The sequence below is a fragment of the Chenopodium album genome, chromosome 2, assembly GCF_948465745.1.
Source record: "Chenopodium album chromosome 2, dcCheAlbu1.1, whole genome shotgun sequence".
Taxonomy (NCBI): domain Eukaryota; kingdom Viridiplantae; phylum Streptophyta; class Magnoliopsida; order Caryophyllales; family Amaranthaceae; genus Chenopodium; species Chenopodium album.
Window position 1 is genome coordinate 83064150 of NC_137835.1, and position 50822 is coordinate 83114971.

General features: G+C 32.8%; 6 protein-coding genes, 2 long non-coding RNA genes and 1 pseudogene across 9 annotated transcripts; 4 read left to right on the plus strand and 5 right to left on the minus strand.

The window, feature by feature from the left end:
• Positions 1 to 10862: 10862 nt before the first annotated feature.
• LOC145590719 (uncharacterized) lies at positions 10863 to 15209 on the minus strand. Its single transcript, XM_081647123.1, has 10 exons — positions 14846 to 15209; positions 14317 to 14481; positions 13806 to 13986; positions 13662 to 13718; positions 13508 to 13578; positions 12929 to 13007; positions 12789 to 12848; positions 12083 to 12168; positions 11886 to 11946; positions 10863 to 11512 (listed from the first exon to the last, which is right to left on the minus strand). Exons 1-10 carry the CDS (start codon positions 15046 to 15048, stop codon positions 11126 to 11128), a joined length of 1350 nt encoding a protein of 449 aa, XP_081503249.1. The 5' UTR covers positions 15049 to 15209; the 3' UTR covers positions 10863 to 11125.
• A 299-nt stretch (positions 15210 to 15508) lies between these two features.
• On the minus strand, positions 15509 to 19329 carry LOC145590730 (F-box/kelch-repeat protein SKIP30 pseudogene; annotated as a pseudogene). The gene is made up of 2 exons (XR_014102133.1): positions 19146 to 19329; positions 15509 to 16944 (listed from the first exon to the last, which is right to left on the minus strand). The product of XR_014102133.1 is annotated as an F-box/kelch-repeat protein SKIP30 pseudogene (transcript).
• Positions 19330 to 21457: 2128 nt separating this feature from the next.
• On the minus strand, positions 21458 to 23344 carry LOC145590735 (non-specific lipid transfer protein GPI-anchored 15-like). The gene is made up of 3 exons (XM_081647140.1): positions 22853 to 23344; positions 22327 to 22362; positions 21458 to 21858 (listed from the first exon to the last, which is right to left on the minus strand). The coding sequence occupies exons 1-3, from the start codon at positions 23196 to 23198 to the stop codon at positions 21734 to 21736; spliced, it is 507 nt and encodes a 168-aa protein (XP_081503266.1). The 5' UTR covers positions 23199 to 23344; the 3' UTR covers positions 21458 to 21733.
• A 1911-nt stretch (positions 23345 to 25255) lies between these two features.
• LOC145577859 (uncharacterized) lies at positions 25256 to 26196 on the minus strand. The gene is made up of 3 exons (XM_081635291.1): positions 25977 to 26196; positions 25774 to 25875; positions 25256 to 25377 (listed from the first exon to the last, which is right to left on the minus strand). The coding sequence occupies exons 1-3, from the start codon at positions 26194 to 26196 to the stop codon at positions 25256 to 25258; spliced, it is 444 nt and encodes a 147-aa protein (XP_081491417.1).
• Positions 26197 to 26914: 718 nt separating this feature from the next.
• LOC145590745 (non-specific lipid transfer protein GPI-anchored 15-like) lies at positions 26915 to 27980 on the minus strand. Its single transcript, XM_081647150.1, has 3 exons — positions 27550 to 27980; positions 27314 to 27415; positions 26915 to 27233 (listed from the first exon to the last, which is right to left on the minus strand). Exons 1-3 carry the CDS (start codon positions 27884 to 27886, stop codon positions 27109 to 27111), a joined length of 564 nt encoding a protein of 187 aa, XP_081503276.1. The 5' UTR covers positions 27887 to 27980; the 3' UTR covers positions 26915 to 27108.
• An 839-nt stretch (positions 27981 to 28819) lies between these two features.
• LOC145590754 (non-specific lipid transfer protein GPI-anchored 16-like) lies at positions 28820 to 30360 on the plus strand. Its single transcript, XM_081647158.1, has 4 exons — positions 28820 to 29230; positions 29340 to 29366; positions 29595 to 29660; positions 30058 to 30360. Exons 1-4 carry the CDS (start codon positions 28891 to 28893, stop codon positions 30294 to 30296), a joined length of 672 nt encoding a protein of 223 aa, XP_081503284.1. The 5' UTR covers positions 28820 to 28890; the 3' UTR covers positions 30297 to 30360.
• Positions 30361 to 31022: 662 nt separating this feature from the next.
• LOC145590763 (uncharacterized) lies at positions 31023 to 32106 on the plus strand. Its single transcript, XR_014102154.1, has 2 exons — positions 31023 to 31388; positions 31880 to 32106. It is a non-coding gene; the product is annotated as an uncharacterized LOC145590763 (long non-coding RNA).
• A 1521-nt stretch (positions 32107 to 33627) lies between these two features.
• On the plus strand, positions 33628 to 34351 carry LOC145577866 (PLAT domain-containing protein 3-like). Its single transcript, XM_081635296.1, has 2 exons — positions 33628 to 33699; positions 33956 to 34351. Exons 1-2 carry the CDS (start codon positions 33628 to 33630, stop codon positions 34349 to 34351), a joined length of 468 nt encoding a protein of 155 aa, XP_081491422.1.
• A 6665-nt stretch (positions 34352 to 41016) lies between these two features.
• On the plus strand, positions 41017 to 43400 carry LOC145603961 (uncharacterized). The gene is made up of 3 exons (XR_014104916.1): positions 41017 to 41163; positions 41207 to 41353; positions 42709 to 43400. It is a non-coding gene; the product is annotated as an uncharacterized LOC145603961 (long non-coding RNA).
• Positions 43401 to 50822: the final 7422 nt, after the last annotated feature.

Below are 50822 nucleotides of genomic sequence, written 5' to 3' on the forward strand. Positions count from 1 at the left end.
AATATCTTTTTGGAATTGTATGTTATTGCTCTACTTTGGACAGCATTGCCAATTTACCATTAGGCGCTTTCATTTGAGCTTCTGACTATAATATAACAAGTACGTGTTAGCAAAGCGGATTATTAATATTAATCAAAGCAAGGTTCAGCAGAGCAGATCACAACAATTTAAAAGAACAGTGTCTTATTACTTTATAATAATGATGTTGTTAAACACATGTGGGAGCTATGTCAATCACTACTCCATTTCTCTCTTACTTGTAGCCTTGTACAAGCGGTTAATGTGACGATTGATTATAATTTTAAATTTAAATGTATATCAATTGATATTTTTAATGTTATATTATCACTATTTTTTTTATTATAAACTCTTGTCATGGAGTTGATCAGATTTATATTTATCTGGGTTACGTTCCCTCTCATCATACGTACTAAGTACTAACACATATATTAGGACTTAGGAGTGTAACTATTTATTTTCAACCTATATTTTTTCAGATATTTATGGTTATCATTGTCTCATTGGAAGTTGGAACTATAATAAAAAAAAATAAAAAAAAAATAAAAAAAAAATTAAATAAATAAAAATCTTTTTGTACACCCTTAAATACTGTACCAATAATTTAGCTACAAGTAACCAAAACATAGTACTCTGTAGTAGTATTAGCGATTAATAGGATCAACGACAATAATTATCGTGAAAGTAAAGCTACTTGGTAGTGCGTACTATTATTAATTTCTACACTATTAACAATCATTTTGACTTTCTTTGATAATTCATCTAAGAAGATGCATAGGGTATTAGGGTGTAGTGATATCCCTCATGTTAGAACTTGCTAGATGCATCTCTACTACAATGCATACAATTCTCGAATCACATAACAAATTTTCTGCTACTACTTTTTAAGATTTATATATAATCTGAGTAATATACTTTGCATAATCATATAGAACAATGAAATTAAAATTAAATATATATAATTAGTTAAAATTATGTGAAATTAGAGCATAAAAATTCTATACGGGTCATTATTTGATAAGGGAGGAGTACGTATTTTAGATAAAGTAAAGAGGGTTGGTTAAGGTCATGTTCTTTTGAGATGCTCTGCTCTACTCTTTCCTCTTAAATTTGCTTTGCTCTACTTTGCAATATGAAGTTTTGCTCTGCTGTACTTTGTAGTATGAAGTTTTGCTCTACTCTACTTTATTGAAATCTGTTCTATTTTGTTCGAAAGCTAAAGAGGGGGGGGGGGGGGGGGTAAGGCTTTGTTTAGTTCACCTTATTTCATAAAAAATAAGTTTAGATCGGATCAGATAAAAAAAAATAAGTTCAGATCAGATCAGAAAAAATAAGTTCAGATCAGATCATCATTTTATGTGCAGTTTTTTATCGCTAAATATCTTTAATTTCGTAATAAAAAGTCTGAAAATCACATATTAATAAAATACACATTATACGATACCTCACTCGATATATTTTTTCCATATAGATTATCGTATATGTAAAGTCAAAGTTTAATCAAATCTAACATTCAGATCAGATCAGATTAGACCAAATCAAATAAATTCAAATATACGGCGAACTAAACAGGGCATAAGTTAGGCAAAAATTACATAAGGTTTAGTAGATGTGAAACAAGGGTTTTACCTTTTTTTTTTTTTTTTCCTTCTAATAATTGAGCGATGCATCAATGATTACTTTATTGTTCCCTCTTCGTGTGGGATTTATCAATAAGCTGACACCTGAGTTTTTGTCTTTTAGTGAACTACTCCTTTTTTTTTTTTTTTTTTTTTTTTTTATCTTTCTTTACTGTTATTTGTCAGCACTGTTCACACTGTATGTGTGGCGTACAAAAACGAGTATTATTTCAATATTCTCTCAAAATATTTTTATTTTAAGGCATCGTTTTGATTAACAATTTAACATATCTATAGTAATCTATACTCCGTAGTAAATTAGGGTCTGTTTTCATACGTTGAATTTCAGTTCAATTCAGTTTATGTCTAATGATATTGCTAATGATATAAAGCCAAATTTCATTTTTTAAACTCTTATTACAACGGCAATAATAATAATAATAATAATAATAATAATAATAATAATACTAATAAAAAATTAATCTTTAATAATAATAATAATCTTTAATAATAATAATAATAATAACAATAATCAATAAATTATAATAATAATAATAATAATATTGATACAATTCATTTCAAATGGTTATATTTTTTGATACACACTTCTACCGTTACACTCATTGACAAAATGAGAGTACTACACACCTTAACTAATTTTGTTCCAGCTTTTACTTTATTTTTATTTTTTTTTATAATTGTGTTAATTTTTTACAAAGTATTTTGTGTTCTTTTGTCATAATAATATTTTATTTTTAATTAAATAGTATATGTTTTTAAAATGTTTTGGGGTTTCATATTTGTAATATATTTTTCGTAAATATTATAATTATATAGTATATTTTTCTTAAATATTTTAATATGTATATTTGTAAATACACATATGTATAACAATAAATAATTAAAGATCACTAATCCATAGTTAAAAATCACTAATTAATAAGTTCAGTGCAGTTCTGTTCAGTTTAGTTTATTTTCAGTTCAATTCAATTGAGTTCAGCGTATGAGAACAGGCCCTTAGTACGGAGTAATATATAAAGTGAGAAGGGGTTTTAGGTGATAAATTTCACTTTCCCAAAATACCCTTCTCATTTTCTTTCTTTCTTTTTTTTATTAACAAAATTAAAACTACCTCCTTTGAAAAAAAACTACCATCCTTTTTTTTTTGGGGGGTGGGAGATAGTTCATAGTTTCATACTCTATTATTTATCCTCATGAACTCATAGACGTATACTAGTATTTTATTACTAACATATTGTTTTATGATAACTATACTTTTTAACAACAATTTTTAAAACCACTAATTATTTTATTTTATTATAATATGGTGGATAACATTCTTGGAAAAAAATCGAACTTGATAGCTTTTTTATATTGCACATGCACGCATCGTGTGTGTCTCTTAGCTTGTATGAGTAATTTTAAAAGAGTTAGTTGAATGTAGTGAAATAATTACAGTAGTAGGAGTATCGTTTGGGTGGGGTAAGGTATGTTGAAAATTTTAAAATTACTCCTTTTATCTTTATTTTTCGCCCTATGCAAATATGAGAAAAAAAAAATCATGTCTCATTGTATATTATATTATATATATTGAGTATTAAATTTTAAAAATTTTACGGGTATGGAAATGGAGATATACTCCGTCTTGGGAACTGTGAAATAATCCACGTATGACAAAAAAATAAGAAACAGAGAAAGTAATCCGTAAAATAAAAAAAAAAAAAAAGAAAGATAAGGGAGTGATTAAATATGTAGTACTACATTTTTTCAAAAAAAAAATAAAAAAAATATAGTACTACGTAGTATATTACGGAGTACAAAGCAGGAGTGGGATCATTTGAGAAGAGAGATGTAAAAATAAAAGTAAGAGTTTGTTTGTTTACCGTATTTTCACGAATTATTCAAGTTCTAATTATAATTAAAATAAGTTGTAATATGGTTTACTAAAAAATTCATATAATTTTAGAAAAATCAAAATTTCCATAAATTTGTTTGTCAATCAAACAATATAATTGTGAATTTTTAATAGTGGTGTACGGGACAATACCGACAACGTCGCTATTTAGCTGATAATGGCCTCGTATTACTACTTAATCATCGATTAGCAAATCCTTTGAACATCCATAACGGCCCGATTCTCGGCCACGTGGAGAGCTACTTCCGCCACGTGGAGAGCTGCTTCCGACCACGTAGACACCTACCGTTTGCCACTTATAGCCTTAGGTGGCACCAGCTTGCCGAGCTTGGTTATTTTCCTATATATACCCAGTCATATTTTCGTAATAGAGGTACAATCTCTCTCTCTCTCTCTAAAAAAAACTCTTTCTCTCTCTTATTCCTTCAATTCTTCTCTTCAGGTTGCTAACTGCAGCATCGGAGCGGTTATTCCCGGATAACCCCCTGGGCTAGTTAATCTGTGTTGACTGTGCAGGTATTAAATTGGACGATAAACCAATACCAACCCCGAGATATAACAGTGCAAGAACGTACCTGGAACAAGTGGTATTGACTATTGAGTAGGTAGTTTTTTTTAAAAAAAATATATGTATAAAAAAGTAGGGCCATTACACGCACGCATATGAGATTTCTGAAGGGTGGTGAAGTTGCTGACCATTCCAAGCCATTTACCAACTGCTGTGGTTTATTCTAGTACAGAGTTTCCACTTCAGCCGTCATTACAAATTGAAATACTAGTATTGCAACCTCCTTACTATTGGTTTACAATTACATGCTTAGTAAGAACATGGAGTACATGTACATTCTATGAAATTATATCTTCGGACTTTGACTATACGAATACGATGGAGTATGTAACTGATGTCATAGTAACCGTATACCTCCATTTCATTTTATTTGCAACTTAAAAATATTATTTATATAAAATATAAAATATTTTAAAGTTATAAATAATATAAAACTAAAATAATATATATTTTTATGGAAAATACAAGTATACCTTATAAAAGACACTAAAAATATATACAAAGTATATACGTATACACTTGTACTTGACTCGTATATATGGATGCTCAATTAGCATAATTGGTTTTAGTTTCAAAGGGCAATACAAAGTACTCAAAATATGCAATGAGATCACGTTACGTCTACATCGATCGTTTCCCTTGGATATATTATATACTCTCTCCGTCCACAATTATGTGCAACAAAGCAATATTATTTGTGGGCTAATCGGAGGAAGTAATTTATATTGTTTGTATTATACCGTCACTCAACATAGTTTTTAGATATACATACAATAGTACAATGACAAATATACCCTTAACATAGTAATTAGATATAACATACAATAGTTCAATGACAAATATACCCTTAACATATGCTATTAATATCATTTCATGGTAGGGCTTGGAATACATTATAAGATCAATCGTATTTTTCGAAGAAATCAATAAAAACAATAGACCGTTACTTACAACCCAATAATCGTAATCACATCATTTGAAAATTAGGTCTCACATTTCCCATCGTTCCATCAAAATGTTCTCCATTTTCAAAGATTCTTCACGCACTAATATATGTTTCTTATACAATACAAGAAGCTTTTTACGCCTACATATTTATTCATCATCATTAATCAACACAAAGTAGATTGGTGGGCCTTTTTTTTGTTTTTTGGTATATATATATATGGATGATCGATCATGATCATGTAAAAGAATAGTCACTTGTATCATGCACTAACATGGTTTTTTGCAGCTTTATTTACCCCACATTTTAATCATTAATGTAGAAAATAAAGTAGATAGATATCATATAGCTCACATATGAAAGATATAGAGTTCTCCCATAGCCAAGTAGGACATGCACCATTTTGTCCCTCAATTTGCATGTATTTCTTTCACAATGTAGCTATACACAGATCATATAATTCCCTAAGGTCATCATCTCAATAGTAAGGATATTTAAGACCCGGAATAATAAAACCTGTATGTATATAACATTGTCTTTTACAACCTCTTTACACGGGAAAAAGAAACTCTAGCTATTAAAATAGCCATTTGGTATCGTTGATCATTCGTGAGCTTGTACTATAATCCACATGAACAAAGAACAATATGTAGCACATTAATTAATTAGCGATGTATCAAGTGTATTATGAAATTTACAAAAGTCATGCTATATAAAATGGAGCTAATTTAAGGTTGCTAAAACACTAATATGACCATATTAGCTCACTTTCTATATCAAAATGACTCAATTTCCCAACAACTAGCTTTCTCAAATTGAAACAAGGTGACATCTTGTCATGCATTTTGAAGGAAACATAAATAAATAAATGATTTAACAAAAGAAACCTTACTTTTTCATTACTTTTGTTGGTGCATGAATGGGAAAATACATTTTGGGTATGTGAGCTTATTTTTAATTTTTCCAAAATTTGAAGAATAAGTTTTTTATTTTTATTTATTTATTTATTTATTTTTTGAAAAATGAAGATATGGTTGTATATTATTGTCCCTTCATTGATCAAGTTGGCTTTAGCTTTATCTCAAAAAGATAGTCTCAATCTAACATTATTAATTACTCCTAAAAACTTTAATTTTACACTCCTAGAAAGAATTTCAGCTGTTCCATATAATTAAGGAAAAAGTAATTTTAGATTAGCAACTTTAAAATTAATATCTAACTCTTAGACTTTTCACCCTCCAATTAAGTATGAGAATATAAGCCTTTTTAACCAAGTTAATAGCTCTTCTTAGGCCTTGTTCTCTTCACCTTAATTTTGCTGAACTGAAATTATTTTTACTGAACTGAAATTATTTTTACTGAACTGAAATTATTTTTGCTGAACTTAAATTATTTTTATTGAACTTAAATTAATTTTACTGAACTGAAATTATTTTTGCTGAACTGAAATTATTTTTGCTGAACTGAAATTATTTTTACTGATTTTCTATTATAATTCTTCTTTAAGAACACTGAATTTTACTGAACTGAAATTATTTTTACTGAACTGAAATTAATTTTAATGAACTGAACTTATTTTTACTGAACTGAAATTATTTTTACTTAATATTATTTTTTTTAAGGTGAATAGAACAGGGCCTTACTCGAAAGTTTTTTTTTTACTGTCATCACTTTTTACCATAATCTATATATATATTTACAGTATATACATATTTATGTTATTTGGCAATTTGATGGATTGGACATTACTCTTATTCATTTCAAATGTAACTTCAAAAAAGTTGTTGCATGATTTGTAAAGACCTTTATTTCGACAAAAAATTAAAATAAATTAAAGATAAACCAAAAATATATTTTCTTGCTACTAGCCGTGATATTGAAATGTATTACGAGGTATTTAGGTTATTTAATTATTATACAATTCGCAAAAAATGATATATCAATGATTGTTAATTGTAAGGAAATTTGATGGGTTCAAAATTATTCCATTACATATCTATATCATCCCTACACAATAACACAATTATATCAACTTTGAAAAATACTTCCTATGAAGTAGACAAAATGGATAAGAAGGATTTGAGAACCATACTTATATTAGCAAATTGCAAAATTATTAGGAGCCTTTTTTCCATCAATTCGTACGTCAAAATACCTACAAACCTAGGTTTACATTACTTTCCTAATCTATCTTAAAACACCTTAATTATTATTGAAAAGCCATAAAAATGGTAGGACTTTGAAAAATGATGACCTTAAATCTATCGTGTAAAGGTAGGTTTGAAGCTAGCTACGCTTAAAATTGTTACCTATAATCTTTATTAATAAATACTCCGTATTTTTATAGAGTTACGATGCAACTTTTGCTTTCAAACGTAGGGTTTATTTCGCAGCAATTTTTTGTGGCATAGCAATATCCAACGTTGGCTGCCCATAATGGGTGACATGACTTGTGAATGTTGTATTGTTGTGCTCTAGATGTAGATTGATTTTATTTTGGGTTAACAATTGATCATTTTTGGGAAATCTATTTCTATGATGATTTTCATTCCTTGATCATGATTCTCCAATATAAGGCTCCATTCATGCGTGATTATATTTCGTAATAGACTGGTGCACCCAAGACAACGTGTCTCAAGATGTATTGGTGGATGCATTACTTGCACTGTTTTTTATGTATCTTTTTGTATATATAATGGTGTACGTATTAGTATGCTACTCATAAATCACAATAAATTGTGAAAAAGTTCTTCATTGACCGAAGAATGTTGAGTAACAGAATCAATCATGTTTAGAGTGAAAGAGGACGTATGAATGATAAACTGTAAGCAAAAGTAATGTATACAACAATAAGATATATTTGAAGCAACTATACGAGTCAAGCTATGGTACGTAAATTGGTAATGAATATCCATCTACTAATTAATGATACCATACATCCATTTGTAATTATTATCTTATCCTAAATGTTTACTTTCAAAGTGAAATATGTACTAAGATGATTAGTTTTTCAAATCATATCAACTTACACATGTACTAATTTAAGATTTTTGTGGTGATATATAGGTGTTAGACATGTTTATCAACCTCTTTCCTCCTTCCCAAAAACACTTCTCTTCCTATTATAAGTAGCCAAAAGAGGTCATGAAAAAGAATTGAATCTTATATAACTAGAAATAGTATCTAAAATGGAATAAAAAGATGAGACAATCTAACTTGTTACCTCGCACAAACCGAAGTCTCTTTGATTTTATCCAATTACCTTATCTTCTTTATTATTTTATGGAGTCTTTTTCAATAATTTTCCTTTGCCACATCACTTTCAACTTTCACATTAACATCAATTAAAAAAAACAAAGTGTCATAATAAGTTTCATTTGTCTTTATTTCCACTTGGAAATCAATTCTTTTTGGCCCCACTTCACATGCCTTCTTTCTATTAAACTTTGAGTGTTTAATTGACCCCTCCTATTTATCTTAATTATATGATAATATATTCTTTAATCAACATATTTATATATTTAAATGAATTTGATTAAAAGGTGAAATTAAGTCTTAATGATTTTCATGGTGTTTGCCATTAATTTATAGAAATAAATAAATAATTTTTTAGGTGCTCTTTATAGGGCAACCAGCCAACCATTATAGTAGGAGCAATTGTAGAATATTAATTGGTTTGACCAAAAGATCCTTACTTGGACATAATCCGATACTCTTCGTGCACCATAGTCCACAAATGTAAATTTATGACATAAAAAGTTGAAAATTGTCTCATAAGATATTGTTAAGTCAGGTTATAATAAGCACTATAAATGGTTGAGATAAATTTCTTCAAAGGATTAGATAATTAATTAAAAAAATTTATGAATCAAAATTTCTTATTCAATTAGGTGTTTAATGCTGATCAAGTATTAAATAAATATGAGTGGTCATAAATCATAATAATTATAATAGTAATTATAATAGTAATGTTTCATGTTAATATAGGACCCCATTAGGACCATCACATCATCACAAAATTCACTGTAATAATAACTAGGGCTTCCTTTTAACCACAATGTACATCTAAATGGTTATGATCTTTAATTTGCTTTCTTAATTATAGCTTGATGAATTTCTTTTCATTATTATTATCTTGGTGGTTATGATCTTGCTTTCCTCTATTCTAGTACGTCTTTTTTTTTGGGAGGGGGGCCGGTTTGGCAAAGAGCCATAAATTTTTGTCAATAAGTTAAATATATAAAGAGTAAAATGTTTTTAACGTGAACAATTATATAAATAAGCTTGATTAGGACTCATTTTGCTATGCAATTACACGAACATAAAGAATGAACTACGACCATTGTGAACCGTAAACATTGTAGTGCTTGACTCATTAATGTTTATAAACGGCATTGTCACGTTTAAATATTGATCAATTGTTTCTGGTCAAGTGGTCAAACAATCTAGTACAAGAATTTGTTAAAAAGGAATATACGTGTAAGAGAGATTTACCACTAGTAGTTACTTAATCAAATAACCTTGGATCAACAATATTAAAAATTGGTGGGTCCAATGTGTTCATTATGGATCATATTCCATTAAGATTGTATAAAATCGAGATAAAAGAAATGTGTTTGGGTAAGAGTAATAGCACTTTTGACCCAAAAAGATAAGAGTACTCTATTAATATTATAATTAGGAATCCAATAATTAGAAGCCAACGCAGTAATTAACTTAATGTTAGCATTGATTATGATTATGCAAAGAGCTTATAAAATTTGTTGAAATTGATGGGTGTCAGTCAGGTAGCATGTAAGTGACGTACACTGTAGTGAAAACACCATATTAATTATTTATATTTATGATATCACCCCTTTTAGTACATTTTTATACATAGTGGGTGTAATTTTTTTTTTTTAAAGTAAAGAAAATGACTTTACTGAATACAATTTTGTAGCTTTGATTTCTTGAAAGTGAGGAGAAAGATAAGAGAATTCCCATCTCGGAAAAATTTCCTTAGCCCGTATAAAATTTAATCTCATAAACTAGTTTGTGAGATGACAGATCTTTACCACTAGACTAAGACTAGCTCAGCGTATTCGAGAATCGACTCAAAGAAGTGAGCGTAGGGTAGTTTATAAATAGGAAAAAAGGGGGAGAGAGAGAGAGGGTGAACATTAATTGATTTGAAAAGGGAACCACTTTGATAGATTTGTCCTTGTCTTTTAGGCCCAACCAACTACACTATTGTCTTTAACTTATGAATTATTGAAACATAGCCGAGCTAGTGGGCATTGGTATCTAATAATCCATCAATTCTTAGGAATCGTTAGGGTAGGTTTTTGGCTCCATAGGCATTAACTTATCAACCAAAATATCAGGATTTAGTTTTTCATGATTTCAAACTCGATGTTGAGTCAGCGAGAGCAATGATATAAAACGAGATTCAATCTCAGATTTTAAATACAAGTAGCACTTTTAATACTTTAATTGACCAAGTAAATTGACATTTACAAGGAAAAAAAAGAGTAAAATATAACTCGAAATAATTTCCTGTGTTTTATTTATTGCCCTCTTCTATCTAGCTGAAAGCCCATCCTCGGACCTAGTATAACTCTGTACATTGCTATGCAATTGCTAACTTAATCCAAAAATATGATATGTATATATATACACAAAGTATTAAAGATTAAGGTTATGCACGTCTAAAGCCATGATTAGTTGGAAGTAATGAGTAATGAATTCAAGTGGTTAGTAGTCCATACGAAGAATTTCGAATGAAGCCTCTGCAGTAGCAGGACCGAATCGCCCATACAATCATAAGTCATCCTTCGACATTGAGATAGAAACTTAATGTAAGTATACAATGTAGCTGGATAAGAAAATGAATAAGAGATATCTAATAAATTACAAAATTCTTTTTCGCAAGGAAAGTAAGTGATACAACAAATGGGATGGGCAACAAACACATTCTACCTTAGTATTACATGCGAGTAGCCTGACTAGCTTCAAGCTCTGAACCATGTGTAAATAACTTCAATAAAAATAAATGAAGAGCTAGCTAATTATCTTTTATATCATTGTTTAAATTTCTTATCATTTCTAGTCTTCTTTCTGAAATCGCGTTTGTCATCAGAATACTGCTTTTTTCTTAATAAACTGCTCATTGCAGCATTTAGGGCATCAGCAGCAGCAGAGAAAACAGTACTTTCTACAGACACACTTCCTTGCAACTTCTCTAGCAATTGATCTCCTCCAGGTACCTCTGCATCTTCCAAAACTCTAGGCTCAAGATCTGAATCATTAGACTTTTTCTTAAAACACGACACAGCTCTGATGCGTGCAAAGGATGAATCTTTTGAACCAGGTAAATTAGAGGCACCAGTAACCATCCATAACAAGTTTCCTGACAATGTCGTCCCAAGTCTTGTTGGGATGAATGTTTCTCCGGGTACTGGTACCACCTGCAGATAGTGTAGGTTAATCCCTCTGAAACTTCTTTTGCTAATAAATCTTTACAATATTGTCACAAGGTGGACAAAATGCCGGCAATAGAACTAGTCCAGCATCAGCAAGTGTTCTTGAGGCATAGATGCAAAGACTCAGCTCAATTAAAGATTAGAGGACAAAAATTGGATGCAAAGGTGCTTACACATTTGATCTTGAGATTCCTGGCAATAAAGTACTCAGACTACTACATGACTAGCTAGAGGGACCAGTGATCATCTAATGGGGTAAGGCGGGTCAAGGGTTGGACAACAGGGACAGCCCAATAGTTTACAACCGTTTTCCTGTTCCAAGAAATTTAATATCTCACGAAATTTAATATGAACCTACCTTGAGCGTGGAAAGCCTTTTGGCTGAGAGTTCACAGCTCAATAATAATATCCCTTGCAAGCTGAAATACAAAAGAAGAAATCATATGAGAAAATGTGGGACTAAGACTAGAATTTAATTATATATCTAAAGAACAAGCCTAATATCAGAACATCGACAAGAGCAAATCAAAAGACAAAAGAGTTTCAAGAGCTTGCCTCTGAATTGCGACTGCAACTAATGACCCATCAGCAGTGGCATATAGATCAGTAACAGCCGGATGGCTTTTCTCTGATAAATTTGCCTTCATTAACCAGAGCAACATGCGTGAGGCTTTGACAATAAATACAGAGAATATCTAAAAAGCAAAATAATTTGTACGAGGCGATATGCATTATCCACCTAATTAGCTTTAGATTGAGATCGTTAATAATAGCTATAGTTCTTCAAAAGGACCAAAAATAAACTGTAAAAATTCCACACAACTCAAATTTATTACAATTAGACTCAAATTAACAAAAAATCACTTTTTTAGCAAAAGTAGTTGCACAAGAGGCAAGTAAATTCCAAGCCTTTGGCTGAACAGTCTTTCTCAATCCTTGTAGCAGGCCAAAATGTCTGCAGTAATTTAATTTTCGTCACATATAACCCTAAACAACCAAGAAAAACTAATGGCTCGAAATGGAACTGTTGAACCTCAACAACTTAATGTGCGGCATATCTAGACTCTAGTTAGCTCAACACTAACCTGCCTACTTGATACTTCAAAGTTGACAAATTTCTACTCAATTGACGTAATCAGCTTATTGATTTAACATAGGTAGACAGGTCCAGTTTTCTTTTAGTTCATACAATGATAATTCAAGAGTAGGAGTTGAACGGAAATGCAGGCTAAAATTTTATTCCTTGTGCATAATGACATACCTCTCTTCCAACATCACTTGTGCAAAGAAGTGACCCAGATGTAACATCCCACATGCACACCTGAAAGAGAAATCAGAATCCAATAAAAACTGGCCCTCTTCCACAGAAGCAAAAAAAAAAAAAAAAAAGATCTCACTCACAGTTGAATCACCACTTCCTGACACGAGAAAGCCCTGTGGGAAATCTGAGTTGTGCACAAAAGTGAGGCATGACACAAACCTGTTAAAAGAATAACAAAAAAGAACTTATTGAACGCTGTATAATACTGGTAATCAGGCTGCATAGAAGTCCAAACTTCAAATGTGCAACATACCATCGTGGCCTAACTCAACTAATTAATGACTAAGAAAGACAGGAGCACAATTTGCTCAAAATGCTATGTGGAAATACTTATTATCTGTTGCATAAGTTTGTTTGAGGGAATGGAGAAAATTAGAAATCCAAGTGAAGTATGTGATTCTAACAATCTGATTCAACTTCAAATAGTGAAAGAAAAAGCTATCAAGAATTCATGAATTTGGATAAGTCAGATTGATTAGATATTATAAGCAAATTTCAAGCAGAAATGTAGAATTTGTGAAAACCTTTTCACCTTCTTAGAAATGATTGTACATTCAAATTAAGTATCAAGGCATACATCTAGGACGAAAGGCATAATCTTATCATTATCCACTCCGATAAAAAAATAAGCAAGAATGAGGATAGAAAGATAGACTCACTCTGAATGACCAAGACAGAAGCTCTGAATCTCATGGACTCCTTTCAAGGGATTTTTGGGGAACACACTAACCTGTGACAAGAAATTTATTCAATAAAGCAAGTTCAAGAGATTATGGCCTGAATACTCATTCAGAGAAAAGGACAAAAGGTTACACGAATTTTGAAGTCACGGTCAGCACTGACTATGAAACGTCCATCAGGCGAGAATTCCTGCAAGGAACAACAAGACCTTCAAGATATGACCATGCATATATAAGAGGTAAAGTGGTGGGCATTGGACGCTACTGATTTACATACCAGACTAGTAATGATGCTACAGTAGTGGCCAAAAATTGCCACAGCCTTCTTTTCGGGGATGAGCTGATTTTCAGCAAGCCCTACAAGATCTACAATCCAAACAACTCCGAATTTGTCTGCAAAACAGACATATTGCTCATCTTTGCTAATAGCAACTGCGCTTACTCTTTTCTCCGAATTTCTGTTCCATAAACAATCTAGAATACATCATAAGGTGAAAAAAGAAAGTCTAAGAAAATGCAATCACTGCAACAACAGACTAAGACATTAATTTTAAACAAGATACATGCTATCCAGAAAACAGGTTTGCCAACTAGCTTCAAGTTTGGTAATCACAGAATAGGCATCCTAATTAAGATTGGTAGGGTATAACTGTGAAAGGCTCAAGACCTCAATAACATAAAATACAAATAACCACAGTATGTTCCTGGCGTTTGACAATACAAGCAAACTCATTATATAGTAAAAATATTTCCACAACCAAGACCCTCCACAAATCAGGAAAACTTACACAGTACAAAGGCATTGCCAGGATTCCGCGCTCCATATCTTAACAAGCTTGTCATCACCGGCAGATACCAAAAGCTTCCCCGAGTCACTAAAACGTACAGCTCTAATAGAATCTCTATGTAGCATCTCCTTGGATTCATCTGCCAAAGAGATTGCACAATTTTTGCTGCAAATGTAATAAAAACTCAGGTTCAAAGAGATTGCACAAATAACCACCAAGTTCAACTTTATATTGCATATAACACAATCATTCACTAAAACCACTTGATCACTAAAAATTCATCATCCCAAAGAACAAGAAAAATCATAATAGCACACCATTTTCAATTTTCAAGTCAATTAAACTTCCTCACATCAAAAGCATACATTTCATGAGAAACCCCATCAACCCAATTTCAGAAATTGAGTTCCCAATCTAATAAAACCAAAATTTCAGAACTTTTTTCAAACCAAATCAACATAAAGCAATGACATTAATAACAGTAATTACCCATCATAATAAAGTAATTATTGAAGGAAAATTGGCTTACACAAGATTGAAAATTCGGAGCTCCGAACCAACAGTTACTGCAATGGATTGATCGAAGGGGTGAAGAGCAATAAGAGCAGGAGCAACCTCAGTTTGCAAGTAAGAATCTTTTTCCTCCAATTGGGTATCTTCGGTTTCCTTCTCCTCCATCTGGGTTTCGTTTGTTTCAGTCTTGAATTCCTCCTTCACCTGAGCTTCCTCCATTGCTGATATTACTCCAATTTCCCCAAATTTGATTCCTTAGTTTTTAGGGTTTTGCAGGGTTTAGCAAATTATTCAGAATAACAGGACAGGAGTCAAAGTCGGTCGTGTGTTTGTGAGTTGTGACTGTGTTGCAGTGTTGGGCTTCTTTTTTAGTCAGATTCATCTTCTGTTAACCACTTGGGCTGACGGCCAGTCACACAGAAAAAATATATTATCGAGAATTTATGATAAAATACGTATAAATTGGCGTACTTAATGTTAATTTATTTTTAATATTTTCATTTTTAATGACATTATACACCACCCTTACGGCTATGTTTATCATTTTCTTTGGTTTTTTTTTTTTCATGAATGATTTATTTATTTTAATATACCTCCGCAATACAAAGTTTTTTCACCTAAATTATTGATCACCGCCAATAATAGAAAATAAAAGACGTCGTAAAAACAAACACACAAATAAAAAACTAACTTAGAAAGTAATGATCAATCTTCATTCCAACATATTCAGCACCCAAAGGGGTTAAACAAATTGTAATTGTTAAATTGCTCTAAGAATTGGCCAAATCTTAAAGAAACTTTACAAGTTTACATTCCACATTGATCTGTTGCCTGTATAAACTTCAAGCATTTCATGATCAGGCGATAAGAAACCAGTTACAGCATAAGTCAAAGGGAATAGACATTAGAGAATAACAAATGTTCCCCTGCGCTCATGGTGCCATACTTCAAAACAGGGGCACCATTCTTACAACAGAGCACAACATCCTTGAAAAGATCTTTAGATTCTCAATTGTGTACATCCAAGAATGGTTCCACGGCACCTGGACATAGGAGCAACTCGGCGCCAATTTGGTCTTTCACTCCCTACAGTCAGAACATCAACATCAGAGGTCGGCTTGATATCTCGGTTGCATCGATCAGGACCGATCACACCTCCAACTACATATATGTCTCCATCTAATCCAATCATTGCAGACCCAATTCTCTTTCTTACCTCCGATGCCGAAACGATGACCTTTCTTTTATCGCTTTCCTGCTTACAAATAAGGCCATGGCTCATGACGTAAAGAACTCCATTAACTACAGCCATTGGACCCTGAAGCCAACCATAGTCTTCCACCATCCAGCCGTCGGAAGGCCTCTCAAGGACCTGAACCATTGACAGCCCCTTGTGCACAACATGCATTTTGCCCCCTATGACCATTCCGGAGCATGCTGAGTTATGAGTGTAAGGAAGATCCGGAATCGAAACCCATGTATCCTTTTCAGGATCATAAACTTCAGCCTGAGCAATTGATTTTCGGCAGATAGTGAAACCGCCAGCAACAATGATCTTTCCATCCAAGACACAGCACGCAAACATTGCACGAGGCACCAGCATGGGAGCACACTGGGCCCACCTCCTCATGACAGGATCATAAGACCATACTTCATTGGTTGCGAAGCTCCCATCCTGATCACCAGTTGATGGGTCAACAGCTTCACTCCCACCACCAAGCACAAATAGCTTCCCACCAGTGGAGACAGCCCCAAAGTGAGCAAGATGCATAATTTTTGATGGGAAAACAGGGAGTGTGATCCAAATGTCGTGGAGGGGATCATAAAGCTGCCATAGATTATCGGGATCAAAAGCACATACACACAGAAACTCCTCTGTTGAACCTACCTCTTCCCTGGCCTTATAAAGCTCACGGCTGCGAAGAGCATCTCTCCAAGTACGACTTACAAGTTCTAACTTGGGGTGAAGGTTAAAAGGAACATGAGCAAGGCACCTAAGGGCAACAGCATCAGGGAGACCTTCAATCAGCACAGACATGATAAAATAGAATCACATCCGATACATGTGAAGACAATTGATGTTGGTTGAAACCCTGAGTAGACCTTTGGTACAACCTGAAATAAGAGTTATTGTACGCACACATCATTTAGGCTGGTCAGAATAATTTAGAGCACATATTAAGAGAAAGGTACAGAAATTATTCTGAATCTCATATATTCAATCAAGGGGAAAATAGCAATAATTTAGCAACAATATTCACGTAAAACCACCATTTTATTATCAACCAGTAAATCAGCATATCATTTCATGATCATCACAAATCACACTACTAATGGGAAATGCAACAGTTGGTTATAAGACATATACCACTAGAAAGGAACACTAATAAACATTAAACAAACAAACCTCTACAAGACGACTACAGCAATAACTAACAACTAAAAGTGGGAAGGATTTACTGTATAGGTTACATGGATTTCATCAAGACTAACGAGTTTTATTATATATGTGAACAATCACACGAGATAAACAAGGAATGTTGAAGGTAAAGTCACATGGGTTATTCCAATCTCCACTGGTCCAAAGGCTTTAAATTCTAAGAAAAGAAAGAAATAGCATGTGAAAATATGCAAAGCATACAAGTTTTCCGCAATCAGAGGGAAGATCAATAAACACATGTCATCTGTTGATAAGTAGGTAAAAACAAAAAAAAAAAAAACAAAAAAAAAGAAAAAAAAAAAAAAAAAAAGAAGAAGAAGATTTTGTTGGAGAGGCTCTGCTGTGTAATCAAGGGTTGAAGGGTATGGTAGCTCATTCCACATTCTTTATGCCCAAACAACATCGAGCCCCCATTTTGATAGAATCCATCAACTACCATGCTTTTTACCAAAGCTCCACTTACCCCCACTTCTGGTCCAATGTTACTAATTAGTTACACTAATCCTCCCATGCACCGCATATTATAAAACAAAAGGTGTAAATTTTGGCCTAAGTTAAGAAGTTAGATAGCAAATTACATATCGTATTGAATCCAATACTCGCACATTAAGTAACTCTGTTCCGGCGGGAAGAGCAATAAACAAATGTCAACTGTTCATCCAACGCTACCAAAACACTGTTAAAATCCAAAACCCATCACCCTCATGCTGTATTACCTATCTCCTCACGGACCTACTTGACTGCAAAGACAATCTAATGCATTATGAACCTGCAGATCTAGTAGAAATCAGCTTCAGAAGCTCATTGCATGTGTCAGTATAAAAAAGGAGAAGAGGAACCGGTAACAATACCACTACAGCACTACCCTAATCAGTTATCGACCATTACTAACATGGAACACATAACCACCGCTGATGACTTAAGACTTAAGCGTCCAACATCTTGGTGCTGCCTCCAATCCCAATATGCCTAGAGAATAATAAATTTATCTTCTTACAATCAAGCCAAAACACCCTAAATCCAAAGATAAATCGACTCAATTTCAGCTTTCAGGCCATCCACGCATTCAACAACATTTTAGGATTGGGACAAACCTACCACAGGTCACATCACAAGAACATGGACAACGATGGAAAGACTATCAAGAGATCCCAATTAAAGATGGCTTGAGAGATACACTATAAGGCGGGGTTGGGGGTCGTTGGTCGTGAAAATGTGGAATAGGAAAAGATGTTAAGTGGGTTAGACATTAGGAGTTTGCGTTAGAATTAAACCCAATGTGGTTAGTGAGGATCGAATGGTCCGAGCACTTTTCATATGCCTTATAAGATTATAAATCATCAAGCCCTTCCCTGAGCCAGAGCAGGAGTGGCGGCCACCGCCCTGGGGCAGGGAGAAAAGGTCCAATTTCATAGTTCCCTTCTAACATTAAAGGATTCTGCAACACATTAGCAAAATAGCAACCAATTTGATTCAATTATGAAATTAGGCTCCAAAAATCACACAACTTTAGGTAGAAAAGGTCCAATTTCATAGTTACATCCTAACATTAAAGGCAAATCTGATAAACAATTCAAATTAGGCTCGACAAAATCACATAATTTAAGATAGAAAAGCTCCAATTTCATAGTTCCATTCAAACATTACAGGCAAATTTGATTCAATCATCAAATTAGGCTCGAAAAAACACATAATTTTCAATCTCTAGCAACAAAATCGCTCGTTATGATCTTTTATAACCTTAGTAATTATAATCAATAGTTCAATAATCGACTTTGAATGAACCCTAAATTGATTATAATGACAACAGGATTAACGATAAACCCTAGATTGTGAAATTGATAATCGATAATTACAAAATGAAACAACATCTTACCTCGAAAGGTGCTTCAATGGAGGATAGAAATTTGAGAAATCGCCTAAATTGAGAACGTAAAGTGCGCTTCAATGGAAAACTGAGAGAAATAGAGAGCGGGAGGAGGACAGATCTACGTTCATCCGTTTATGAGATTAAGCCGTATAAATTTTATACTCCGTATCTTTTCGATTCTAAATACTAGTAATTGCAATACTTCTCTTATTAATCGGGTTTTGATAGGAATATAGATGTGTATATTCGATATAGTTCATTTATTTACCACGCGTCCACGCATGATGCATATACACAAAATAATAACTTAAGCGAAATGTACAAAATAGTTACTCCCTCTGTCCCCCTTATTTAAAACCACATGATCACTATATGTGAGAGTTTTATTAGTCATATGACACACACAAAAAAAAAAATAATAATAATAAAAAAAAAATAACAGAAGAAGTACTATTTATAAGTCATTTTTTGTCCATTGTTTTTTTGGTGTTTAGATAGCCACAAGGGTGGGGTGAGAATCGATCCCAGGATCTCCTGAACCGGGAAAGAAGCTCTAATCACTTGAGCTATCCCTCACTCTCATTTTTTGCCCATTGTTGAATGTTGGTGAGCTTTAAATATTCATTGTTGAATTTTGATTGATGGGTGATTGGGTGCCCAAGAGAGTTGGGTTTGGTTAATTTTTTGTCAAAGCCCTTCTCACAAGGAATCAATTATAGGATGCTTGGAATATGCATTTAAGGTTGGAATGTTACCCTTTGTTTGGAATTTGACAATTGGTGTCAATCTAGTCTTCATGAACATGCAACCTCGATTTCTATAAAGGAATGCAAGTTAGGAATATTGAGGATAGGCTCAAGGATCGCTCTTTATGTAGTGTGCACAACAAAATTAAAAATCCATCAACCCGTTTGAGTGGTTTGAACGTTTTGTTTGTAAAAGTGACTCGTCCAAAAACATAGTAATGAAATTTTTTACGTTTATTCGCTTGATACTTTAGCACAACCAAAATGATCTTTTAGCTTATTAGACTGAACAAGAACCAAATTAGCGATTAATAACTAGGGTAAATTGCCAAATGAAGCTAAGTTTTCTAGCTAAATATATCACTTTTTCAATAATTAGCAGTATATTACTATATTAGTAACAAAAAAGACTACCACCAAGTGCATTATCTATATCACCTTGATAAAAAAAGGTCATTGAGTTAGTTGTTGTTCTAAGGACTACTATTTCAATTAGCGATTAACAAAAGTAAATTGCCAATTGAAATTTTGATGTAGCGGTTAATAGTTAAACAAATTAGCACTTTAAATAGTAATGGAAATGCTCATTTCCATTTGGCTATCAATTTTTCCTTGGACAAAAGTGTTAACCTAACATTTTATCCTCGACAAAACCGTCTAATAGTTAGCAATTTATTTCAAATAAAAGCTATTAATTCAAGTAGCAACCTTACCTCGAACCAATACAAGAGAAATTTAATATTCACAACTATTGACGTGGACGATAAATCTTTAATTATGTTTAAAAAAAAGGCACAATCATGGAAATTTGACAGTTTCTATAAGTATTATTTACGAAAAAACCGTTCTTATGTGCCTTTATTTTTATCTTTAAAAGAGTAATAATGTCATGATCCTTTTGCCTTAAAGTAACCATCAATGTCATATTGGATGGTGTATTTAAAAATCATATTGATGTACCTTTGCTTAATTTATTTACTTCCTCCGCTATTTTATTATTGCACCATAAGGGTTTGACACAAATTTTTTGGTAGTGGAAAAAAGGATGAGATAGAAAGATAGAAATACCAAGTTGCCCATGTGATTGTATGCACAAAATAAAATTAAGGGTATATTAGGTATTTATAGTGTGAACACATAAATTTCTTTTCTAAAATGGATATGGTGCAATAAATGTGAAACTTCTTTAAAAGGTAAGTGGTGCAATATTAAAAAAACGGAGGAAGTATTATAATGGATAGTACAATATTATTTTACAAAATTATTAGCTTAATTCAACCTAGTCATTCAATAATCTCATGCCAACAATATTATTGTATTTTAAGACCTTGCTTCAAAAACAAACTTTGATTTTGGAGTTTGATTCTCATATGTTTCAAATTTAACTTATCCTCTTTTTAATTAAATCCCAATAAAACTTGACTAGTCAAACAAATTACTTAGAAATTACTCAACCTTGTAATATCGACAATGATTTCCAAAATTCTTTATGGTTTATGTCCCTTTGTTGAGAAGCTTCTATTGGAAGATCATATTTGTAAGGCTTTGAATAGAGAAGTTAAAAAAAACAAATAATGTCAAATCATAACAACACCACCTCTTTTATTGCAATATAATGATGGAAATAATAATCTCTTAATAAAAAAGTATACACCTCAAATCATAATAATCATAATAATAATAATAATACAAAGAAAATTACTCAATTCCAAAAAATAAAAAAAGATGTACTCGTATTACAAAATGGGTGTGGTGGTAGTACAACCGTACAACAAATTAAAAATGGCACATGAAAACAAGAAGAGTGAATAAGACGGTCCAAAACAAGACCAAATAATTTGAACGTATCTAAAAGGCTAAAGCGTGTGAAATGACGACGTATAACACCGCAAATAAAGCAGGAATAGTCGGTAACTTTGACATTGTTGCGTCTGAAGAATCACCATCTGTTGGTGATGTTTTAGATCCACTTCCTGCAATTTCACATACGTATAACTTATTAATATTTGTGCGAATGAAATATTTGCACTCGTGTTAATGCATAGGATAATTTCAATTTGTTTAAAATGACAATGTGATGAATGTTATTTTAGTTCCCCTTAATGGCTTAATATAGTCATGGATGTACGCGAATTTTTAAGGAAAAGTTAGTAAATTCTTATTAAAGTTTGAAAAGAATGTCTAAAATTTAGGACTGGCAATCCCTGACCCGAACCCGACCCAAATTTACTGGGAGAAACCTAAACCCAACCCGACCCGAACAATCCAAATTCAACCCGGATTTCATATTTCGTAATAATATTAAGTTTTACACTATTTTTGATAGTTTCTAAGCATAAGCCAAAACCGACCCAAACTCGACCTGCTTACCTGAATTGCCACCCCTACTTAAATTGCTTAAATAAGTATTCAATAAGTGATTGTTAAAGTTAGGTGCAAACCTGGACTTCCCAATGGAGATCCTGCTGGAGAATCGGCTGTAAAAATACCACACAAGAAGTATTAGAATTTGATAAACTGAAATTAAGGACATACTATTTTCGTTTTTTTCCAATTAACATGTTTGGACTTTTTTAAACTACTTATACACTCTACTTAAACTAATTTTTATGATTTACAAATAAAAATAAAAATAAAAACATATTATTATAATTTTGTTAAAATGTTTAACTGTGTATCTTACGTATAAACTTAAATTTTTTACTTTGTTAGAGATATCGGAAAATATATGTGTGATATATTTTTCGTATATATCATTTAAGAGAATAATATATTATTATTTTGAGAATATATCATTATATTTTCTGATATCTCTAACATACTTTTTTGAAAGTTAATTATATTGTTAATAAACAATTACTTCATGATAAATTATACGTAGTATAATACGAGTAGAATTTAAAAATTAAATAGGTGAAAACATAAAAAAGAAAAAAAATAAAATAAAAAATCATATGGTAAACTTACCTTTATTACAACGGCTAAGAGGAGGAGTCTGAACATTACAAGCATTAGGAAGAGTCAAAGCTTGAGTTTGGTTAATGTTCAAACCAGCAGCCAAACCCGAGGCTCCACCGTTAAGAACCTCGCACAAGCATTCTGGTGAGGACTTAACAACACTACCTAGCTGGCTGCAGCAGCTTGATGAGGGCGTCGACGAGTTCCCGGTTATGTAGTTTAAGCAAGGTGACAACGTCACCAACACATTTGTGCAAGCACCACTTAGCCCTGACGAGCTAGGTTGAGCCATTGACATAGCCCACATTGAGCTAATTGCTAGTACTAGAACCATCATATATTTTGGTGACACCATAATTAATTTTACCTTAGAGAATTTGATAGTAGATGTATAATTATTGTATATAATATGATCGTATAATGTATAGTGTAAATGAAATTATGTTATGTGGGTATTTAAAGAGGAAGCTTAGAAGGAAAGGAACAAGTAAAGTGGTTTGTAATAGGTGAACAACTTTTTTCCTACTATGCCGAATTAAATTGAAGATGCTTTTTTTAAAGGTTTGAATTTTATTATTTTTATGTTGTTTTTCGTTGCTTTTGTTTGATTATTCAAAATTAAGCTTCAATTACGTGTCTTTCTTGTTTGTCTCTAGAATATAAGATGACTTAGATCGAATGATGCCTTAAGAGCTACGACCAAAGCAACTGATTATAAGTATTCCGAGTGAGTTTCTTCCATCTTTCCATGCAATTTAATATCAAGTACTATAATAAGTTAATAACACATCTTTTTCCAAAATGATGTTACTGTATGCAAGGTGATTTGGAATAAAAGAGATGTACAAGTATTATTTATGTGGTGGTTGAATTGGATATAATTAAATATTGTGTGGTTAAAGTAAGATAGAGTTTATAAAAATTGGTAGGAGTAAAAGAAGCCTAAGAAGTGAATAAATTAAGAAAGTTAAAAAGTGTAAATATAATAGCATAAAGCAAAGCACTAAGGGCCTTGTTCACATTTACTTAATTTCAGTTCAGTTCAGCTCTAATCAGTTCAGATCCTAATTTTCCTCTCTCATAAAATATTCATTTCAGTTCAGCTCCAATCAGTTCAGTTCAGCTCCAATCAGTTCAGTTCAGTTCAGTTCAGCTCAGCTCAGCTCAGCTCAGTAAATGTAAATAGGCCCTAAGAATTCTGAAATATAGGAGTAATAATAATAAATAATAATAATAAAAAAAAAAACAAAAACAAGGCATTAAGAAAATTGAAATTATTACCAAAATGTAAAGTGCTATTCCCTCTACTTCGTAATAATCGACAATTTGACTTTTACACTATTTATATACTTACTTTGACAATACTTTTTATTAATGTATAAATAAATATGTTCTCATGTAAAATGTTTTTGGATTAATAATCTTTATGTACATTTTTATCACCCTTTTATACTTCTTAATACTATGTATTTATAAATATTAATGGTCAAAATTGTAAATTAACATGTGTATTAATCAAAGTGTTGCGATTATTATGAAACATATGGAGTAATAGAAAATTCCAGTTACGTTACGTATATTCCTAAAATTCTACGTACTTGAATTTTTCGTTAGGAGTGTCTCATAAGTCATAATATACTTTTCTATATTGATTTTGATAAAAATTCTATGGGGTTGACTACTGTCATATAGTCATATATTCCTTAAAAAATTCGTGCTAGTTACATTTTTAGTTTAATATGAAACCATATATCATAATTTATAAGTAAAATGGGGCTGCTGGTAAACTCATCAAATGGAGTTCGATTTTATACGACCATACCAAACATATGTACATCTCTGGAGAGTCAACAAAACTAACGTGAGGTTATAGACTTCCCTTTTAATTTAAACCTATTCAAAATTGAACAGGTGAAAATTATGACGAGTACATAAGAAGCTAAATTGAAGAAAAAGAGTTGTAGATTTCTTGAATGTCATTTGATATATTTTATAGCGAGTACTATAATATTTTTTAATCATCTTATATTAGAAATAACTGACAAGAATTTGATATCCAAAAAAATTCTACGTGTATAACAAGACTCCAAATATTATGACTTATGAAACACTGTAACGAAAAAATATGTGTGCTAAATGGGCCACCTCTCCATCAATTTTGACCTCTGGGTTGTTTTCAAAACTTTATTGTACATGTTACATTTCTTAGTGGATAATGGCTTAGGGCTAATTGGCCACTTCCCCAACGTGTAGTTGTAAGAGGGTTAACAATTTGGAATGTAAGAAAATCCATGGAAAGTCCGAAATATGTTGAATTCATATGGCTTTTTATAAATAAAAGTGATCAGAGCAATACACGAAACAAGCTTATCTAAATTGAAAATTTTCAATATTATAAGCACGTTTTTAACTTTAAATTGCAATATTAGCATAAACACTTGAAGTGATGAAGAGAAGAAAGAGGGTAATATGAAATGGGAATTCGATCATGCTTCCATTAGATGTGTTCTTAGAATCCGATTTTGGTCCTGTTCCTGCATAATATAAATTCACCAATTAATAGCTAGTGATTTTTTTTTTTTTTTTATTATTTATAACGTTCGGGATTGAAATATGTCAAAATGCACATATTCTTTGTTAAGGTAAGAGTTTTAAGTTAATTAGTATGAACTCGTTTTTCCAAAGACTTTGGCGGAGCATGATTTGCGATAATAAATTTGTCTATTTTTTTAGAAGAAAAAAAAGTTAGAAGAAAAGATCTCTAACCAGTGTTTGGCCCTAACGGTTTTTAGGAAAGGGCAAGGGATTGATCTCACCTTCAAATAACTACAGCAGGCTACAATAGAGACCTTGTGATCTCAAGGTTATAAGGTAAATTCCTAACCAACTACGCTAAGCTATAAACCAATTGCTCTAATATACGTACGTACCAGCTGAAGGAATGGTAGGAAGTTTAGGCAATGTTGTATTGTTAGGATTGACCGAACTCTTTGGTGTGGAAGCATTAGAAGGCAAATCAGACAGGTTGAGTCCTGCAGGAAGTTTATTGCATTCGCTAACAGGCTGAGTTTTGACGCGACAGATTATTCAGCCCTGGTGTCATTTATGGGTACTCCAATTTCAGCGCCATTGCCTTTGAGGCCAACACAAAGACACCAAGGTTGTGATTCAACAATAGCATGTAGTTGTAAGCAGCACGAGGAGGTCGGGGTGGAAGAGCCTCCCGTGATGAATTCAAGACACGGCGATAAGCTTACTAGTGCATCTTTGCACGCTAGTGCTAAATCATCATCACCCAGGGCTACACCCGACAACATGGTCATGACTAGCATCAGCGCGACTAGTGAGGCCATTTTTATCTTGTACGTGTTACAATAACAAAAACAGAACATCTAAGCACCTTTGTTGCTTATATTTTTTCCCCTTGAAAATGTTCAGGAAAGTAATGAGGATGAGTTTTATAGGGAAGTGGTTAACATAAAAAAAAAAAAAAAAAAAAAAAAAAAAAAAAAAAAAAAAAAAAAAAAAAAAAGGTCAAAACTAATGTCTAATTTAGGCATGTAAGTGAATTAACTAGGTTCAAGTTTAGTTAATATGCCAGGTCTAGTTTGTCTAGTGTTTAATCATAAATTGCTAATTTTCCTTTCATTTGGGGTACTAAAATTGGTCATCAAAGCTGTATATCCTATAATTCATATTGTTGATGAAAAATTCTAAAGTAAAGTTCTGTAACCAACTTGAATCCAACTACTTTCTTATCAGTTAATCAAGTAATAGTCTGCTATATGTTTAGCACAAGTGCCTTCTATAATCCATTTCTCATAAGTTTCATGTACATTACAGTACATCCTTAAAATTGTTCCTTTGGCAAGAACCTCATGTTACCGATCAACATTGAGATTGTTTGTCCGTGAATAATCAGCCACATTTCTATTCTAATATAGAAGTTTATTAACTAGGCAACCACAATCATTACGGTGTTGTATTTTGACTAAATTGAACTTTTTGTAATTTGCTATAGGACACTTTTTTCTTAGTTACGATGAAAAGGTTGAAAGAGACATCTTAAAATTAATCTGAAAAGTGTGGTACAACTTTATTAATTCAATCAAGCAAACAATATTACACAAACTGCTCAACAAATTCAATGACAGGGCCAACAGGGGAGCCAATATGGTCCCAAAATTCACTCTACAACCATGACAAACTAATTAATATAGTACAATCACATACATAAATTTCGCTAAAGGATGCTACAAAATGGCTCAAAAAATTGCCAAAGCTGAAGTACAGGACACAACTGAGAGTATAAAAGACAGCAGATAAAGGGAAGATGTAATGGTGCTTCCATTTGATTCATCAGTTGATGGTACTGTCTTGGATCCTGATCCTGCAGTAATAAAAAAGCTTGCATCAGATTCTTGTTTTTTCGGGTTTTGTGTAAAACATATTTAGAAGTCATGTATGTACCTGAGGGAAAATCAGCTGATGGGCCTTCAGGTTCTGCATCTGGTTTTCCCGCTGCTGGAGAACCTGCTGGAGCTGCACCTGAAGCTGAAGGTCCTCCTGTTCCTGTTTAAAAAAACAGCGCGATTTTTATTATATAAGTGATTATATTGTGTACAACTCCGAAATGTAGGGAAATTTAGTTATATACAGTATTATGAAGAAGTAATTAGTCATAATTAAATGGACAAAAAGCTTACCACCACATTGACTAACAGGTGGAGTTTGTACATTGCAAGCATTGGGTAGACCGAGAGCTCGGGTTTGGTTGATTGCAACACCTAAAGAGGAAGCTGCCCCACTGCTGAGAGCCGAGCAAAGGCACTGAGGCTGTGATTGAACGACGTTTGAAAGAGCCGAGCAGCATGAAGATGCAGGGGAAGAGGAGTTGCCGGTTATGAAGTTAAGGCAAGAGGACATGCTAAGTAACACACTTGTGCAACTGCTGCCGCCTGATTGAGCTTTTACTCCATTCCATGTTAAGGCCATTACTAAAACTAGGAGCACTAAACATACTTTAGATCCTCTTGAAGCCATTTTCCAAGAAAAAACCAAAAGAAAGTAAGAAAAAAAAGAAGTGATTAAAGGAGGAAAATTGAGAAATAATTAGTTGAATTTAGATGAGGATGATTATTTTTAGAAAGAGAGGGAAGATTTTATAGGATTATAGTTGGAAGTGGACAACAAAATGCAGTTAAGTTTGGGTGGCCAAACCAATATTTTGTTCATATGGTTAGTTGAGCTATATTGTTTATTTTATATCACTTGCATGATTTAGCATATTATTTACATTTTCTAATTAACTTAGTCCTGTCTGATTTTCTTTTATTCAATTCCTACCTATCATGTATTCTAGTATGAAATTATTTGGTATGACGAAGTAGATTTAACAAAGGGCATACGTATCTTAAGAAACTAGTTCATGTCATACCAAGTTCCTCGATAGTCTAATTTCACAATAATAAGAAACAAATTTAATTTGAGAGTTCTTTTCTCAACTCCTTCCGTCTGAAATTAGTTGTCACATTAAAAAGTCAAAATAACTCATAAACCATAACCAATATGACGTTCTTTTATCACCTATCGATCATTTCTGCAAGTAGATGTCCAATCAGTAGAAGCAATTGCTATCTATGCTCAAGGGATAACATTTCAACCAAGCCACAGTAAAATAACATTGAAATATGCTATAATAACATTGAAATATGCTATAATAACCGTGCAAAATAACATTTTTTTTACATAAAAATAACAATCTTTAAATTATAATCTTCACCTAACATTCCAAACACAACCAAATCATTTGTTTATAAAATTTGGACAAACAAGTATATAAATAAAAATCATTAGAACCTTCCACTCATATCCTTCCACATAAGTCAGAGGCAGTTGGTCTCACTACAGAAATACTCTGCTTTTACTCATAACAACACTCAAAATACACTTCCACTCTATAAATCACTCATTTTTTTTGTTAGTTCTTCACCACAAAAATTCAGCAAAACAAAAAACACTTAGAGAAAAGTACTAAAATCAAGTAAATGGATAGTTTAAATTTTACTTCATCAAAAGTAGCATTATCCATCTTAACTTATATTTTAGTAGTAAGTTCAGTGAATGGGCAGGTGACTACACCATGCACAGCCTCAATGATAGCCACCTTCACCCCATGCATGAACTACCTGACCGGCAGCACGGCCAATGGCTCATCCCCATCGTCGAACTGCTGTGGTGCCTTGAGATCAGTGATGAGCAGTAGCGTCGACTGTGCTTGCCTCATGGTCACTGCTAGTATTCCTCTGCCTCAACTAGTGAACAGAACTCTTGCACTTGGACTCCCTAGGGTTTGTAACAGTGGTGGTGTTCCTATTAAGTGTGAAGGTATGTAACTGGCCTCATTTCATGACCATAATTTCATAAGATTATATTTAGTTTTGATTTTAAAATTGTTAAATATGTAATTGGGTTGGTGTTTTATGTCATCTTGCAGCATCTGGTAGTCCTCTCCCTGCTCCAGGTACAATTACTATGATCATTTTTCTTACCTACACTATGTCCGAAACTATAATAGTCACGTTAATAGTGTAATATAAATGATTTAAAAGTTGAAATCCGGATGGACATAATACTACTGAAATTCAGCTTTGAGTTTTCATGAATATTGGAATGACCTGAATTATACATGCACTTATTTATTTTACATGATTTTTTAATCAAATGTTTTTACATGTAATTTAATTAACAGGTCCTTTGCAGTTTGGAGCACCTCCCCCAGCAGGAGCCTCACCTAGCCCGGCATTCAGTCCCCAAGGTACGTTAATTATAAATCTGATTGACAAAACTTATCCGACTCATACTCGAAAATATTCAAATTGAATGACTAGAAAATTAACGTCTGATGTGTGCACCTGGGTGCACCATGCGCCCGGTTAAACAAAAAAAAAAAAGGCCGAAATAACATACATGTAGTTGACAATGAACATGTTTTTATTTGGCAAAGAACATTACCCGAATCAAAATCAAATGTGGGTGAACTAACTAATTTCCCATAATAAGTTTAGACTAATTGGACTATTTACTCCAAAGCATAACGACCTATATCATAGTATATAATACATCCAACTTGTTGCACGTATAAAAAAACAGAGGAAGTAGCAATAATACAATACAACTAACTTAATTCTGTGTCTTTGAAAACATGAATCTAGCATCCAAAGCAACAGCCTTTACACCAGCACCCGAACCAACGGGCACAGAAGTATCACAGGTGGGGGCGCCGTCAACGGTGGATGTCAAGGCACCATCCTCACTGGAAGTTGAGGCACCATCAAGGACTCCTAGAATTCGACCAGTGTTGACCCCATCAACCTCAAGTGCATCAATGATCCTCTCATCACCTACTACTATTTGGGCATTTCTAATGGGATTCATGCTATTCACATTGTAACGTAACATGTTTGTACGTATATATCAAGTTAAAGATGGCGGTCGAGTGCTCCCATGATCCATAGACCCTTGTATGTTGTATTAGATTCAAAACTGTAATAATTGAATTTGCTTAAAAGCTACTAGTACAATTACTACTACAATCCTCCTATTTTGACATGTCTCGATTCCACTTAAGCTACAATTGATATGCATAGTATATTTTTGCCTTTTTGGTCACCCGTGAGTTCATGAACGGTAAAAGGGGCAAATAAGAGACACGGGTTACGTTACTCCTCATATATTCATATTACCAAATTGATAGATTTAAAGAATGTAATTATATGTTGGGATTATATGTGCTCAAACTCTCATCTAACGCAAGCTTGAGTAAAAATGTGAACAAGTACAAAGTTAGTTGACTCCTCGACTCAAGATATTAATAATTGTCTAGCTTGAATAGCTCATGTGTTGTCTTATCTCATTAGCACCCTTAATTAGCTTAATTAGTTTGATCACCACACACAACTTGAATAGCTAAGTCCTTTTTACATGATTGTAATCCTTAGCTATTTTATCTACATTTTGTACAATTGGAACCCTAAAAATAAGGATAATACGCCTAGCAAATTTGAGTTGCCATGAAGAAAGATAGATTATAGGAAGTTAATAATTAACAAAAATTTGAGGCTTAAAACATATAAAAACTCCTAGCTTTTAGCCAATCTAATAGCACTAAATAAAAAGTTTACCATAAATTGCCCACATTTTAAGGCTTTTAATTTGTCCAAAAATAAGCACTCCACCATATATATAACCTAGGCTCTTCTCATGCAACAAATTAAATCTATCACACACGTACTGTTTAATTCAAAAACAAAAGATAATTCATACATCAACTAAAAAATGGCCGGTAACAAGTTTGTTGCAATGTTTATGATGTGCATGATTGTGGCCGCGGCCATGAACTTGGTGGTAGAGGCCGGTGACCCTAATGGTGCCGGTACAGAGGTGTACAAGAAATGTTTCGCTGACTGCCAAAACTCTTGCCAGGGAGGTGAAACCCATTGTGAGATGAGTTGTGATGAAAAATGTGATGAAGAGGAAACCAGGGGTATGTTTATCAATTGGGATATTAATCATAACATACCCTATAATTCTTTGATTAGCTTTATCTTATTATATATATTATGGTTGTTAAATGGTGGCAAAATTATTTTTTTAAGGTGTTAAATTATTAAAAAAATATATATATTTAAGAAAATAAAAATCAAAACCAGGTTTTTAAAGGTGGTAAAAAAAAAAAAAAAAAAAAAAAAAAAAACCTGTTACCTTTTCAAGTTGACATAAAATAGATTGATTATGGTTCAATTTTACTTTAACATTAGAATATGAAGGGTATTTTGGTTCGATATAAGTTGTTAAAGTTCTTTATATTGGCTTACGAGGCACAAAATATAGTAGCACGCATAAATAAGGGTTTGATTATATTATAGGTCTTGAGTACCACCCTTTAATTAATTACTTTATGGAGGACTTTACAATGTTGCTAAACTAATTTGTGGTTTTTTTTTTTGTTTTTTTTTTTGTTTCTTGTTATTACAGCCAAAGTAAATGGAATGGGGAAGAAATTGAAGTAAAACTAAATACGAAGCGATGGTTTTATACGAAGACGAAAGATGATCTAAATTACTGAGGAAAAGATGCACGTCTTCGTTTAGAAACAATCACGATTTGTTGCATTATTATGTTTAATGTGCCAAAAGAAATTTAAAAAAAAAAATAAAAAAAGAATGAATAATAAAAATGTACTTTAAGTTTTAGCTTATCAATCTTTAAATCGTGGATAATAGTTGTTTTTATTATCCATTAGGAAACTGTTTTATTTTGAGAATTTTTATATACACTATTTTTGGTGTTCGATCGAGATTAAACTTTATTTTCTTAACTTTGTTTGTATTAATCTTCCTTTTAAATTTGGATTCTAAAAATTATACTACATAAATTCAATATTTCTGGCTGTTTGTTTGGATTAACAAATGAAAAGTAAATAATAAGTTGATCATACAATCAATGTTATTACATTAGATGATTAGACTTAATTTTGTACTTTGTATATATAGGAGTATATTTTTTTTGTCTCTATTACGGAATAGTATAAACGGAGTACAATACTTAGTAGTACTACATACATATGATATGAGACTTAATATAACAAAAAGATCCTTAATTATGAATTAATTTTAACGATTTAAACTTTGTTGTTTTGTTCTATTCAATTCATTGACCTTGAATTAATTTGAGTTGATCAAAATATGAATGATAATGATCTTGCTATTTATTGTCAACCTTGAGCTTTGTCTTTATCTTAATAATATATTACCCTCCGATCCAATCCCATAATTAATCAAAAATAGAATAAGTAGCCTTGATTTCTTAGGTTATCTTCCTCGATCAGTTTCGACGAATTATCATCGTACATCTGTCGTGACCAGAAATATTTGACAATTATTATTACTACATATCAAATACTTACTAAAATAATTTGTAGATATGGACAAAAATTCATATAAGATTAACGTATATGGTTTGCATTGGGATTTGTCTAAATAGTAATAGTCATATTTCTTCCTCAAGAAATGGCGAACTCTATGCCTTGTTCAATGTCCATCTTCCTGACTGAATCCTTGTAACCTAATCAATGCCTACTAAATTATTAAGACTATATTTTAAAAAATTATTCCTAGCTATGTTGCATTATTTGCCAAAGTAATTTTTAATACTTTGTATAATACAAAGTATATACTTTCAACATTTCTTCATCGTTGTAAGTTTGTAACATGTAGGGATTGCACAATGTTTTATTTCGTACTTCGTATAATTTATGTGATGATTAAAGATTTTACAGAAAGAGAAAAAAAAAATAATAATAACGAACTCATGTGATAGGCTGACGATGGAGAGAAGTAATGTATTTATGTGCAAATATGAATACGGTTCAATAATTAAAAACATAAATACGTAGATTACAAGAAAATATTGTTTTATTCAAAGAATGAAAGGAGGAAAAATTCTATGCCTTGTTTAGCTGTCTATCCTTTGCCTTCTTGACTGCTTGTTATCGACTCAACATCTATTACTCCGTAATTAATTAATCTATCTATTATACTCATATGATATAATGATAATACTATAATGTATTTTAAATTACATATGAAGTATTTAGTATGTCGCACTATTTGGTATAAATAGACGAGGTGCTAGTGCTAACCAAACCACAACTCAAAAAGATTTCTCTACATCTTCTAACATAGTCAAGAAATACTGAGAGAGCTAGAAAGAGTTTGATAGGCATGGCAAAGGGTACTTACATTTTAAGTATTCTCGTCGTCTTCTTCTTCTCCTTAGCCATTGTTGCTCGCTCTGTAAGACCCTGACTATACATCAAAATTTTGTATTCTCATCGTTAAAATTTCTTAATCTTTTGCATAGTTTTTTAGTGATTAATTCATACATGAAACTAGCTAATTAAGCTAGATGAACCTATATATTAATAAGTCTAGTCACACACTAGTTGATCCTCAAGTTTTAAGATGTTGTTTGCACTATATACTGCAACGTACGTAGCTGTATACACTATTACTACTACATGAGTTGATAACATTTTTTGTGCATATGCAGTCATGTACGTATAACGTGAAATTGAAAACCGGAAATGTCGAAAGAGCTGGAACTGATGCTAGGATTTTGCTTCGTCTGTATGCCAAGAATGGCGAATCAATAGATGCTCCAAGTTTGAGAAGGTATAGGGATGGACCAGATTCAAGGGACTACTTTGAGAAGGGTCAGTTGGACAAATTTAAAATCCCCGGAAAATGCCTCAAAATTTGCAAAATGGAATTGAGCCACAACAATGGTGGTAAACACGCTGGCTGGTACGTTGACTACTTGGAAGTCACCGTTGTTAATGACCAGACAGGGAAAAGCTCCACCGTAAAGAGGTTCAACATTAAAAGATGGCTTGCCAAAGATGCACCTCCTTATTACTCAACCTCAGTCACCAAGGGTAAATGCTAAATTGCTTATTTGAATGACTCCAAGGTTACATGTATGGCTAAATTATGTTCGTTGCTTTTAAAAAATGTAATAAGTTCAATAGCAGACGCAGTGTTTAATACTTCGTATGCTATAACATATTCCGAATGTTGTCTATAGTTTGATTTCTTAGTTCGTGTTTGTGTTGTTATCCTCCAGGAACGAATGGGTGATGAGTATGTGTGCATTCGTTCTATATGTTCCTGTAATAATAATATCCATGTATGCCTAATGCCTTGTTCAAATTTAAGTATGGTGTTACACAACTTTATGATGACAAGCACCTTGAAAAAGAAATTAGATCATGCATAAATGCAACCTGACAAATTAATCATAATACGAGTAATAAATACACATACTACTATCTAACATTCCCCTATTCTTGATGCTAAAATTGTTTCAATAGTCATAAGTTCACCTTCTCTAATTAGTAATCACTAAACGTCTTTAGCTATGTTGCAAGTATAATAACTGTATATACCTGAAGTATCATGATCGAAGATAACAGTAAGTGTATAAAGAGTATTACCTTACAGTATCGCCTCATTTAGCTTAAATCTTTCAACCAATCTGGCCGGAGGGATTTCTCCTGGGTGCCAAGCCCTTTCAGAAATTGATTGCCGCAACCCCTTATAAGAATAGAAATTGAGGAGAAAGACAGTTGTCACAACTCACAAATAACAAAGTCAAAAGTTTTATGTATTAATTCACATCAGCTTAAGCAGAAGGCAGGGATGCACACAAGTAGAAACAAAGATTCTTGCCTAGAATTTGCCACAAGAGCAAACTTCTCTGGCTTTTGACAGAAATTCTGAATTTGAACCTTTCCGAATTTTATACGACTAGTGATTTCACAAAAACAAAAGAATTGATACTATCTTCACAAAATGCTTTAATCAAATTGCCAAATTTTGGGTTGATGAGAGGGAAAATTTAATAATACTCTCAGGCAGCAAATACCTATACAAATATTTCAAAGCATGCTATGTCAGTCATCCACTTCAGCCATGATCTCTCTTTGCAGCTCTTCCAAATACTCCTTGAAAGCCCCTAAGAAGATCCTCACAGTCCCATCGTCCACCACCAAGATTTGACTATGCTCCTCAACCTTACCCACACACATAATCAACTGAGAATCATGACTAACAGGGACACCTCTGCCTGTAAATTCAACTAAGGCATTTCCCAGGGTGAGCGTAAATGTTCGGCATTTCCAAGGGATTGGTTGGTCTATCCTATGACAAAATTTGAGGCTTCAACATTGCTACTAAAGTATATACCACCTGTCCTTTTTGGCCCCCGGATAACTTTGCAATTGGGGTCAGATGGTTATAATTTGGGAGCCCAAACTTGACCAGTTTTGCCCTGAAGGCATCTTGTTTACTCATTCCCTCTTGATCTGCATCAAGACAAAGAACTGATGTTTCATTTATTGTCAAAAGATCTACCAAGTGCTGTTGATATCTTCCAACCCTTAGCTTTAAGCTCCTCCTAAGCTCCCCCTCCCTCCCCCCACCCAAAGTTGGAGACAGGTTCACAGCAAGAATATTAAGCAGAGTAAATTTCCCCGGACCCATTGAGCCCCACAATAGCAATACCAACCCCAACATGTGAAACTACAATAACACTTCTCTTCCATCAACATAAATACTCCACTAACCAAAAACAGCTAAGGTCTGAGTGATTGGAGGATTCATCCAGCGATAGTAGTGTAGGCTGCATCAAAAGTGCGCTAGCCAGTGAGATCCTCATTTTCCATCCACCAATAAATGACAAAGTAGGGCGGACCTGCACAAGTGCACAGTACATATCCTTGTAAACCTGAGACCATCAAACATCTAGGATGCCTGAGCTTCAGCAGCATCTGCCCCATTAGTGCCTCCTGTTTCGACTGCTCATTTTTAAAAATCTTTGCCAAATGCCAGTTAGACTAATGTCCAATAGTCTAGGAACTGTATTCAGTTGCTAGTTGGTATGATGAGAGACAAGTCAGACAACATCCAGCTCTTTCTCTCCCTCAAAACCATAATAACCATCGTTATCATCAGAGGAAGAAGAGCTACCCAATCAATGTAAGATGAAACTTAAGGAGCTGCTTTTGGCTTGGGCTTGTTGGAGGTAGATTCCATCTTCACATTATCAGATTTTGAGCCCTCATCAGTTTTTCCCATTTCAAAGATAACTTAGCAGCCAATAGCTGGAGGGAAGGGAAGAGAAAATAATGTCAAAAGATCAATAAATTGACATAATCTATCTAGCAGCAGACAGAAATAACAAAGCCACAAAGGTAATGACTTGAAAAAATCTTGTTAGTCAATCACAAACTGCAATGTTATGTAGGAATATAGAACATTCAGTTATCAAAAACTACTCCAAAGTTCCATTATTTATAGTATTGTTCTTTATCTTGTGGAGTTATTGTAGTTAGATTATTCCAAAGTGCCCATTATTTATAGTATCGTTCTTTATCTTGTTGTAGTTTCTTATGAACTTGGAATAGAGTGGTGGTTTTCTTCAAAGTGTCCATAATTTACAAGTGAAACTGTTTTCAAGATTTCCATCTAATATGCAGCATAGATATAACAGACAGGTGTAATCGGACACAATACATATTCAAGGGTTTCAGGAAATTGCAGCGTCAGCTGCTTCAAACATAAATGTTGTTAAAAAATCCCTCCAACTCAACCAAATGCTATGCCCTCGGCTTTCATCAAATAAAAACTCAATAATGTGCTTGATTTCAGATATTATCTACACTCTATAGCTTGACCAAGAGACAACAGAGAATAAATTGGTTCTCCTACTTTACACCTATGTCTTTTACCTGTTTTTAATCTATAATCTACATGCTAATTGACCTTTCTACCTTAATAGAGGGTAAGCGGCATCTGGTGAGAATGTGACTCGCTATAGGTTAACTCAACATGAATGTCACGCATTGTCATCAAGAACGATGCATTGGACTCCCAACAGAAATCAGGATAACTGCTCAAAAGAGTAACAAAATAACAACTGTAATTCATACTCCGTATGCTTGAAATCTTTCCCAGTCCAGTGACTAATCAAGCCATCTAACTTGATTTTATGTTCAGAATCCATAACAATAAAAAGTTATATTCAAACCATGAACTTGAAGTAACACTATTTTGGTGGCAGGAATTAACATTTTCAGCCCAAATAAACACAGCCTGAGAGTGCAATAATCTTTGATCCTGAGTCCTGACCAATATTAGTGAATAAGCCCAATATATATGAATCATAAGTCCTACCAATGTCAAAATTTTGACAATTCCATTGCCAATTAGTTCAGCATATGGCCTACATTAGCCATTACCCTTTCAATGAATGCAAAATCCACCCCATCAACAAAGAACGATAAAATGAAATTCGCTAAGGATTGATTGAAGAACCAGTTCCCCTATACTTGACAGCTACAAGCCTACAACCAAACTACACAACTACACTCATTGAAGTACACATCCCCCTAGTTAGGCTAAGCAACTTCTGATAACCCATCAAAAAAAATTAAAAATCTGATCAGGCAATATCAAGCCTCCACAATTAATCTAAATAGATCATCTAAGCCCACTTACTAGTCACTACACAATAATAAACAATCATGAAATTGGGTACACATATACTACCTCCGTTTTATATTATATGCAACATTACTAAAAATGGTTGCTACACGTGCAACAAATATTTTATTTCCCTTTTAAGTTGTCTTTTCTCTGTCTTCTCATCACATCCATTTTTTTATCTTTCTTTCGCCACTTAACACTCTCAAACAAATTTTGAGTGTCAAGACTTTTGTTGCGGAGGTAATATATATTTTGATACACTTGAAAAACATCAAAAGTGTTTCTTTGCCATTATATTATACAGATAATCAGTATTCCCTTCAAATTATACACTTGATCCATCATAATATGTAATTTGAGTGCTATTTCCAACAATTTTGCTCAAAAAAAAAACAATCATTATCAACAATCAAAAACACCAATTTGAATTATAATACAGTACAAGTAGTAATCACTATCAGAGCGAAAAATAATAATAAAACAAAATAAAAGTTGAAATTAAAAGTCCAAATTATACGGAGTAGTTGAAAAATATAAAAAGAGGGAGTAGAAAAGAGAAATAGTAATAGTGGTACCTTAAGAATTAGTGGTTGCCGCTTTATTTCGCTGACTGATGTTGTTGGCGGGTTGGGAGGATTGAGAAAGAGGGACGGTGGTTCTGCTAGTTGATTTGTCTCGGACTCAGGGTAAGGGTAAATTGTTAATGTTGTGGGATGAGAATTTACTGTGTACGGTAAATTGGCAAATACTTGTACGTTGTAGCTAACACGGCAATTTTGTAAAAGTACTAGTACTACTACCTCCGTTGGCCCGTTGCATATTATTGCAACAATAGGATAAGTTGCAAATAATATGTAACTAAGAAAATGATGTAATTGGGTTATACCATAAGAGATTATAGTTGTATGTGTTTTTAGTGGTATCAAAAACACTTCTAGAGTTCTAGTAGTGGTACTCACATTTAGGGCCGTACACCGGTCTAAAACTGGACTAGACATGACTCGACCTGAATAGACCGAGACTAGAGTCATTGATTTTTAAGGATTGGAAACTAGACTCAATCACCAGGTTCGGATCCGGTCCAACCCTGAAAAATCAGGCCCGGTCCAAGTTTGGACTCGTAAATACCTTATTATTGTTTTATTTCGTTTTTTTTTAATGAAAAACCTGTTGGATCTGTTTACCACCTGTTAAATAATAATGATAATAATAATAGCTTTACCGATTTTAAAATCAAACCTGAACATTTCCGATTTTACCCGAACCGAGCCTAAAACCCGGAATCATGGATTTTTAAGGATTGAGACCATACATGAATTTACCGGTTAGGTTCCGAGCTGATCCAAACAGGTCCAGTTCAGGTCGGTTTCAGGTTTGATCTAATTTGTGTACACCCCTACCCACATCAAGTACATTATAGTGATACGAAACATAATTTGGCCTAGTGGTAAAAGTTTATATATATGGTTGTGAGATCAAACATCAATAAAAACATCAATATGTCAAGCTTCTTCTTTTACGCTTAATTGGATAAGGAAGAATATATTCACTAAGAATCAAAGAAGACTTTTTAAAAAAGAGTTTAGGTTCCATTCCTAACGAGAGAAAGCTTTAGGAGCTGACACAAAACCTGTGAACTTTATTATGTAGGTTTTCGTTATGTAGAAGTACTATCTACGGTATATAATTTTGAAGAAATTATAAATTATCAACTAGACATCTCAATGACATAATCCGTGATAATCTACTACATATTTGGACAAGCATTTGTATGTTACTTAATGGTTCATAATAGATTGTGAAAGCATTTTAGCATGTTTCCACCAATTAACATAGACAATTAAGAACGACAATAGTTGAAATGTCTTTATCTAGTCACAATCAGTAGATTAATTAATATATTCTATGTACATTGCTACAAAATTTAATTTGTATTCCATCTAATTATTATAATTCTAAATTCCTTATTTTTCAATAATAATTTATGCAAGTCATCAAGTCAAGTGGGTGTGTACTCAGCTATAAGAAAGTAAGGTGATACATCGTACTATGATAAGGGGTCTAAGGGTTTTACCTAATTTAGCATCTTAACACTAATAAGATCTTATATTCAAATCCTACTAAAAATCCTTGTATTGCCTTATTCAGCTACCGAGCCAACCGATATAGAGTTGATTTATCTTTTTACTTAAAAAAAGTTTGATCTATAAGTTGAATGGGATTGCCTTGTGAGAAATAAGAAGTTCAAGGTTACAAATATATAAGACTATACAAATACTAGGTTAATTGGTACAGTATTAGGGACATTAATCAATACAAAGGACATCTTCATATTTACTGAACTGAACTGAACTGATTGGAGCTGAAGTAAAATGAGCTAAAATGAATATTTTATGAGAAAGGGAAATTAGGAGATGAAATGAAATGAAATTAAGTTCAATTAAAGAGGCCCAGATTTATAAATAACAACTTCAAGTGGATGTAGTCACATTCCATTCCCTTTTTAAAAATAATTCTTCATACAAATAAAACAAAATATATCCCTTATAAAACTAATAAAATATAATATATTTGACCAATTAGATCCACCAACTTGCCAAATAAATATGTTTTTGTATTTTTGTGGAAAAAAAGATTTCTTAAATCTAACCATTACACCTTCTATGGCCAAAGTCTCCACTAGTTAGGTGAAACCATCATTTTCAACATTGCAATAATGAAAATAAATACCAATAACAAATTAACAATAATAGCAAGGTAATAATAATATCTCGCTTATTTAATGAATAAAAATTGAAGTAATATCTTGTCAATATTTATGAATAAAATTAAAAGTAATATCTTAGCTAAGTGACAATGGAGTCAAGCATGCTCAATATGAAAACCACACGTGTAAAAAGAAAAAGCCACCGACAGTTAAACCTGTTGTTTAATTTCCCAGACTAAAAATTGACCACGTGGTCGTATTTTACTGGATTTGCCAACTTTTTAAATTTAATAATTTTTGTTTTTTTTATGAATATGTGGGTTTATAAAGTATACGTACCATACATTTATCTTTTTCCTAACTTTATGATTTTGGAAGGAGCCTTCTTCTTCCCGTTTCCAGAAACAAAAATAAATAAAAAGACTTTTTCTTCGTAAAGAAGGGATTATTCTTATTATTATTCAAGAAGATATATTAGAATTTCCGAATTTTTAGGGGATTGGTTTATCATAATTCGTAACGAATTATATTATTTTCATCGTTGGATAAATTAAATACCGAAAGAAAAAAGGGTGAAATATCGATATTACTCAAAGTACTGTACTATGGAGTGTTATTGGTTGGAGAAAAGAATCATCTATCCTGTTAAACGACTTTGCCGTGGTCTAGCTGCTCGTCTTGGTTTTCGCAAGCGTGGTAAGTAATACTCACTCCGTTTTTAAAAGTTTTTAATTTTTGTTTAGACGATGATTGTGTCACAAAAATGTAAAAAAAGTCGAAATTAGTTGATGGTAATTACTCAATTAGAAACTGTTTTGAATTTTTGATAGTAGATTAAGTACAACAAATTGCAGTTGTTTTGAGGAAATCATTGTTAAAACATTATAATTATATGCATGAGTTGATGGAAATTTGTTTATTATTGCGTTATTTGGTTTGTATTAGATTGATTTTAGATTTGAGTTTAAGAGGTATTACAAAACTGACTACCCTTAATTACTTTTGTTTTTATTGATTACATGGGCCGGTTTTACTTTTCTGGTTGTCCAACCGTTGGTAGTTAGTTGGTATTAACTACTACGAGTACTATTAAGAGATTATTAAGGAATAGTCATTTACATAAATAACATAATAGTATTAATTGATGATGATGATTTATGTAGTATGCAAATTTATTCGAGGGATAATGAACAAATTCATGTATTCCTGTATGAGATTGTCTCATAAATAATCTTATAGAGGACGGTATAGTCTTTAATTTGAAACTATATGACGAAATAATTTGTAAATAGTTAGAAATTTCAACTATTATTGTTGTTATTACTCCATAATGGAAAATTTTGAAGTCTAATCTAACCCTTTTTCACGTTATAATAAATAATTCATCCATACTCCGTATTACATATGGATTAATTTTTGTGGTTGTTCAACAGTTAGTTGGTACTAATGTAACTACTAGCACACGGGATATTTAGGACCGGTCACTATTATAATATAGATGAGTTGATTTATCGATCATGCTTTAAGCAGTTGGGTAGCCTAGAGCATGAAGCACGAGGAGTTGAGGACGATATTTCATGACATAGTGTTAATTTGTTAAATTGTTATGTTACGTGAAGACCTGTAACTAACGAACATACAGTTAGGGATGAGAGGTCGAGGAGGATAGTGTATAAGTCAAAAATAATTGTCGGACAAGTCAATAATATTGTCTATTAGATGATATGATAATGACGATTACAAGCATATAACTATAAACTAGTGTTTGATTTGCTGGCTTACGAGTTATGATGACTTAGATTCCTGTAAGCTGAAAGTTACATAATTAAGATCATGTAAGCATGTTGTTTTTCTTATTAGTCTGATGCGTTTAAGCTTTCAAGTTGATAGTACTTAATTGATGTTAAAGCAGCTAGGATATTATAAAGATGAAAACGACCCTTAACAACTTTGGTTGACTGTTAGTAATTCTATTTCTTTAATTGGGATGTTTAATTTGAGAAAGTTGAACAATAGCTTATGAATTTGGCTGCTATGACTTGAAAAAACAGGAATATTGATACTAAGTCAAGAAGTACAAGCTTGTGAATACGAAGATGTTCGAATCATGTGGGAGATGTTGAAGAAATCGGAGACTTCTCATGAAGTATCTCGCTCTCCTTCCCCTAAATGGCTCAAGAAAAAATCTATGAAAAACGCCTTAGCCTGGGCTAGATCAAACACTACATGCCTTAGCAACAAGTTTTGGTAGACGGCGATGTATTTATATATGCTGCAGCAGCTCTGAACTCTTCAGGACACAGTGTAGCTATTTCGGTACAAGTATACTGCTTGGCCATCAGCATTCAACATTTCCATGTAAATGAAAAATTGTCTGGACATGTATGATATAATTTGGCACCTAGAGACATTATACGTCGAGGATTGATGGATTTGATCTCTCAGAGAGCGGATAAAATGATCCTTTCTTCGGGGTACTCTAGTGAAATCAGTGGTATAAACTTGAATAAAAACTTGTGTTTAACCCGAAAATTGACATATTTTCCAAGACGCCCTTAAGAACAGATCATTTGTCCGGCCCTTGAGAGATCTTCAAGAGTTTCTCGCGATCCATCTAGTAATAATAATGTGTGCCACAAACAATTTGCATCGTGGATGATTTGGAAAAATCATAAGGGAGACTGATCATGTACTTTCATGGTGGTGTTTATTTGCTATTATATATGCTGTTATTTTGAGTTTATCCTGGTATTTTCTTGCGCTTGTTGTTTCACTTTCATCATAGCCCTGCTTGAGAAAATGAGAAGGATTTAAAACAGAGCGGTTTGGTGTTGTGAAATGAGTCTTCAGACGCGACCTTACTTGAACATGATCTGTTCTATAGGATCGTACCTCTGTATCCTTGAGTTCTAAGGAGACAGAAATGAGTCTTGACACTTCAGTCTTGTTTTCGCCTTGTTGGTGGTTATATTGCCCATCATAATGCAAACTAGTTAGGACTTAGGAGTTATGCACTCAGATTTAATAGGATGAAGGGTGAATTCTTCTCGAAAATTGGGTGGTTAATTTGTCAATTCCAATTTTGTGGATAGACATACAAATTGATGAAATACACAAACATAATCTGACTCTTAAATTGCACATAAATGCTTAAGAAGTTAAACATAATTTGCATTTATAAGTGGATGTTAACTAACTTTGTTGGTTCAAGTATTAAAGGGTGGTACTAAGATCAAATTATGTATACATCATTGTCCTTGTGACTCTATCCGCGCCGAGACATAATCATAAGAATTGAGATGTAGCCAAATATGTGTGAAATTCATCGTGCACTCTTGTATAACTAAGTTTATTTGTGTGACTCGTTTGTTATTTTAGAGGGCAGTAGATGAGCAAATAAGCTCACAAAATGGTTGATAAAACAAAAAAGTATATAGCAAATAACATTTCATTTGAAATGTAAGATATACTTCTATAAGCAATAAACTAATCTATACCATTTTACTAGCTCTTAAGCAATTTAAATGAATGTGAATACAATGAGGCAAATACAAGTAGATGATAATTGATACTTAAATTTATCGGCGTGAATAAAAATATAAACACTAATCGTAAATAGAAATGTCAAAATCTGGCCCAACTTAAAAGAAAAAAAAAAAAATTATATTTCGACTCGCTTTAACATGACTTAAGTTTAATGTAAAGCTGGCCCGACTTCACCGAATCCAACCCAAATACCCGAATTGACACTTGTACTCGTAATAGTTAATCTTATATTAATCTTGAACATAATCAAAACCCAAAAATACGAAGTTTACAATTATACAAGTATCATTGGCTAATACGATTATACGAGTGGGCAACAAATTAATTAGATATTGATTTACTCTACTAGTCTTATCTTACAAATGCCCTAGTAGAAGAAAAAGACCAAAACGGCGCGTTGGAGGGGTTAAGTTTGTTGGGTGTTGGGTCCAAAATCCAGCAAATAAAAACCCCCTTCTCATCTCCCTAAATTAACGGCATAATTTCTAGGGTTTATAGAGAGCTTTTGAAAGCGCCGGAAAAGTAACGAAAATGGGGCACTCTAACATTTGGAACGCTCACCCTAAGAACTACGGTCCTGGATCTCGCGCTTGGTATTCCATCTTTTTAACTCAGAATTTCAGATTAATCTGTTTTAATTTTTCTGGGTTTAATTTGTTTGTTTATTTTCATTCAAATTTTGGCAGCCGAGTTTGCGGGAATCCTCACGCAATCATTCGCAAGTATGGTTTGATGTGCTGCAGACAATGCTTCCGTAGCAATGCCAAGGAAATTGGTTTCATCAAGGTTATTTCTTTATTTGATTTATAAATTAGAATTAGTTTTTTATGCTATACACTTTTTTGCTAATTTTGCGGATTATTTGAGAGGGTTTCGTGGGTTTTATTATATGTATATGTGTTATTGTTTAATCTCCATTAATTTGTAGGCCTTAATGTGAATTAACTTGTCAATTCTCTCTGTTTTCATATATCCATTATGCATAAACTGTGCTAATTTCAAGTAATTTTGAGGTTAAAAATTTTACTTTAATTTTTGGGGGCTTAACTTTTATCTCGATTTTGTTACAAGTGAAGTGTTTAGATGTTGTAACATTGTAGACATATGGGTGTCCAGTATTTGACATGGGTTGTTGAGGTGAAGTGAAGAGTTCGGAGAATATAGTTTGAAATGAGCTTTTTAATGATGATATTGCACTTGGAGATATTGCAATGTCTTTTTAGGGGTTGGGAATTGGGAGTGTTATGTAACATCAATTTATAGCTGGTGCTCATTGACTGATTTTTAGGCTTTAGGATTAGGAAACTTAGTACGGAGTATGTTATATTGAAGTTTTTTGGCTTAACAGCACGGATTTCTGAACTGTTTTATCAGTATATTGGTTCTTGTTTGGGATGGTGAACTTGTCTTTGCAGCGGTTAGTTTGGAGTTTCTAATCAATGTATGGCTTTATTGTTGGGGAAAATATGTTATTTGGATGAAGTTCATTGCTTTTGGAGAAAGATGTATGAGTGACAAACATATGGTTTTCCAACATTATACCTAAATAAATAGGAAGATGAAACAGGAATGCAATTACAATGTTGCTTCAATGCTTACTTTGTTTAGAGGAGGATATAGGAGTGTAGCTTTCTTTGTTTGGAATAAATATGAAGTGTGCGGTAGGCTGGAAAGACCTTGAGTTATTGTAATGAATCCCTTGAATCATGTATCAGCCTATGCAATTTGCCGTTATTGAGGATATGTCTTATACTTATCTTTAATGTCCTGGTCAACTTGTATAGTTGTATTCCATCCATTAGTTCAAGGGGAAAATTGCATGTTAACAGGACACTTTTCATCACCTATCTGATATCTTTCGAACTGAAAGGTTGCTATGAAGTTCAGGGGCTTTAAAGACTACTATTAGTCCATTACCAACTTTTATTCAAGGAAGTTAGACATACTTTGTTAATTTGGCGGATTTTTTCTTGTAACTTGAGTTGTATGTTTGAATTACCTAGGAAATGTTTTGATTCATAAAGTGTAACTTCTATTTTTCCTCTTTCAGTACCGCTGAAGTGCAATTTGGCAGCAATGCAGAAGCAGCTCTGAAGTTTTTGTAGATTGAGTTATGGAACACCTTTTTTTTTTTGCTTAAATTTTAGTTTTTGGAGTATGTAAAACAACTGGACCTGTGTGCCATTGGAATTTTAAACTGCTATGATTCTATGAATGGATTAGATTTGAATGTTTCAAATATATAGGTTATTTTCTTGCCCTGGAATGCAGTTTCCTGCTGTTTTACAAGCTATTGCCCTGGAATATATTTAGAATCAATTTACCTCCCATAAAAAGGGTTACTGTATTATGTGATTTCTTCAAGATTGGGTTCCTATTTATTCGATATGTGTTGTTCGCCTGAGCAAATAATGCTGTAGTCTTTGGTCATTTATCGTTTCTGTTCATTTGATAATAACACTTGTTTTTGGCACTTGCACTAGGGACTGCTGCAAACCTGCGGTTAGCATAGTTGAACAGTGTACTCTTCTCTTTCAAGTGTGCATAACCATAACTTGGAAGAATCAATTAAAGCAGTCTGCAAACTAAATCGATTTTGAAAGAGTAGAGCTGTAGAGGGAAAGAGATTCTTTTATGCTAACCTTGATTTTGGAGTACCTGTGTATTGGGAATAAGTACGTATTCTTGGGCCGGGCTACCTCACAATTTTAAGTCAAATCCACAAGGTGGTTGTAAAATTAATGGATTGATTGAATTCATTCACATAATAATTTTTCAACATACTACCTCAGGTTATGTGCAACGATTTGAGATAAAGTAGAGAGGGAAAATGTCTAATCGTTGCACATAACCTAATGTTATAGTATTTTAATTTTTTTTATTTTTTTTTGAAAGAAGAGTAGTATTTTAAAGAGTTTTAAGAATTTACACTTAAAAAATCATAAAAATTTACACTGATTACACTGATTTATGCATGTGTTTTGTCATGAATTTCTAATTTTATACAATTTTTAAAAGTGTAATTTATGTTTATATATAGCCCTTAGGGCTACATATAGCATTAGGGCTATAGCATTACCTTTTATTTAATAATGATTAAATTGTAATATTCACTGACTACAATAGTAGTATAAAAAATAATACATGTATCAAGTATCATTGTTAATCCATTGACATTATCACAGATAAAGATGGCTTTGGGTCGTGTCGGACCCATATGCTTTAGGGTTAGGTAGGTCCGACCCATGGCTTAGTCCACAAGTTATGTGTTGTATCGTGTTGAAATTTTGAAAAGATTGGCTTGTGCACGGCACAGGCTGTCGTGCTGGGCTTGTGTGCCTAAGCAAATTTTCATTAATACTAGCATGCATTGTCGTGCTAGGTCAAATCATGTCGTGCTTCTCCCAACTAAAGGCGGCTCATGGCCTAACACGAATAGTAACGTGCCATGCTTTTTTTATATCGGGCTGTGTCAGGTCTTGTGTCGCCCTGTCCCTGTGTCATCTTTAGTCATGGATAGTGAGCACTAATGTTGCAAAGTTAAACATATATTTTGACTCTAACCAATGATAAAAAAGAATTAGTTAATTGTTTTCAAAGCTCAAATGGAGATAAAGAAAAATATTTATGTAAGACCGTTTTATCATAAGATTAGTCTACTTAGCAAAAATAAAAACCATTTGCCATTGATGATACAACATTAATGATAAACCTCATTAAGGGCCTGTTCATATTTACTTATTTTCAGTTCAGTTCAACTCCAATCAGTTCAGTTAAGTTTAGCTCTAATCAGTTCAGTTCAGTTCAGTTCAGTTCAGCTCTAATCAGTTCAGTTCAGTTCAGTTCAACTCAGTTGTTAATTTTTTTGTTTTAGATGTTTTAGCATATTACAACAACGACAATAATAATAAAAATAAAAATAATAATAATAAAATAATAATAATAATATTAATAATAATAATAATAATAATAATAATAATAATAATAATAAAAAAAAAATAATAATATTAATATTAATAATAATAATAATAATTATTATTATTATTATTATTTTAAATTATATTCGTCGTTCAAAATGGTCACATGTTTTTTTATAGTTGAACTCATTGACAAAATGAGAGTACTACACAACAGTTACTAGCTTTCATAATCGGTTAGTTCTTCGTCTTCTTCTTCTTCATTAAGTTGCTCTATTCTGAATTGACTCCCATATCTGATCAGTTATTTAGTTTCGTACATTATCCATAGCTGTTTTTTTTGTTATCATCGTACATAATATGATCTTCTGTTGGTCCCATGACTTCAACTTGGTGCGTGAATGGAATCCCTAGTTCATGTAAACGAACAAAATTGTGTAGAGTACAACAAGCAACGATTGACTACAGTAAAATATTGAAGAATACTTTTTATTTTTATATATATATTTAAAATATAATACACAAAAATTTAATAATTTAAAATACAGAGTTATTTTTAAAACACTTTTATATTTTTCACAATCCACTATATATATTATCATTAATTTTCATAAACATTTTCATATATTTTTATGCATTTTAATTTTTCAGTTCAGTTCAACTCCAATCAGTTCAGTTCAGTTCAACTCCAATCAGTTCAGTTCAGTTCGGTTCAGTAAATATGATCAGGCCCTAAGTTTTGGCATGTACAAAGTATTTTAATATGAAGTAGGAGTAACATTTTGCTGCACTTGGTTTAAAGAGAGTATAATGATGTAGATGATGTACAAATGTATAATACTTCGTATTAGTTACCGGATTTTATATCATATACAGTATAAGATTAATTATAACTTTTATAAATATAGTTTATTTGTCGTTTTTTTTTTTTAAAGAATGGTTTTTGTTGAAATGTTTTTTTTTTGACTTAATTTTTATTGAATTAAAATTATTTTTACTGTTTTTATTGAATTGATTAAAAAAAAAAACTCTTTAAAATTTTTTTTTTAAAAAAAAGAAAAAAAAAACACAAAAACGACGCGTTTGAGCACGATGGTGATTGTGTTGACGCAGTGATTAAAAAGCCATCATTTACCCTCTCACAAAATTCAGATTGCTAGGGTTTTCAGAAACAGAAGCGGCGCTTTACTCTTGTTGTTCTAGGGTTTATCCGAAATCGTCAATCGAAGAAGAAAATGGGTCACTCTAACATCTGGAATGCTCACCCTAAGAACTACGGTCCTGGATCTCGCGCCTGGTAATCCTTCTCTCTTTCCAAAACTCAGCAGATTCCAATTTCAATCCTTTTTTTTCCGATTAATTATGTGTTTAATTCGACTTTGATTTGCTTAATTCATGGCAGTCGAGTTTGCGGCAACCCTCACGCAATCATCCGCAAGTATGGTTTGATGTGCTGCAGGCAGTGCTTCCGCAGCAATGCCAAGGAAATCGGTTTCATCAAGGTTAAATTTTACCTAATTAACTTTTTTTTTTGTTTATTTGCATGATTATATTTGTTAAATTTGGTTTATTGGCATGATTGATTTTGTTAAACTTGATTAATTGACCTGATACTATTGGATTATGCATTGTGTTTTTGTTATCTTTGATCTTATGCTTGTGAATTGGGAAATTAATGGTTTTAATTTGTTATTAGTTAAGGTAGGATAGTCATGTAAGTGAAAGTGAAATTAGTGTATAAATGAATGTTAGATTCATATATTTTTCCATTCTGTTTAGTTTGTTGAGTTGTTTTGCTTTGATTGAGCTCATGAGCTGTGAGTGTTGGAGATTGAAATAATCGGTGCCAGAGACGGAGTTAATGATTTGAGTTATTGGTGTCGATAATTAATTTGAGCTTATGTGCTTCTATTTGCCTTAGAATGTTTGAGGTTGATCTCCATACATCTTGATAAATTGATTACTACGGATTAGTTTTAAGCTGAGGTCTAGCTGTGATCGGTGAGACAATCTTTTCATTGTTGACCTTGATACTCTGATTTACCTGTACAATTTGAAACTTTGAGGAGACGTAATGGGTGTTACTATGAGTTGGTGAGATGATGTATTAATTTGAACTATGGTGTTTGATGTGTCGATTTGTAGTTTCAGATGATTAATAGATACTCTTGTGATTGGTGCTATTTGAAAATTGCAATGTGGATGCTGCTGTGTGTAATTTTGCTAGCAATTAGTGTCGGAACTTTTTTATTGGAACTTTTACTTCAATCCCACTCCATCAGTTTTTGGGGAAGAACTTGGATGATCTATTCAGGTGTTTACTTGTGGTTTTTAGCTACTCTGTAGTCCGAACTAACTTTTTCTTGATGGGGTAGTCCGTACTCACCTGTAATGCTCTGCTTAGACGAAACATTATTTTACATTTAAAGATGATCAACTTTACTAAGGAGTGCTTGTTGTTGGTTGAATAAGGTTGAATAGGATTATACTCCTATCTTTTGGTTGCTTTCGCAGTGAGAGTCTATGAACATTGAATAGTAAAGAACATGCCTGGAACTTTTATGTCGATGATTTGCAGTTGAGAAACTATCCACTGGTAAACCTTATTGGGTGGTGAATCTGAAAATTTGGATTTAATGGCTGGGGAGGTAGAGACTAGAGTGGGGATCAATATTTTGTCATGTTTGATATAGGACGGGGAG

What these genes read in the sequence shown, in the direction of transcription:
- LOC145590719 (XM_081647123.1), bottom strand. Translation starts at nt 15,048, where the DNA reads ATGGAGGAAGCTCAGGTGAAGGAGGAATTCAAGACTGAAACAAACGAA. An exon ending in CAGGAAGTGGTGATTCAACT is followed by an intron (nt 12,849 to 12,928) that starts GTGAGTGAGATC and finishes TTTCTCTTTCAG; the next exon opens with GTGTGCATGTGGGATGTTAC. An exon ending in CAAGTGATGTTGGAAGAGAG is followed by an intron (nt 12,169 to 12,788) that starts GTATGTCATTAT and finishes TGGTTAATGAAG; the next exon opens with GCAAATTTATCAGAGAAAAG.
- LOC145590735 (XM_081647140.1), bottom strand. Translation starts at nt 23,198, where the DNA reads ATGGTGTCACCAAAATATATGATGGTTCTAGTACTAGCAATTAGCTCA. An exon ending in TCTTAGCCGTTGTAATAAAG is followed by an intron (nt 22,363 to 22,852) that starts GTAAGTTTACCA and finishes GTATTTTTACAG; the next exon opens with CCGATTCTCCAGCAGGATCT. An exon ending in ATCTCCATTGGGAAGTCCAG is followed by an intron (nt 21,859 to 22,326) that starts GTTTGCACCTAA and finishes GTGAAATTGCAG; the next exon opens with GAAGTGGATCTAAAACATCA.
- LOC145577859 (XM_081635291.1), bottom strand. Translation starts at nt 26,196, where the DNA reads ATGGCCTCACTAGTCGCGCTGATGCTAGTCATGACCATGTTGTCGGGT. An exon ending in TCTTTGTGTTGGCCTCAAAG is followed by an intron (nt 25,876 to 25,976) that starts GCAATGGCGCTG and finishes AACTTCCTGCAG; the next exon opens with GACTCAACCTGTCTGATTTG. An exon ending in TCCTACCATTCCTTCAGCTG is followed by an intron (nt 25,378 to 25,773) that starts GTACGTACGTAT and finishes TATATTATGCAG; the next exon opens with GAACAGGACCAAAATCGGAT.
- LOC145590745 (XM_081647150.1), bottom strand. Translation starts at nt 27,886, where the DNA reads ATGGCTTCAAGAGGATCTAAAGTATGTTTAGTGCTCCTAGTTTTAGTA. An exon ending in ACCTGTTAGTCAATGTGGTG is followed by an intron (nt 27,416 to 27,549) that starts GTAAGCTTTTTG and finishes TTTTTTAAACAG; the next exon opens with GAACAGGAGGACCTTCAGCT. An exon ending in ATCAGCTGATTTTCCCTCAG is followed by an intron (nt 27,234 to 27,313) that starts GTACATACATGA and finishes TTATTACTGCAG; the next exon opens with GATCAGGATCCAAGACAGTA.
- LOC145590754 (XM_081647158.1), top strand. Translation starts at nt 28,891, where the DNA reads ATGGATAGTTTAAATTTTACTTCATCAAAAGTAGCATTATCCATCTTA. An exon ending in TGTTCCTATTAAGTGTGAAG is followed by an intron (nt 29,231 to 29,339) that starts GTATGTAACTGG and finishes GTCATCTTGCAG; the next exon opens with CATCTGGTAGTCCTCTCCCT. An exon ending in CCCGGCATTCAGTCCCCAAG is followed by an intron (nt 29,661 to 30,057) that starts GTACGTTAATTA and finishes ACATGAATCTAG; the next exon opens with CATCCAAAGCAACAGCCTTT.
- LOC145577866 (XM_081635296.1), top strand. Translation starts at nt 33,628, where the DNA reads ATGGCAAAGGGTACTTACATTTTAAGTATTCTCGTCGTCTTCTTCTTC. An exon ending in TAGCCATTGTTGCTCGCTCT is followed by an intron (nt 33,700 to 33,955) that starts GTAAGACCCTGA and finishes GTGCATATGCAG; the next exon opens with TCATGTACGTATAACGTGAA.